The 60948-nt window shown below is 44.9% G+C and overlaps 2 protein-coding genes across 5 annotated transcripts; one reads left to right on the plus strand and one right to left on the minus strand.

Moving 5' to 3' along the window:
* Positions 1-16464: 16464 nt before the first annotated feature.
* On the minus strand, positions 16465-36672 carry CD58 (CD58 molecule). 4 transcript variants are annotated; one of them, XM_035540341.2, is made up of 10 exons: positions 36522-36671; positions 28188-28490; positions 27260-27514; positions 25659-25760; positions 24770-24817; positions 22670-22726; positions 21967-22014; positions 21597-21632; positions 21355-21426; positions 16465-17360 (listed from the first exon to the last, which is right to left on the minus strand). In XM_035540341.2, exons 1-9 carry the CDS (start codon positions 36577-36579, stop codon positions 21389-21391), a joined length of 945 nt encoding a protein of 314 aa, XP_035396234.1. In that variant the 5' UTR covers positions 36580-36671; the 3' UTR covers positions 16465-17360; positions 21355-21388. The 4 variants fall into 4 exon arrangements, with proteins under 4 accessions (XP_035396234.1, XP_035396236.1, XP_035396235.1 ...); XM_035540343.2 differs by lacking the exon at positions 22670-22726; XM_035540342.2 differs by lacking the exon at positions 21355-21426.
* A 6659-nt stretch (positions 36673-43331) lies between these two features.
* On the plus strand, positions 43332-60645 carry PLA1A (phospholipase A1 member A). Its single transcript, XM_035540535.2, is given in 11 exon segments — positions 43332-43404; positions 45112-45313; positions 46920-47097; positions 48335-48443; positions 51964-52065; positions 52890-52979; positions 53839-54006; positions 54917-55006; positions 55431-55539; positions 59087-59251; positions 60215-60645. Coding segments are annotated over 11 exon segments (1371 nt in total). The 3' UTR covers positions 60300-60645.
* Positions 60646-60948: the final 303 nt, after the last annotated feature.

The following is a 60948-nucleotide window of genomic DNA, read 5'->3' on the forward strand; positions in this document are numbered from 1 at the left end:
TTTGTGTTGTCATTTTTCACCTTGGATTTAAATCTTCTGGACTGAGCAGCCCTAGCCAGGCACTGCGTAAACTTTTTTTTCCCAAAATGAGACGACAGAGGCCAGGGGCACGAGCTAAGCTGATTAGCACAGCTAAAGCCGTATCACATTGCCACAGTGGGATCATATGATTGATCACTGGGGTAAATAGTCAGGAAGCTTCCCAAAGGATGGGGCACAGACCGGACATACCGAAGAAGCCAGGCGAAATGGACATTGAGGGTGCGTCGAGGGGAGGATCTGATATCATTCACCTGCTGTAGCGCAGATTAAAAAAGCAGGGTGACCCTTGCTTTGAATGACATCTTCCACCAGCTCTGAACACATGCTTTCCACCACTGACCCACATCTTCCCCATGAGGCCGTGGGTCCAGGGTCGGCCCCATGGTCCCAGCCCCAGCAGGCCATGCTGAGGAACCATCTTGTTGCCAAGAGCAGCGCCCCAAGATGGCACCCGCCCTGAGATGGAGCCGGCAGCAGGCCCAGCGCCCACTCTGGCCTGAGCCAAGCCCTTCGCAAGCATCGTCAGGGCCTGGTGGGTCCTGTGGGCCCAGACAGCACCAGATCAAAGGCTGGGACCAATGCTGTAAAAAAAACATGAAGGCCACAAGGCTGTGAGCAATGGAAAGCAAATGCTCAGCTGCCCTGAAGAAGCTGTATTATTAAACAGGTGTGAGCGCCGGCTGCCACCTGCCTCAGGAGCTGTGCAGGGAGAGGACAGCTTTCCGCACATGCAGTGCTTTTACAAACCTTACTTCCTATCAGCAGTTAAAAAAGAAGCCCCCCTCACCTGGTATGTCCATGCGAACCTTCTCATTTAACCACAGCTTTGCCAGTTCGCATTCCTCCTGTTTTTCTTTCCTGCCGTAGCACAGACTGAGATCATTTGCCAGAAACTAAAACAAAGCCTTGCTGCTGCCCTCCAACAAGGAATAACAGCAAGTGGGCAAGCAGGGACTCATGAGCTGCATGGAGAGTGGAAGAGAATGGCTCCTATTATCTTGGTAAGCCGCTGTTGACTTTGAGGCAGGACTCTCAGGGAAAGGTAACAGCTGGTATTAGACAAATGATACAACTAGGAAAAACAGATGAGCTTTCAGACACACAAATCTTTCTTCTGAGCTGAAGCAAAAGACTGTGAACATAAACTGAAGCATAGACTGCAAAAGTTTGTGAGTCTCTGTCTTTCATCAGGGAAAAATGCAGCTCTGCCCGGAAAGACTTTGCCCCTAGACATACAGCAAAGGCATGAAGAGATCCCTGACGCAGTCTCTTCTGCAATGAGGTGGTACTTGCCCACCCACAGAAGCCATGGCTGTTGCTGGACCCACCAAACTATTAGGAGCTATTTGCAGGCACCGGGAAGAGCTACCAAGGTTCAACAGAGCTCAAGAGCAGCACCGGCATGGAAAAAGCAGCTGGGTTAGAGGAGGCACGACATGAAGGCACTTGAGCTGCATCCAATGGCCAGTGAAGCAAACTATACTCTGCTCAGTTACAGGGTCAAGCAGCGGTAGCATATTGATTAATGATGTCAAAGTCTCTAGAGGATCCGTCTGAGATGCAGCAGACACTTTACACTGCGTTCTGGGATCTGTAGTTCTGCCTTAGGCCAGCACTCTTGATTTGTATGTGGGCAGATGCTTTGGCTTCAGTATTTCAGAACGGGACTTGCACAAGAGACTGCATTTGAATATAATCACATTGTGTGTCACAGGAGAAACCCAGCCTATAGGCAGCAAACTCTGGCCCCGTGACTGGTGTTCAGCTATGCAATTTCCTATTGCATGGCGTAGTCGTTTTCAGACCTACTGTTCCAGCCCTGTCTCACTCTCTGCTTTCCCTGTGTTATGAAACTCTAGAGAAATTTCCCCTGCAACAATACTATTCTGTGCAGTAGGAAAAACACACACACACAAGAAAAAAAAAAAAAAAAACTCAGACTGATCAACTCTGGTATCAACAAGCAGGTGTCTCATATAGCAACAAAAGAACCAGCATCAATAATGGAGAGGGGAGAGAGAGAAGCCAATCAACTTAATAAAATAAGGCACAAGGTTAGAGAAGGGCTATTTATAGACTCCAACTGGTTCAGCCCTGTGCGCTTAGAGGCTGGTTCAAACTGGCTCCTTAACAGCAGTAATAATCATTACAGAAAAGAAAGAGAAAAAAAGTGAAAGCTTGGAAAATTCACTGCCGGAGGTAAAGCTTTAGAGCCAGGGCTGGCTGGAGTCAGAAGTAACTGCATTACTGAGAGATTGAAAGGTTAATAGGAAACCAGCTGACACTGAAAGGGAACAATTAGAGAGGTTAAGGGGCTTAATATTAGATTAATGGTTGCCTGGAGGAAGAAAAGCAGAGATTTCAGGAAAATGGAGAATGGTGCACAGAAGGCTGTTTTTCATGGACAGAGAGACCCAGGTCTGCTCCTGCCACTCCCTGGATAAGCTGGAAGAAAGTGTCTCTGCCATTCCTTGCCATCCATGCTCAGCCTCCTCTTCCTTCGCTCTTCCCTCCCATCTGTTTCTCTCTTTAACTCCCTTTGGGTTTGCCCTCCCCCCTTAAGCACTGTCTGTGTGGTCTTTTCTTAGTGTCCTCCTTGTGTTCCTCATCCATTCCCCCACTGGCTCCTTAAAGGTCATAATAATAAAAACAATGCTTAGAATTCCCATGTCCCTTTCATTCCTCTTCAGCATGCTGCTCTCCAGAGGCAGGGCTGGTAGGGGTGGGACATAGCACTTTTATCTGCATTACCTGTAGCCAGGAGTCAACATTTCAAAGAAAATAAAAAAAAAAAGTATTGACAAAGATCAGATGACAGGTCTGTTCCCCAGCACATTTCCCCTGACTAGGTGGAAAATACTGTCGTTGGTGAGGCCCTGACTATCAGAAGTTATTTTCAAAAGTTTTTTAGTGGGGGTGTGTTGGACATACTGGAGAGAGTACTGAGTTAGCAACATAGGAACTTATGGCATGGACCAGTGGCATCCCAAAACCCAAAGGAAAGGTTGAATGTGATAAGGAGGGACATCCAGCATATGGGCTGAGAGACCACAAGGAACACAACCCTAACAGATGAAGGTCCATATGCACCTTGCTGCTGCATGGTGGTCTGAGCTCTGAAGGGACAAAAGGGTGAAACAGGCCCCTTAAAGGAGGACAAGAGAAAGGAGGGTGTACTATAGCTCAGAGCTTCTGGATCTTCTCCACCAGGTTTCACCTTGTGCTGCAGAGGGGAGGAGATAAGCAGTTTTGCATTCTCCCACAGGATAGGATGAGTAGAAAAGGGTTTGGGATGGACTCGTTGGCTCTGTACAGTGCACAGACTCTAGAGCCATAACCTGGCCTGGCCTGCTTTCCCCTTGCTAACATACTCAGTCCTGAGAGTCCCTGTACCTCGGTACCAGGAGAACCTTGTCACACAGCACCACCAGCTGCTGCTTAGGACTACGTTGGGAGCACTGGACTCCTCCCTGCACTACCCTGAAGCCCAAGGAGAAATTCTTCCTTCCTGCACCACCCGTGGCTGCTGCACGCTCAAGGATCTTTCCGAAGGCACGTGCTCCTCCCACGGGACAGGGGGAACTTTCCCCGAGTGCCTGGCCCTTGGCTGCTGCTCGTGGACTCAAACAACCGCAAGCTGGCTGGATCCATCTGTATCTTTGCTTCCCACAGCACAGCCTCTCCTCTGAAAATCTCCCTGGGCAAGATTAGAAAGCAATGCACTCAGCACTTCCTTCTAGGGCTGTAAAAGCCAGGCTGGGGCTCAGACACTGTGCAGGCACCTGACAGAAAATTTTCCCCACTTGTGATAATGACAGCGAATGGTCCCAGCTTAGATGAGCTGTGGGCATATGTGGCTCCAAAACACTTGAGATGCTGTGCTCTGGCTTAATGCAAGCTATGGAGGTCACCCATGGCCTTCCAAAGGGGAAAAGACCAAGGAGGCTCTGGCTGGCATCGGGGCAATTCAAGCTGGCTTATTCATTTATTCGTGACAGCTGAGCACTGCTGGGGTACTGCTAATTGATAGAAATACTAGAAATATTGCCAGAAAAATACTTCATGGACGTGTGTCTCTCTTCAATGCAGCCACATCTGCCTAAAAGGAACAAGCCTGAAAGGAGAGGCTCTCCCTCCCACCTTTCTGTCCTACACAGGAGCATTTGCCACACCTAACACAAGCCTTCCTCTGTGACCGACCAGCCACATCCTTGGATATGCACCTCCACTTAAAAAGACCTGATCTCCTCCCAGTGCTGACTTCTGCCAGAGCCCAGGCATACCCAGCACCTTCAGCCCACAGCGTCCTAGAGTTAAAAGCACGTTTCGACTAAGGATCTCGGAGTGCTTTACAAACAGCCATTAATCCTCAAGTCATCCCCAGGAGCCAGGCCTGCAATTATTTGGCTTGCCGTTTATCTCTGGAACTCACCGTGCTGTTCCCCCAGCCTGGGGATGAAGAAAGGTAAAACAATACCCACCATTTCATAACAAATTGCAAATTAAATTGACTCCAGCTCAACCGTTAAGGAAAACGTTACCTTTTCCATAATCACCCCCTGCAGGCAAGAGCCTGAGAAAATGTAGCAACAGCTATTCTTTAACAGTTAGGTAAACTTTGACACAAAACTTAAGTGATGATCTCCAAGCGAGACAGCCAACAAGTGGCAGATTTCTGACTACAGAAATCAGGAATCCTACCTCTTGGTTTCTTGTTTTATCGACTGAATTGTCTCCCCCTCACAATCAAAGATGACTGCCAGAGGAAAAGAAATGCAGCTTGTGCCCTTTCTGCTTCGCTGTAGGAGACTAAGGATTCTGTAGGATTACAGTCCAGGGAAAAAAAAGATTAAGCTTTTTTTTTTTTTACATTAGTAATGCGGGTCTTCACGAGTCTAAAAGTCTCCAGACTGTCTAGCCTAGATCATGAGAAAACAGGAATAAATGAAAGACAAGAGAGCAAGGGCAGGGGAGAGGGGAGAGGAAATCGAGTCAAACTCCCAAAGTTCTGTTTGTAAGCAGCAATGGCATAAACACAGAAACACAACAATGCACAAAATATTGGTAAAAAAAGACGTGTAATTGAAGAGCTGAGTCTGAGAACCCACAGGGGTCAAACTCTGAGAACCCCTGGAGGCCTATGTGGGAAGAGGAAAAGGAATTAAAAAAAAGGATCCCCGTACCTTCCCCTTCTCAAGAGAAACCCTAAGTGGCGTGAGGTCTTGAAAAATGCATACCCAACCTACAGGAACAGGAAGGACTGGACAACAAAGCAGAGACATGGCTGTCCTTTTTAATCCTCCTGTGTTGGCTGGGCTCATGCAGAGGAATCCCTGGAGAGGCAATGCTGAAGGGAAGGACCCTGGAGGTGGGTGGGGAAAGGCAACAATACAAAAGGCAATTACGAAGTGAAGCAGAGGTGAAGAAAGCAGCAGGCGAACAGGGCTGGAGCAAATGTCAGCACACAGAGGAAATCGTCCCATTTCAGTCCAGAGGGGTCACTCGCTCAGCCTCTGGCTGTCAGGGCTGTCCCTTTTGCAGTGTTTCTCTGCCCTCTTCCTGCCTTTCCTCCCCTAAATATTAAAAAATCTCCGTCCGTTCCAGCTGCCCCCACCTCTATCCCCATTCCAGCTGTACCTGTTTAAACTACTTCTGTGGCTGGGAGATTTAATTACAGCTAGCCTGCAATATGCAGGTTTTGCACTGCTTTAATAGTCAGGGGTTGAAACCTCCATGAGCACAGGAGGTATTGTGAGAGCAGCTGTATTGTGAGAGGTGTACCAGGGCAGGTCACGTCTGGATGCAGCTGAGGAGGTACACAACCTGTGCCTGCACAAGTGCACATAGTTGCAAGTCACTGGGCACTCTAGCCCCTAAAATCCAATTCAGAAAGCAAAAGCCTTTCCTTGGGAAATCTATTTTCCCCATTCCTTGAAAATCCACTCAGGTAACTCCTCAGAAGCCTCCACACACAGAGCATTAAATAATAATCTGTTAAAATTACCTCCCTCCTGACCTGCCAGGAACACTTCATTGCTAGTTCTAGATGTACTGAAACACAGAAGTCCAAGGACAATTTCCAGTAACCAAGTGTAAATCTTGTGGAAACCCTGTGTCAGAAAACAGGTAAATACGCTCACTGCTCAGCTCACAGCCTCCTCGGGCCATTACTGAACTTTTCAGGCCAAACTCGTGCCTAAAACTACAGCCACAGCATCCCCTGCAGAAGGAAGCTGGAGGGGACTGCTAGGAGCCCTTCCCACACAGATGCGACGAGCAATTGCTGATGCTAGAGCGCTGCCTGCTGGCCCGTCTTAGCATCAGCCCTTGGAAATACTTCCACGGGGCAACCTGCAGTCGAGTTCAGGAAAATACTTCTGGAGAAGTCCTGCTTGTCCAGCTGTGCCGTGTTTCTGACAGAGACTTGGCATCCAGGTTCTCATGTGCTGTTAAAAAAAGTCCCAGTTTTGTGAAGCAGTCTGATATTTATTTCTATCGGATTTCCAGCCATTTTTGCGACTCCCCATGAAAGTCTGGACCACGTTGTCCCAGCAAGCCCTGACAAACAACCTGCCAAACAGTGGATGCTGAGAAAAAAAGACACCCCAAATCACTGAGGGTTTTTACATACCTTGATAGAAAAATGCTCAAAAATCCATTAATACCCCTGTTATGCAAACTGGGTGGAACAAGTGTCAAAATCTCTGTCCTTTTACTGTACTTATGATGTGCTGGATGAGAGAAATGATGCTGTGAGTGACACAGCTCTCATCACAGAGGCAGTACCTTGGATGCTCATGAAATTATGGATAATAATAATAATAAAATGCAATCCCAAATGAATGATCTTCAGAGATATAATGTAGGACTGTTGTGCCACCTTTGCAGAAGTATAATGATCTATTTTACTGGACTTGGTCCTCAGCCTGAGGATCTGGAGAAAATTTAGGTATGAGCAAAAGAAAATATATAGTATATAATGTAATTCATGCATTCACAGTATGAAAGAGCTCTAGCAGAAGGTTGAGATTACATCCTCCTGAGCCTACAGCTTTCCTAGGTAATGACAGACACCTCTCCATACAGACGCACACAGTCATATAGACATGCACACAGAGCAGGAAAGAGGCCCTGCTCCTAAAGCCATGGGGCTCAAATGGATGAGACTGGTAATGGCAAAGGGATGCACGCACTTGCATGGATCTTCCAGGGACTGACACATTACAGTAAGCTCTCTCTTGGACACCCCAGCCCCATGTTTTCTCACCACTGGCAGGTGGTGCCATGTTAGGTATCCTCAGCTAGAGACTTCCCATTATTCACCATTGTTTGCTATTTTGCCACATGTGAGCCACGAGGCTGACATTCTACATCCTCAGCATAAATAGGGCAGATGTAGGTGGGAGGTGGGCAGGCAGAAAAAAACAACAGTAAGGCTGTTAAATGCCTTCCTGAAGAACTGGTTCTTATCTCTACTGCTGTCTGAGCTCCTCCGTGCTCTATATAGCCCAAAACATACAGCTGAATACATATTTAAGGTAGACACTGGCCAAATGTCTGTGTGGGGCCAGCAGCTGCACAGATTTTAACCAACCTACTGTTTTAGCAGATCAAGCACTTCTCTCATACCTGCTCCAGCACAAGTGGAGACTCCTACTACTAGGATTTCCTAGTCCAATAGCTAGGGGTACAAAGGCTAATAATTTACTTCTCTAGCATACTTCCCTCTCCTGTATGAGTAGCGCACAATAAAAGGATGCTCACACATTCATGTGTACCTATACAGAACATAAAGAGTTGCACACACATGGAGCACAAGGTTTCCAGACACCACTGGTCTCTACTTAACAAGTGAAAGCACCAGCTTGTACAGCTCATTTTAAACACAACTGTTCTCCTGAACTCATGATTACACTTTCAAGCAGAAGGGGACAAAAATAGCACAAGGAAACCCATCTTCTCTGCTGCCTAAACACACAGAGTACCACTCAAGTAGAATTCAGACTTGAATCACCATCCTGAAGCTGTTTTTGCATTTCCTGTTTCCCCTCTTGTGAAATAAAAGATCTATTAACTTGTAGCTTCAACTAACAGTGAATGGAGTTCTACTTTAAGCATATGATGACCTCAAGACTACTTTAGTACATAGGAAAGCCAAGGCTTAGTCATATATGCTCCTTAATCAGTGAATACATCTGGAAGTCTTGGTCATAATTCTGTTGTGTGTCAATTTTCCCATTAGTAAAGTGAGCACCATACCACCACCTGTCTTAGAGGGCAGGGGTAAGACCCAGAGTGTTTATGAAATGGTCAGATGTTGTGGAGGGAACATTAAAACTCAAAAACATTTGAGAGAATTACTTTAGAGTACAGCCTGGATTATACCTAAAAGAGAAAGCCAGGTGGCTACGCAAAGTAAATGCAGGGTGTTTTTTTTATTTTTTATTTTATTTTTTTTTCAGAATGCAGTAAGTATAGGAGGAATAATTGAAGATAGAGCAGAAAATCTTGAATTCAGCATTCTCTAATCTTTCAGTGTTTGATTTTGCTATTATAGTGAACTTCTGCCTACATTTATTTGTCTCTAGAAATAGAGAACTGGAAAACAAACAGATAATAAAGAATTATTAATATGGAGTTATGATTATTTCAACTCACCATACACTTGTTACCACTATCATACCTCAATGACTACAAAAAGCATATTAAATCAGTTCTGGCTGATACACTCACTGCAGAGGTGAACCACAGCATATTTAATTGGCAGTGTTGAGCAAAACTCGTGATTCAGAGCTGTGATGGAGCCAGCGAACAGTAAATATTCTGTCCACATTCCATACACTGGCATATTCAGGGATCGTTTGACAGCGGTCCCAAATTAGGCATTATTTCCTGTGACCTTTTTCCCTGCTAGGTTGGCCACAGGCACCACCAGTCAGCTCCACGCTGACTGGAAGCCAACAAGAGTCTTTCCTGGGGATGCTGGCAAGCTTTGGAGCAGATGTAACTCAGTGGCTGTGCAAGGACATTGAGCAACAAAACTCCACTGATCCGCTCCTGCTGTTGGAGGGTGAAGGAAAAAGTGGTGGAGATGGGAAGTGGAAGGGTTCCCAGAGCCTGACACACAAGCACGTGCCCCATAGCAGTCTATGTGTAATGAGAAACGCAATCCACAGCATCCCTGGGTCATGTTTTTTGACAAGGAAAGGTCCCCCACGCCGTGAGCTGGCCTTTATCCATAAAGGCCTTCAGCCGCAAAGTCCCACAGCCAATTCTTTACAGCTTTCTTCTCCTTAGGACCAGGCTTTGGCTCATCCTGCCCCCTGGGCCTTGCATTACCCTGAATCACGATTACACTGTTGAGATCACTTTCCCCAAGGGTCCAGGCCCCTCCTTCTGCTGATCTAAAGACAAAAAAAAATGTCGTATATAAGCCGATTTCTAATTTCTCTAGGAAAACAAAGCCAACAACAGAAAGAAAGAAAAAAAAAACACACACAAAAAAACTATCAGGCTTTGAATACATGAACAATAAAATATCCCACAGGGTAAGCCACCCCCACACTCCCCAAATGCCCCTTATCTGAGTAAGTAAGTGGGTGGGAACCTTCTTCCTACAGCTCATGAATGAAATTAGAATAGCATAGCATAGCATAGCATAGCGTAGCATAGCATGGAACGGAACCTTTATGCTCTCTCTCTGGCCTGATTGACAGCTGCCATCACCACCAATGACTTTCCTTGATTAGTTTAGTAACATTAGCTATTTAGCTTAATATTCACTTAAAACTGAGAACTCCAACTGAAGTGAAATGTCAAAATATGTAATTCTCAGCCAGCACTAGCAGGGAAATGTCAGTATCAGTGGAAGGCATGGCTCCTACTGCCAGGAGTGCAGGGCACGGCCTATTGCAGCACAAATTAAGAATTTCAAGAGATGATTTGGAGATTAATTTATCTTTGGAGCCCTGAAAAATACTCTGTTTTGCAGAGCTTTTTGAACTTTATTTATTCTTACCCCCACTTACCATTTACCACTCAGTTCCTCTCTTTTCCATCTTCCTGGTCCAACTCTCCACTCTTCTCTCCCATGCCACCAAGAACCAAACAAGGACAAAAGGAGGCTCAAAAATGCATACTTGAGGAACACTGAATCCCTCAGTGGAGGGGAATGGCAAACAAGCACTACCAGATATTAAAGAAGACGGGAAAAAAGACTAAATGGGAAAGAACTTTGAGATTTATAAGGATAGGTATGAATTTTCTAAGTAGAGAGAGAGAGTTTGCATCTCTAGCTGCTAGAAAAAAATATGTTTTGGGACTCACAGGTCCTTCCTCAGACTTCCAACAGAGATGAAGCAGCAGTTGCATTATTTGGGTCATATAATAACTTTACTAAGCAGACACTCAGTTACATCCTTGGGCATCAGATCCACTGATTTCTCCCACGTCTGCACTGCTTGAGTCACAGTAGTGCACATGGTCAGTTCTACTCCTTTCAAAGAGGAAAGACCCCTTGACTTGCTCCCCAGAATTTTGTTCACGTGCCCATCAGGATCCATAGAAATGTTTCATGTACTTGTACCCATGCAGCAGTTCAAAATGCAACCAGAGACAGCAGGAGCACACAAACTCACCTCCCCCTTGCTGCTTTGGATGTTAGTAAATTAACCTGCTGCTGCTTGAAGTGTGTTGCAAACGTATGTCCCGGTAGCAGTGTGACACAGACAGTGCTCACAGCCTGGCAGGTGTTCCCAGCCCCTGGTTCCTGCTATCTCTAGCTTTTGCTGCAGTCCTGCTCCTGGAAGCCACAGTCCCCAGCTCTGCCTGCAGAGTTCGATGCAAAGCTGGCTGCCAGGCACTGATGAAGCCTGTTAACTCACATGGCTGCTTTCATGCTGTAATCAGTCCAAGAGTGCTTCTAGCAGTTGTACAGGCAATGATGAATCAAGGATGGTGTAATTTTTCAACCAGCAGAGGGGTTGCTGGTTGAACAGGGTGTTTGCAAACAACTGCAAGCTAGTTTGCGCACACCAGCACACCACAAAGTTGCCTCGACTACTGTTGTTTCGATACCCCAAATTCACAGTATCAGTTCTACACCAGCACACAAGCTCTGATGTCATTTATTCTGGGATAAACGAGGAGCAATGTCTCCTGCAGGCACTGTTTCCACAGGTTGCAGCTAGGATAAAGAAAGGGAGAGTCGGGACCAAGGCATCAGTTGTAATGCTTCTTGTGAGCACAAGCATTCGTCAGCAGCTTCTACTATCAGTTTATATTGGCAGCAGTCATATCTCAGCACCAGCATGGGGTGGGGACACAATGAGGTGAGAGGTCAGGCTCGCTTCCTGGCATGCTGTCAGCATTTCCTGGACTTGAGTCATACCCCAGCAACTGTTTGCAGCTCGAGTGAGTTTCTATTCTTTGCTATTGAAAGCTGCCCATTTTTGTATTAATTGCAAGATAAGTTTAGGCATAACTTTTTCACTGGAAAAAAAAAAAAAGTTTCTTCTTCATTCATTTTTGCAGAGACATTCAAAGAGAGGCACTGTGCAAAGTGAGTGGGAGAAAGCTGGCAGAGGCTGGAGCTCTTGGTCTTAAATCAGCCTGAGATAGCAGCTGGTTTCTGTGCTTCTGATAAAGCTCCGAAGTTCCAAGAATTATGCTGAACTCTTCTCTGACAACTGTGGTTAATTAGCTAAAACTGTTCACTAGGCTGTCATTCCTTGCTTTGGAAACAAAGTGGATGATATCAGGTACCGAGGAATTTTCAAAACCACACCCTCTAAGACTTTCGTGTGCTGCTTGGTATTAAAATGCACAGGCTAAACGGAGCCTATTACAGGAACTGGTTTATTTGCTGGGACGAATTTCTACCAGTCCCTTCAAACTTTTTTTGGACCATTATTTCTCATATTGATAACAACAGAAAGAAAGCCAAGCAGGAGACAAGCTGTATGCCTGCCCTTAACACCACATACGTGACAGAGGACATCTTCGCCTGAAAACTTGTTAAAAAGTACCTAAGCAGACAGCATCATCCTGTAAACCTGTTGAAGGTGCTGTGGAGAAGGATGTTTGGCTCAGGAGCTGTGACTTAAAAATAAATAAATAAATAAAGTCCTTTGGGTTAAAGAATTTTTGGGAATCACTTACTGACTTTTAAGATTAAATAAAATGTGTACGTATACATCACAAAAGACACTGGAATATTTTACATCATTATACATTTTTCTTTAATAAATTATAAAAACATATTTACAGTCAGCAGTAAAAGATGGCCCAGATCTAACCTGTAATTTAAATCTCCCCTCTTGTAGTTTAAAACCATTCCCCCTTGTCCTGTCATTATCTGCCTGAGTAAGATGTCGCTCTCCACCTGTTTTATAAGCCCTCATTAAGTACTGAAAGGTTTCAAGGAGGTCTCCTCAGAGCCTTCCAGGCTGAACACCCCCAGCTCTCTCAGCCTTTCTCCATAGGAGAGGTGCTCCAGCCCTCTGACCATCCTCTGACCATCTTTGTCAAGCTTTTCATCCACCAGCGCTCTCCAGTCCTCTGCAGGGCTGCTCTCAATGAGTTCTTCTCCCAGTCTGTCCTCATGTCTGGGATTGCCACGACCCAGTTACAGCACCTTGCACTTGGACTTGTTGAACCATATTAGGTTCTCAAGCTTGTTGAGGTCCCTTTGGATGGCATCCCTCCCTTCTGTTGTATCAACTGCACCACTCAGCTTGGTGATCATAGATCCTCCTCATACTGTTAGTAACTATTAATTAGGTTTCAGTACCAGCAAAAGCACACAGGAGGAGCTTAAAAGTCCTGCAGAGCTTGTCAACAAACAAACATTTTTGTCAACAGGCTGGCCAACTTCATGAGGAAAGCTCTGAAATATGAAAGATGGCAAGGGAGCTCACAACCCACAGTTAGGTAGTATTAGACAGGGGTCCAAAGTAAAAGATACAGGGTGACTGGAACCTTAGAAGAAAAAAAATGAAAAGAAGGGGCAAAAGGAGGCCCATCTCAAAGGCACATACACAAGTGTATGCAGCATGGAAAGCAAGTAGGAAGAACTAGTCTTCTGTGCAAGTTTACAGACTATGACATTACAGCAAATTTCAGGCAGCTGGTAGGCAGGATCTCAGAGACAGCACTGACGACCAAAAGAACTCAAGAAAGCCATCAGGTCTTTAACAAAGACTTTCTCCTTTCTCCAAGCATGAGCACAGCCTGTCCAGAGGGTCAGGAAAATAGGCAGGCAAATTGAAAGATCAGCTTTGCTAAGCAGGCAACTCCTGACACAGATTTAGCACCAAAAATTATTTTATATATATATATATATATATATATGGAGACAGAATTTAGGAACACTGATGGTTCAGGTAAGGATGCTTTCAGGAAAGCCAAAACTCAACTATATCTGAGACTTTCAAAGGACATCAACAAGAACAGGATCTGCTGCTATATTAAGTGTAATCAAACAAACAAGGAAAGTGTGGGCCCATTTGAATTAGGTGGGTGATTTAGGGATATTGGACAAAGACGACTTAGTTAATACCTTTCTTGCCTCGTCTTCATTAACAAGATCTCATAGGCTCTGAGCTTAGTCAAAGAGTTCAGGAAAAACTACCATCAGTCAGGGATTACCTGAGAACTTGATCCATACCAGTCCACAGGACTTTGATCGGATGCTCAAGGGTGCTGTGAGAGCTGGCTGATGTCAGTCTGAAAGTGTTATCATCACAGGCCATGGCTATTGGGGAAGCCCCTGACAACTAGAAAAAATGAAAACGTTGCATCCATCTTCAAAAAGGTCCAAAAGGTCAACCTAGGAACCTACAGTCTCCTTTGCAGCCCTGGGAGAACCATGTAGCTGGTTCTTTTGGGACACATTTCTGGGCTTGTGAAGAAAAATGAGCTGGGAAGAGTCAGTTTATATTTGCCAAGGGTAAATCATGCCTAACGTACCTGACTGCCTTCTATGATGATGAAATAACTAGACTTCACAGAATCACAGAATGGCTGGGGTTGGAAGGGACCTCTGGAGATCATCTGGTCCAACCCCCCTGCCAGGTGGGATCACCCAGAGCACATTGTGCAAGATGGCATCCAGGCAAGTTCTGAATATCATTGGAGAAGGAGACTCCACAGCCTCTCTGGGCAATCTGTTCCAGTGCTCTGTCACCCTCACAGTAAAGAAGTGCCCCTTCATATTCAGCCAGAACCTCCTGTGCTTTAGTTTGTGCCTGTTGCCTCTCATCCTGCTGCTGGGCACAACCGAAAAGAGACCAGCTCCTTCCTCTCAACACCCTCCCCTCAGATATTTACACACATTGATGAGGTCTCCCCTCAGTCTTCTCTTTTCCAGGCTAAACAGGCCCAGCTCTCTCAGCCTGCCCTTGTGCGACAGGTGCTCCATTCCTCTCATCATCTTTGTAGCACTCCTCTGGACTCGCTCCAGTAGCTCCATGTCCCTCTTGTACTGGGGAGCCCAGAACTGGACACAATACTCCAGGTGTGGCCTCACCAGGGCTGAGTAGAGGGGCAGGATCACCTCCCTTGGCTTGCTGGCAACACTCTTCCAAATGCAGCCCAGGATACCATTGGCCTTCTTGGCCACAAGGGCACACTGCTGGCTCATGGTCACCCTGATGTCCACCAGGACTCCCAGGTCCCTCTCTGCAGAACTGCTCTCCAGCAATTCAGTCCCCAGCCTGTACTGGTGCATGGGGTTGTTCCTCCCTATTCCTGCACTTGCCCTTGTTGAACTTCATGAGGTTCCTCTCTTTTTTTCCTCCTCCTTTTAGTAAGGATCAGGCTGAAAATGAGCCAGCAGTGCTCCCTGGCAGCCGAGGCCAACAGCTTCCTGGGATGTCTCAACAGGAGCTTAGCCAGTAACTTCAGGTTAGTGACTTATGAGGAACAGCTGATGACACTTGATTTGTTCAGATTAGAGGAGTCTGAGGGGTGACCTCATTGCTGTCTACAATGTCCTCATGAGGGGGAGTGAAGAGGGAGGTGCTGATCTCTCTGGTGACCAGTGAGAAGACATGAGGGAATGGCTTCAAGCTGTGTCAGGGGAACTTCAGATTGGATATTAGGAAAGGATTCTTCACTGAGAGGGTGGTCATGCACTGGGACAAGGTCCCCAGGGAAGTGGTCACGGCCCCAAGCCTGTCAGTGATCAAGAAAACATTTGGACAATGCTCTTAGATATATGGTTTAACTCTTAGGTTGCCCTGTGCAGAGCCAGGATTTAGACTCTATGATCCTTGTGGGTCCCTTCCAACTCAGGATATTCTACAATTTCATGATTATCCCCCTCTACTCAGCACTCACTAGACTGCATTTGGAGTGGCACATCCAGTTTTTGTTCCCTTCAACAAGACAGACATCAGTAAACTAGAGTAAGTTCAGTGAAGATCGACCAAGATGGTCAGAGGGTTAGAGCATTTGCATTGTGAGAAGCTCACACCTGCAGAAGAGCAGGCTTTAGGGGGTAACTAACAGCAGCTTTCCCATACCTACAAGATGATCAAGTAGATGGTGACTTTTTTTTTTTTTTTTTTTTAAGCAATACCTGGTGGGAAGATGAGAAATAATGAACAAAAGTTGAAACAACGGAGATTCAGACCGGATATAAGGAAACAGTTTTTCAACATGGAAAGTCAGACAGTGAAAGCGGTTGACGGAGAGGCTGTGCAGTCTCCATCTTTGAAGGTTTTCAAGACCAGACTAGGTGAAGCAGAGTAACTTAGTCTCATTTCAGTACTGACCCAGGTTTAAGCAGGAGTTTGAACTACATGAACTCCTGAGGTCCCATCTAACTTAAATTTTTCCTATAATTTCTAATACTGCTATAGGCTCCTTTCTGTTGCTAGTCTTCTCACCACCTTATTTGTAAAACTGAGGCTTTATCATTGCACCATGCAGGACTGATTCATTAAACATGATTGCAGGTACCAAAAGCAGACACAGAGATTTGATCAACTATTTGGCTTGAGTATTACACAGACAAGGCAGCATAGCAGAACTTGGCAATATGCCAGAAATCCCTTCCACTTCTAGCCAACGACAGCTAGAAGTCTTGAGTAATTACTTAATTACTAACAGCATGGATGTTCCTACACCACTACACAGAGGAGAATTTGATCCCTGCCTTGCAATAAATGCTCGGTCCAATAAGGAAGACAAAAGAGAACTTTCTGATCTCTGGTTATCACTGACAAACCTTCATGATTATTAACATGCACCCATTTCAAAATCAACTGCAATGGCTTTCAAGCTTCAATAAACACATCCAGCATGCAGAATTCATGAAACATGCTCCACGGCTTGATGATTTGAAAACACTAATACGTGGTATTCTTTTCTCTTTGTTTCTTTTTGAGCTTCAGTATTTATATGAGCTCAGTTTTCAAGTTTTAGTTTGCTCATGCTGGAGACAAAAGCATGTTACTATTCTTTAGAAATGGATAGACTGACATTCTATTGGAATAATGTGAAACAGTAGTTAAGACATAAAAGAAAGCTGAAAGTGCAAAGAATATCAAAAGTTCAAGGTCGAAAAAAACAAAACAGTGCTAACAGCGGCAGGTTTGTTCTAATGCAAGAATAAATTGAGTTGTAGCTCTATCTTAAAGATAACCACCACTGGAAATGATCACAGCTTGCCAGTCTTCCGTTGACTCCATGAGATAATTTTCTTCAAGAATACTTGTCTGGATCACTGAGTTCCTGCTGGGGAACCCAAACTAGCAAATTCAAATTTCGATCCATCTGGAGCTTCTGAAGGATGAACCATCTCTCTTCTGACTGTAAAATATACTGATCCAGTAGTTGCACAGAAAGCTAATTAGTTTTTGATCTATATATTTGAATGTGGATAAATCTTTAGTATCTGAAAGAATGCCAACTTCAAAAGGTTGTTCTTGATGATCTTTCAAAGTCTCTTCCAGCCTGGGCTCTTTGATGGTTCTACACAACAGTTATAAAAAAAAATCCTTGGCTGTTCATTTTTTTTGTTAGTAGAGTGCTGTTCATTAAAAACTGATACAGAACTGTACAGTAGATATTGCTGCTCATGACTCAAGCTGTTTATCTTCATGCAGCATGAAGAAAAGGAGGCTATCCATTATGAGGAAAGAAAACCAGGCAGTTTCTCCTCAGCTCCACTAGCCTTCAAAACTTTTCTTTGCAGATGACTTCAGTATTTCTGGAAAACCTTCAAAAGATAGTGGCTCTTTCCCTGTTGAATTCTCTCCCATTAGGTCAAAACATTGTTTGGTCCACAAGTCAATTACTTATGGCGTAAGATTCTGGAACAAAAGAAAAAAATCCACAGGTAAACTATTATGTCTTCTCTTCTAGAAATTGTACTAGTTATACAAGAATACTAGTTATACAAGAATACTGCAGGTTTAAAACACTAATACAGCGTGACAGTGAATTAAGACATTGCCACATGATCCTAAACAATCCAGTTACAGCAGCTTTTTGACCCATGGTTATCTGGTAGGCTCTAGCCACTTACCACACACAATAATCTGTTTAAGCTTAGAGATGCTCCTTTACAACTGGAGCAAGTTAAGAACATTTACCAGTTACTGCCAGCCATCTGCTAAGCAGCTTGCAACCTGCAAGCCTGTTCTGACTCTCTGACTTTGGATCAGATAACTATGCCCCTAAGACACCACTTTTACACCAAGATTTAGGTTTATGATCTTTATACCAGCTGTGCACAACACATCCATGCAACGCTGCTGCTACTCTTTCCACATAGTAATGGCAGGTGCTTTTGGAGGTGTGAGGTTTTTTTGTTTGTTTTGTTTTGCTTTTCTGAGGAATAAACATAGAGTTCTTATTTGACAAGCAGGGAAACTGAAGACAAAGTGAAATTACAGTGCAGGAAGTTACAATCCAGGAAGTTCAAGGCTACATGCCCAGCCTAACTCACTGCATGCAACAGGCATCAACCTATAACCAGGCTGATTTTAAACAACACATACACAAGGTCCTCTTATACCAGTGTTTCCCTGATGGTGCACACACAGCAACAGTGTAAGGGAAATCACCTGGACATACCAAGGCACTATGCAACTCAGTCTTTGCTCCAGTTATCATAGCATTACCTCTCTCTTCCAGCAGTCTTTAGCTCAGCATCACTTCAACCTAGGACAAGATGCCTGGAAGCAGTCTAGGAGAGCATCACATGGTGACACATGGCAATCCTCTCAATAGAGGATAAGAAGAAAGATATCCCTAGTCTGGTTCTCACAGGGCTCCCGGATGGGTCTGAAATATTTTTATGGCTTGTATCCTTAAAGTCCAAGCAGGGTTACTGCCTTACCTGCAGCTGACTTACACCAGCTTGATTACGAAACTAAGGAGAGTGATAGAAGAGCCACTTTTTTGTTTGTTTTTGGGGCGGAGGGGGCGCTGCTATTTGCTTGTATCTGTGCAGTGAGGAGGCCTGAACGAGATTACTGTTCTCTTCTCATTTTATAGCCGTGCTGATAAGCAACATGCTTCACACTCCCCAAACAACATGTAAAATGTGTCACACAGCTTGCAAACAACACCGAAAACAGTACAGCTACTTCTGATGTCTTCCTCAGTTGTGCGACACAGACACAACATGACATAACAAAACTATTACATCAGATGAGAAGTCTAAGCATGACCTAGAAGCACAGCATAGAGAAGTAGGTGCCCTTTCAAAGCAGCACATAACGTAGCCCTGGTATTATACACTGACTACCTCATTTGGTCTTCAGTATTTCTTCACTGGCAACTCACACGATCCAACTGACTTATTCCAAGATAGCACAGCTTCCTCTCCAGTTAATCAGCCCTGTTTCAAGTCTGCTTCCTTGTTTCATGCCTGTTTCCTTGACAATTTCTTCTGCATCACAGAATCAATTTTCTTATCCTCATTCCTATCTCACTCCCATCCTTGCACCCATCCATGTTTCTGCACCTTCTGAGATTTTTGCCCTTTTCAACAAATTCTTCAGCAAATATTTGAATATAACTGCTTGGCTTGTAATTTAACAGAATAATCAAAATTGGCAGAACAGAAAAATGCAGCACTTGGGTGCCACTAACTTCCACACTCCTGTACATTTTGAGAATTTTTATATTGAGTACCTACATCAGTGATCTCCAAAGTAGGGTGCACCTAGAGGGTGCAACACAAACCACTGACGTAGAAAGAAAATATTTTTGTACCACTAATGAATAAATTTTATTATCATCTAATCCCTTTTTATCTTCGATTTTTGTGCTTGTTTTATAATGTGCATAATTTATTATTAAAGTAGTACATGTATATAATCTATAAATAAATATGCATATATTGAGGGCACATGCTCAAATTATTTTACTGGTAGGATGCATAATCAAAAAGGTTTGGAGAACACTGTTCTACATCTCAAAAAGAAGAAGCCAGTATGAAACACCCACATCTGCAACTCTTAACCAAGGGCTGTATGACAGACAAAACAACGTTCTTCCTTTTCTCTTGAGGAAATGAAAATTATTTTCAGTCAATCTGCAAATTTAACTTATTTCCAAACAAAAATGCTTCAATTCACACCGGCATATAGTATGCATTTCATAAAAGCTTTCAAAACACTTTTTAAACATGTAAGTCAGATCTAAAATTTCAAAACCAACAGTTTCTGGTGTCCCAGCTAATAAATTTGAAAACAAAACCTTTAATTTCACAAGTTTCAAAACAATTTTTTCCATCCACTCCTTTTTTCCCCTCACCCAGTTTGCTATAGCTTACCTAATTTCACATGCATCCAAAACTTTTTTTTTTTTAAGAGACATTTTATTTGTCAAGTGCTTTTTAACTAGTTCTGCGTAGAACCACCAGCACTGTCAATGACTTAAGCTCTGTGACAACAGTCCATGATCTCTGCCACCAGGCTTATTCTCAGTTAAACTGTGGTTGTCCTACAGCACGCTGAAAGCACAGCAAAGCTTTATAGTGTGAGAAAGTAACCATTCAATGCTGTTATTTTATGCATATGCTGATGGCCTGCTATCACTACAACAGCCCCCCACACACCTCCTGCCTTCCCTCCCTCCCTCCCTTTGCATCCATCGCTGACCAGTGCCCCATCTCCTCCAGTATGCTAGCCCAGTGCTTACCAGATCCCTTTATGATCAGATTTAGCCTGTTAATCTAGCAGAAGATAATGCAATTTGTTTTTCTGCTGGGTCAGTTTCCTGCTAACATGGCCCACAGAGGCGTGTGATAAACATCACAGCAGGCCCAAGGAGCAAGACCTCCACTTCTAGTGATAGTAAACTGCTAGATTGGCTCAGCTCATCCTATCAGTTATAGTCTACATGGAACAATTTTCACCCATCAACACAGAAAACAAAGCTCCCTAGAGTCAGAGTAAAGCATTTACTGTAGTCAGACATCACAGTGAGTCTCTCAAACCTACAGAAGTTAATCATCCTCACTGAAAGTTCAGAAATGGTCCTCAGTATCATCTTAACCAGCGTAAGCTTCACAGACAGACCAACAATGAGAGTTTTATTACATATTTACTTATTTCTGAAAATCTTATATGACTCAATTGAAATTCTTTCTAAGCTAGCTACATGCACTTCAACTATATCCCCTGGGAGCCATCAAATTCAGATTTGGAGCAGGACTAACATGAGTCTTGATGTTCCCCATGCTGATGTACTCCAAGAAGCAGCTGTGTGACCTGACAGATGCTTTGGTATGCACACATACCACAGGAAACAGACTAAGAGGGCAAAACAGCTTTGGAGAAGTATAAATGGAGGCCTGCTATGCTCCCGTTGAAAATATAGCATACAGAACTGGTAACTGATTAAAGGACTTAACTAACTCAAGCAATATGAAATAACTGTAAGAAATGTTGCATCGTTGCTGCCTGAATTTCACTACTAAGATGTAGCACTGATCAACTATTTCCCCATACAGAGTAATAACCAGTTTTCTCTTTCCATGTATAAGATTCTCAGGCTCACTAGTCTGTTTACTTTGAAGAGCTTTCCCACCACAGCCTTGTAGGTTTAAAAACAAGCACAACCCACAAGAAAAACACAAGTTAAGTACACTTAGCATTCTTTATGACAAAAGAAAACACACCTGCACACCTAAGCAATAAGTTGTCACCCCTCCCCATGAGTCTCACGCTGCTTTCTACTTGAGCAAAAAGGGACTGGGGACATACACAGCCTGGCCCAGCACTGCCACTCCAGCACTCTGCACCAGACTGCACGCTCTCCTGAGGCGTGGTGAGCCTCACCATCACATACCTGATTCACTGATGGGGGAACAGCTGCTCAGATGCTAGCATTTTCCATCTTCCACATCCTCGGCAACACTTGCTAGGGTGACAGACAATGCTCAGACAATCCCGGAGCTCACCCCACTCCCCCAAGATGGAACAAGAGTAAGCCCACCAAGACCTGGGCCATTAACAGTCAGCAACAATAACAGCCCTGACCAACAGTCCCCACAGGGACAACGCAAAACACATCCCCTCTTTCCTCCATACCTGGCTCCACAATGTCCTCATGTCCCCTTCCAGATGCTGCAAAGGCAAAGCACAGAACACACTCAGAAACCCATGACACCACCCATAATTTCACATCCAGAAATGTGACGGAGGGAAACTAAAGCCCAGGGAAGGTATTTGCTCAGTGCTATTTAACAGACACAAGGATCCAGGTCTTTTTGACTTCTCATCTAGTGATTCACCCACCAACACTTACTGTTTCTAAGGCAACAAGTCTGTCTAGGCCAACAGGGGAATGGAAATCTCTGCACTGAGAACATGCTAGTATGTTTTAGACTGCCAAAGGCCATATGTAAAATTAATTCCCCCCTTGTGTTGCTCTGTTTTAAGGCACCATCACAATCCTTACCTGCTTCTGTCTCTTCGTCCTCAATGTCAGGAGGTCGCATAGATGCAGCTGCAGGTAAACAGAAATGTGTGTGGACGAAGCACGACAGTTTTCAAAATATGCAACTCTACTTTAAACTGACAGTTTCATCAGTTATAGAACAAATACAGCATATTCTCCAGATGATTCGTATGTTAAACCTGTATTGAAGGCTTTGCAATTAATTTTAACTTCCCACCAGCAATCACTTCAGTTCCTAAACCATAATCTGGATTATATATCTGTTCACGGTTTTACAAAATCTTTCTGAAGTGGGTTTACTTAAAATGATTAAGCTGCACAGATTTGCCATAAGAAGCCAAACAACTGAGAAGAGAATCCACATTTCCTTTCTTTACTTCATAGATTTGTCACACTAACACTGACTTTCTCTTTGCAGACTCTAATTGAAATGTGGGCTATTCTAAAGTACATTTAAGTGTACCAGCAAAAGAACGTTTTTTAAAATCTTTTTCATCTTCTTCAAACCCACCAGTAGTAGTTTCTGAACTTCAGAGATGTCTGAACCATAGCTCTAACAAATATATGAAAATATCAAAAGAAAAATTAAATTATTTATCCTAAATCCTGCTGACAAGATCTTTAAGCTTTGACTTGCCTAGGGGAAAAACAAAAACAACAAAAAATACCCCCAAACCCTGTTTTCATGGCACTGCCTCCTTACCTATGTTATCATTTCCAGGCCTACCACCATTTACTTCATTTTTTATTTCCTCCTCATCTGTAAAAGCATTGACGTAAGAAATTAAACTAAACATACAGAAAATTCCTTCAAAGGTGACACAGTAGTTTACAACCCAAAAAACATCCTGCTTCAGCCTTGTATTAATTTCAGCGCCTCATGTAAGATACCAGACTGAGAATCCCACATGCAACCACTGTTCATTCTACTCCAGAACACTCCAGAAGGGCACTGAACTCACAGCTGATGGCTAGAAATCCCCCACTGAGAAAGATTTGGTCTGGTGACCTCCGTGACAAAGGTTTTTTTAGTCTTCCCTTGTACACCCCGATCTGCTTGGGTGCTTAGGGGCTGATGATCTAGTCTGGTTCATAGGAACAGACCACAGTGGTCCTGGCACCAAGACACATATTGTGAAACGAGAACAGACTGAAGGAGTTGTCCCCTTCCTTAGCTGATCACTGTACAGAGTTTCCCAACCCCCAATACACACACCCACAAACCAGGGAACTGAACAGTCTAATTGCTTGCTGTAAATTAAAGGAAAAAAAGGTAGAAAATGAAAAGCAGGATTAGAATGGACAGCAGGCACGTAGTGAAGATCTGGACAGGAATACAGACAACGCTGAGAATCTGTACTTCCTGCAGAAGAGCATCATGTAAAGAAATCAGGCATGGACAGCAGACTGGTAACTAATGGAAAGATTTGAGAAGCTCCTTCACCGACTTTCTCCTTGTCTCATCTTGGCTGTTACAAGAAGACAGGCATGCAAAAACATGAGTAAAAGCGAATCAAAAGGCGCTGTTAACAGATTTTTTTTTTCCTGAAACAACTAGAAGGGATTAGAGAAGGAAAAAGAGGCAATTGCAACTTGGCCCACAGGAGATAAGCACGCACCATAGTCTTTCCTTCAGCACAACAAAAGCAAGGATCGGGCAGTTCTGCACAACTGACTAGCAACATATGTGTCTTCGCCAGTGCTTAGATGGGTTTTCAAGATATAACCAAGGTAAACTAACAGCAAACTCCAGCCAGTCTGGTGTGATAACACCAGTCATCATTATATTTACAGTCATCATTATCATTCGTGCTAAATGCACAGCAGCAACTTCTGCCCCCTGGAAATACCAGCATTCCTAATCAAATTCAAAGCACAGAAAAAAAGACTAGTGGCCCAAATTCCAAGACAAGCCAGAAAGACATTTCCATAGGAACATCACTTATTCCCAATGTATTACATTCACGCCTAGCCCTAAGCACTTGATATGAATACTGAGTTAAAAAAACAACAAACAAACAATCAAATTTCTGAAAGAAAAAGTTTATATAAAAGGGGCAGGCAGATAAGATTAAAAGAGACAGAAGAAAAATCATCCTCATTTCAGCACACAAACCAGTTCTAATCAACCAGTCAAAAAGACTGCTTTATAGCGTGCAAGTTTCCATCCCTCATCCTGAGGCCAGTCCCCAGTCTCCATTGTGAGAAACAGAATTCATCCCCAGAGAGAGCTGCTGATCAGGCAACCCTCAGGCTGCTTCCTGTCAGTAATTCTGCCAGCCCACTAACACATACACTAAGTGCAAATCGATTATCTGCTACTGGACCTCAACTGAGACTTTGAGGTTGAGTGTGCTCACACTGAAAATCACCTCAAAAACATACACATGGCAAAAAAGGAAGGAGCAGATCACACTCCTTGTTACAACCAACAGGTGATGTGAAAAATAAAAGTCAAAAAAAAAAAGCAGCACTAAACCAGAAAAGTATTTCTAGTAAGAAATATTTGTGGACTGTTAATGCCAATGACATGAAACAGGTTTCTTACCTGCGCTATGGAGTTCAAGTAGATTATCTCCCATAATAAAATACATACATATATATATATATATATATATTAAATGTGTATTGATGGCCTGTAAAAAACATCTATACTCTGTAAAACAGCTAAGGCCTATATGAAAACTTAATTCTTTATCTGTCAAATGAAAGACTATACTGCTACCAAAAAAAATGACAAGTTGGGACTAAATTAAAGCTGTAGTCTGATTTCCAAACATTTGTGACAGTCCAGCTCTCTTACCTGGAGTATTCCTCTGATCAGCTCCTCCTGTTCCAGATTTAGCTTTTTCTGCACCAAAAAAAAGGAAAATATCTGGAGATATCACACGGAATTAAAGTTTTGTGCTTTTGGACCACTAGCTGACAGCCTCCATCCCCCAAAATGAGGCACAGTAAGTTTATTTTCTAGAATTGTCAAGAGAAGTGTGGTCAAACCTTTGTTGTTTCAAGGGAAAAACAGTTGAACTGTTTCAAGTCTAACTGATGGCAGGTATGAGTGACATCCCCCATGGGTTGATATCAAGCATAATATTGTTTAACATCAACAACATGGACAAGGGCACAGAAGGCAGCCTAAGCAAATTTGCAGATGACATCAAACTGGGGAGAGCAGGAGATATGCTGGAGGGCAGGGCTGCCACTGAGAGGGATTTCAACAACCTGGAGGAACATGCTGGCCGAAAACACGTGATGTTCAACAAAAAGCAAATGTGTAGTTGTGCATCTGTTGAAATCACCCCGTGGAAAAGTACCTCATTAGCTCTACCTGGCTAGAAAACATCTCTGCAGAAAAGGACCCAGACCTGCTGAATAACAGAGCTGAACATCAGTCAGCAATGTGCACGTGCAGCAAAAGTCTACCATAATACTGGTCTACCACATACTCGTCTGAGAAAAATATGCAAGTACAAACTAGTGTTTCCCAGTACACAAAGCCTAGCATCTGAGTGCAGCAAAGTTCAGTATATTAGCTCCCTCAAATTTACTAGTCTTTGTCTAAGTTGTACTTGTTTCTACATTGTTTCTAATTACAATACATCCCATGGTCAGAAACTTTCATATGTTCTACAGAACTTTTATCAACATAATCTCAAAGCATGTTGAGCTCAACTAAGAAATGCCATACATACTTCTTTTGAACAGGTATATTAGTAGCCCAGTTCCAACCACGCCAGGACATACAAGTAAAGCAGCAATAAGCCCATGTCTGCTTCTTTTTTGATATCCGTATCCTTTAAAAAAGCAAAATAAATTATGATTGATTAGTTAAAATGCAACATTTTAAGGTGATACACATCTCAGTAGAAATAATATCCCATGTACATTTTACAGCTATTTAATTTTTAAAAAGTAAGCCCAAGAAATTAATGCTTCAGAGTTAGTTATTAGCAAAACCCTAAGCCAGCTCCAGAAGAGTCACATGGTAACTAACTCAGTTCAGTGAAGGCACATCATCACATGGAAGGTGATAGCTCTTCCATTTTTTTGCCTATGAACAGCCAAGCCAAATCTCAGACAAATGAAATTTCAGCAAATCTGTCGTTTCTAACTGGTTTCTAGCACACAACTCCAGTGAGGGAGGGAGAATTCCCTATTGTAAAACTAGGAAAATTACTTTTGCACAGAAGTGTAAAATTTTGTTGGTCAGGAACTGCCTTACACACCCCACAAACAAGATGGTGCCAAACGTTCTCATTCCAGGTTAAAAATGCAAGCCTCCAGCTGACCTGAAGCTCAGCTGAGGCTGGCCCAAAGCAATAAGCTAAAGAAGGAAAATTCTCCCTTCTCCTTTCTATATCTGTCTGTGAAGGAGAAAAAGAATCATGCTTGCTGACTGATGTGCATGCTAGATGAGAACTAACTTTGTCTAATGGCTGCTTGCTGACTCACTCGAAGTGACTGACTAATTTCACAGCATGGAAAGCGGTACAAAAAACGCCAGAGTCACCAGCATTAATTACACAAAGCCAGAGTGTTCAGAAGAGAACTTTTAAGAGCACAGAAAACTTTTCTCCTCTCGGGTGGTAGTAAATGGAACTACATTTGGCTTGCAGATGGTCATCAGTGGTGTTCCGCAGGCCTCAGTTCTAGGGCCAGTTCTGTGGAGGCTGAGAGGTGACCCCACAGCTCTCTGCAACTCCCCCGAGGAGGGGAAGCACAGAGGAGGTGCCGGCCTCTGCTCCTGTCACCGATGATGGGATGCATGGGAAGAGCACAACGCTGTGCCAGGGAGGGTCAGACTGGACATTAGGGAAAATTTCTTTCCCATGAGGGTGGTCAAACCCTGGAGCAGGCTTCCTGGAGAGGTGGTTGATGCCCCATGGCTGTCAGTGTTCGAGAGGCATTTGGACAATGCCCTCTGTAATATGTTTTAACTTCTGGTTAGCCCTGAAGGGGTCAGGCAGTTGGACTAGATGATTTTTGTAGGTCCCTTCCAACTGAACTATTCTATTCTATTCTCCAGGCATCTCCCTCTATCACTCATTTCAAGTCAAAGCTGAAGGTTTTATTTTACTGAGATCCCTACAAGAAGTTTCTTTCTGGGGGATCAAACTATCAACATAGTACCTTTCATCAACCTTTAAACACACTTGTAGCAGACAAAAGGCTTCTGATGCTTTTTAGTCTTTCAATTCAACTTTCTGAGAAGTTAACAGAAATCTTACAGTCAAAATCCATGCTATTTTCCAATTCAGCCTCTTAGAATTGCATATACAACCCGACCCATTACCTTGATAAGTTGGAAAACACTGACTCAAAGTGATTTCGGAGCTCTTTTTCGTTTCGAAGTATTCAATGAAACATGCAGCTTTTCCCCCAGTATCAACATCCCCTTTACGGATCACAACATCCTGGACCCAGAAAGTGGTTGCTATGCCAGTGATCTTCCAACTATAATTCAGAGGCTTCTGGAAATCTGCTGCACATGTTAGCATGACGTTGTCATCACTCAAGTTGCAACCTATCTGAGGTTCAGAAGGGGGAGCTGAAAGGAGAGAAAACATGCTGTATTACTTTGGTTGTACACTGCCTTGAGTTTTAGCACAGGACAAGGGTTGGAGCAATATTAGCAGCAGAAAAGCACATAGGTAAAAATGCTTTTTTTTTGGGGGGGGGGGGGGGGGGGGGGGGGGGGGGGGGGAAGCACATGTGTGTAAGAGGAATGTATTTCTAAAAGCGGCCCTGTTCCCGGTTCTTCAGTGCCTAGGTTTGATACTCCTCATGGTTTGTTGTCAGTAGGTTTAATATACACACTAGTCAATTATCTTTCCCAAAGACGACTAGTGAATCTGCGCAGACCTGCATAGTACAATGTCACAAGTATTTAAAGATACAACATGCCTGCAGAAGCATCTTTAGTAGAGGTATACTGCTTAGGGTAACTTGGTCAGCTTGCTCAAAGAGCTTGATTTTCTCTCTGAAACTACACAGCGTACCACCCACCCACATTCTGAACACCATGCCAAGGTGAGCAATGATGGGCACAACTTAGATGCCACCTTTGAAAATTTGTTTAAAGTGTCTCAGCAACTTAACAATGGAGACAAACAGTCCCCCACTCTTTGTTTGCTTCTGTGACAAATAAACACTCCCCTTTCTAGCCTTCTTAAAAGGGAACAAAGCGGTGCAAATTCTTTGTGCACTTCTTCCATACTTACCTAACACAGTGAGTCTAAAGGTTAAGAAATCACTTTTTCTATCATTAAAAATAAGTTCTAAAGTGTATGTTCCATTATCACTGTTCTCCAGTCCAAATATAGTCAAGTTCCCACTCTCCTTGTTAAGCAAGCTTCTATCCTGGAGAGAATTAAAATACGTTGGTTCGCCTTGCCCTTCCCATTCAGCCACTTTATCTTTGTTTTTCGTCCAAATAGCTTCGTTTATTTTTTTGTCTGATTTTACTGGAAAAGTAAAATTTTCTCCGGAAATGCCAAACACCTCCTCTTCACAGTAGATGTGTGCTATAGGGAAAAAAACAAGAAAAAAGTTGCTTTAACGTTTTTTTAATAAACTATTACTTGACCAATGCTGTATGCACTGTTACATTTCAATTTATCATATAAATTCAAACGGAGGTTAAAAGCACATCACTGATGTTGCGAAGTATGTGTTAGTTAAGAATTACCCAAACCCAGCCTGTCTTCACAACCATGATAGGCATCAGAAATGGATCCAAATCCCACACCCTGATCTCAGGTACAGTCATTGTCCCAAACTTCTTCCTTATCCTAAGCTCCTGTACGTTTAGTACCTTCCATCTATCCATCTGAATTAAGCCTCCTGCCCATGGTCTGGTGAAACAGATAAAATGAAGAATTGTTGTCGCCAGCGAAATCTATCTCAGCATCTTGTTGCAGAAAGCTTAGACTGAAGCTCCTGCTGAGCATGTAAACTGCAATTTTTCCAACACTTCGTAATTTAGCTGAATATTCACAGAGTAAAAAGCACACTTCTGACACAAAATTGCTGCTCCGTTCACAGTGCCTGCTCTGAAATCAAGGAGATACTTCGGAATCCCTTTGAAAAGGTCACTTAAGCCAGCTCATTTCACAGCCGACATATGCAAAATGGCAACCTGACCTCTGAGAGTCTAGCAGAGCCGCAAGCATAGAACGGGAGCTGTGCTGAGATCTCACCTGCTGACTACCAGTTTTGAACCAATCATAGTCTGCCGCAAAAGTCTAGACATTCAATAGAAACGAACAAAAAGAAAAAAAAGATACGAGGGATAAGAGATTTTCCCCAACCTTTATTAAAAAAAAAAAAAAGGTTACCTGTGTGAAAATCATCTACTGATCTTACAGACGAGACCAAATTTTGCTGTGAAAAAGGGATGCTTTAAGATTAGCTGCTAGCTATGACAGGATTAGAGACGGGAGGCAGGGAGCCCTCTGAAGGGCACTGCCGCTGTGCCCCGCTTGTCTTCAGCGATCACCTCATGCTCCCAAGTAGCTCTGAGTGACTCTTAAAATCGCAAGACTACTGCCATGGCAGAAATGTATGTCCATATAGATAAAAACAAGTCAACAGTAAGATCAAGCTACGCTTGAATTAAGGACTCAGATTCATGGCATGAATACTTAGTAGTGCTCATAAATCAACACAGACACTACGGCTTTATTACATCAAAAGAGCAGATCTCTTCCCTTCACCGCACAGGAGTCCAGAAAGCAAGCTGTGGCCCATCTTGCTCCGCATCTTATCTCATCTTATCTCGTGTCCAAACAAAAACAAACCAGGAGGTCAGCCAGGCCAGTCCTTAAGAAGGGTTTCCAGCTGGTGAAAAGCAATGCTTACCAGTGTATTATGTGTCCTGCTCCTCTGCCTGGAGCCACACCAGGGAATCAAAGACTTTCTCAGACAGGAGGTGGAAGGCAAGAAATGGGAAAGATATTTCTATGTGCCTGGGTAGAGAACTGCACACACAGGTCTTCTCCGTGCCTTTCTTCTCACAGACCACCCATTTTGTTTGCAATTCACCCATGAACGTACTCTTCTCACGCTATTCGTTTATACTGCTCGTTATCTGCACTTGTGCTGTGGCCTTTTCCAAGCATGGGAACTGGAAAACTAGGCAGAGTAAAGAGGGCTCAGGTATCACTTCCGCTCCTTTTTAACACAACCCACCTCTCTTTCTTTGTCTTCTGTCCTATTCAGGCCTATATAAACATCCACTTGCTCCCACTGCTCCAGTATGAGCACTTCTATTCACCCACCTCAATTATCAACCTCCAGAAAAGAGAACCCAAGAGCTCCAACATTTGTGTTTGGAGAGCACAAGAAGGTGGGATGTGGAAGCACTGTTGTGATCTGATGAAGCCTGGAGTCTTGTTCAAGACTCTTGTTTTATACAGATGATTTCTACAATTGCATTTTCCCCAGGAAGTCCTCTCTCACTGCCTAGAGAGAAGGAGAAGAAGTGGAGAAGTCCCTGCTCTAGCCACTGGGAAATTCTGCCTCTCGATAACAGACACGATCAAGCTGTGGTGGCTCAATATTGCAGCACGCACGAGCCAAGGCACAGTGGCTGCTGCCAAGAGCAAGCTAACACAGCTCTCTTTTGGGGGCAAAGCAGCCGTTTGCTGGGGGCGCGGGACGTGTGCAAGGACAGCCAGCACTGCTCAGCCAAACACTCACAGCTTCCTAAGCCCAGGTGCCGATGCATGGCAGCTCTCCACATCTTTGCTGTCTTTCAGTTAGCCGTAAGAGCCAGGCTGGGGTTAGGAGGGTAAGATGTTTCTCCTTCAAGCCCAGAAATGAAACTGGAGGAATGCAGAGCCGAAAGGAAGACACATTCTCCCTCCACAAAGGCTGGGTAGCACGGAGCCGGAGCTCCTGCCCAAGGACACCCAGGGCTCCCAGGAACAAGAGAGGGAAAAGCTTATTCTTACAGGAGGGCCTTCACCTCCTCCTGGCTAAAACCAGGGATCAGCCAACTTTACTTCCCTGCTCTAGCGAAAACATAAATCGACCTACCACTCAATCCTGCCAGCTTCCTTTTTACAAGGAAATCATACCTCACACCAGAGCACTGCGCAACGCCTCCACCACAGCTCTCAGAGCTTCTACAGAAAGCACGAGTCATCGTATGTTTTCTAAATCCCCCTCGTCTCTACTTCATGCAGCATGGGAACAGATGTCCCACTCCACTCCACTTAACTCCTTGAGCAGAAACAAGCTGGGAGAAGTAGCAGCCCATCACTTTCTCGTTCACTCTCTTTTCGGAAGCCTAGAAGCACGAATGGTGTTTCTCTGCTTCCTCTCAACATGTTCTGTTCAGAAGGAATACGGAGAATTTAACATCCCATTTATCCGCAACAAATGCTTCGTTATTGTATTGGTCTACCTGGTTTCATTTTCTTCGCTACTTTTATCGGAACTATAAAGCTTAGTTATTTCAGAGAACAGCTATAAGCCAATTTCTTTTTTTTGTTGTTTAATTATTATTTTAATGCCATCGTTACAATCTTTCTGGTCTCAAGTACCTATCTGAAATGTACGTACGTGTATTTTAGGTCTCTATAAGCAGCAGCTATCAAGACCTCTGCACATGACTCAGAGAAGGACTAGGTGGATCCCAGCAGAGCTCAGGGACAAGCAAGATGGTGAAAAGCTTGGTGGTGCCAAGGACTAGTCAATCCTGGGTATTTCCACCAAAATAACCGGAGGAATGGGGAAGGCAGAGGGCTAAAATACCAGCTCTTCCAGAACAATGGTGCCACCAGCATCAGACACCAGCTCGGCCAGGCTGTTCAGGTTCACAGTTTAAGATTTGTGAATTGAGCGGAAGGTGATAATCTCTGACAACTTTTGTCATTTTATTTCAAAATACATACACGTATTTTCATAATAGCAATACTTTTCAGTTCCTCTCCCCTCTTCCACTTGCACCTCGCAGATCCCTCAGCTCCCCCTCAGTTTCCTCCCCATGCCTCTTCCACTCCCGTTGTCCTCTCATTATTTCTCCAGTCTTACTCCTCCTCCTCCCCATCGTGGTCACTGCTACCATGCACTCGCGTATTAGGTCTGCTTGGCGTGGAGAGAAATTTCTTCACGACAGCCCAAATGTTGCTGTATATTAGGTTTGGGACCAGAAGAGTGTTGATAACACACACCAATGTTTTAACTATTGCAAAATAGCACTTGCACAACAACAAACCTCTCTTTCTCACTTTCTCTGCATCATTTGGGGCTTTTCTCCCCCTGTTTTATTTTTTCCTTCACTTACTAAATTGTCTTTATCTCATCTCATGCATCTTTCTTGCTTTTGCCCTTCTGGTTCTCTGCCCCATACCACAGAGGGGGAATGAGCAAGCAACGGCGTGGGGACTCCACCACTTTCAGATCCCTACCTATCTCTGACTCATCTCTGGCAAAGCAGCTGAAAACTTCAAGTTTTACCCTGAATTAAGGACAGGATCTGACTAACCCAAAATCATGCAGCCCGGGTCTGTTTCTTCAAAGGTCTGAAATGGGCGCTCTGAGCCAAGTATTGTGCACATCTCAACAGGGATACTAATGGTGCACCTGCAGGAAGCTTTCCTCAACTTTAAAACTTTGGCTATTGATACAAAAGTAAGGAGATGCTTCTAAAACTTCCTTTTTTTTTTTTTTTTTTTTAGAAGTATCCTCAAGGCTACATTTCCAAGCTGGAAAGGATATTCCTCTCTGTGAAGGTGTGGACTCTCACTTTTGTGGTAACTTTTCTTTTTGCCAAAGCATTACTTTAGCTTATTCCTACAGAAGTCTGTTCATTCCGCACTAAACAAACCTATCAATAGAAATACTCCGTCTCTAATGAGATGCCTTTAAATGGGCATCTTTAAACACACTGTCACCAGGGCCAACACAGCAGGTGTCAGCGAGAGAAAAACATCCACGAGGTCGCCAGCACTTCAGGCAGTCTGGCGTCTTGCAGCCATGCGGTACGGTGGTTAACGCCGTGGTCAGTGCCTGCGCTCACACCCCTCTCACGCTCGGTAATGTAACAGCAAGGGGAAAATCCTGGTGTAACGGCCTAGAAACACATGGCATTATTAGCAATCCTCGCCTACTCGCGGTTCTCACCATCGTCCTGGCTCACGACGAGTTTTCACTTCTGCTAAGTGAAGTAACGTGCCGTGCTGCCTCCGGCTACCAGACGCACAGGTAGTACCGCAGCCCCGGAGGCGATGATTTAACCAGAGCTTTTAAGCAGGGGTGGGGAAGTTTTGCATCTTTTTGGTCTCTGCAAGAAATTCAGAACTTCCTCTGTTTATTCGGGAGGAAGGTAACCGGAACTACCAGACCAGATGCCTGCTTCGCACAGGTGACTGGAAAATATTTTTCTATTCCTACTATTTAAAACTGCTTAACACCTGTGCTAGCAATCTTCTGAAGTAAATAATTTCCGGAAACAACTTGGATTTATCCACCCATTCATCCCAACACCTCGTGACTCCTCCCAGGGAACAGAAAGACAGAGCAAAAAAATACTGAGCAGTTACGGATTTTTTATGATCATAGAGCATGTATTTGTGTGTGTAGAAAAAGAAATGGAAGAAATTTTAAAGCTACAATAAGAAAACAAACTGGTCAAACTCCTTAAGGAGGAACAAACAAAAAGCCACGCTGAAGGTAAGCTTTTTTGGGGGGTCAGTTGCTTTTAGAGGAAGTAAAAAAATAAAATAAAAATTAGCATTGCTAATAAATCTTTCTGTGAGCCCACGATCCACAGTGTACAAGGTAACTTCTGCTCTTATGCAAACCACGCCGTCTCCCCTTAGCTCAATTTGTGTAAAAGAAGTTGGACTGGAAAATGAAGCATTAAAAGGAACCCAGCAAAACAGAGAATTCAAAAACAATCATGCTGCTTAAATAATATTTAAGTTAATTAAAAAATAATTTTAAATTAATTAAAATTTTTGAAAAATCAGTAATACTGAATTGATGCTCAGGGCACTGAAAGAGTTTCCCGGCTTTCAGAAGAGCCTCGTGACAGGTATAAAATGCTTCTAACTCTTCTAGCTCACTCATCCAGCTCTTCACCATCATCTCCTCTGCTTTTGGGGTGAAGTCCTGACCCTGCTAAAGTCAGCAGAGGCTTGGCTGCTGTCTGCAGCTCAGCGCAGCGTCCCCACTAGTGTGAGAGCATTTATCCAGTGTGTGAGCCATTTATCCACCTCACACAGGCAGGGTACAAAGATCTGTCTGTGGTTCCTGCAATAAGGTGCAGGGTTTGGGCCACAGTCACTACTACCACCTTTTTTTTCCTCCTTATATGCCCTCTCTGGGATTCCGCAATTGAACACAGCTTGGGCTTGAATTTTCAATGACTGATTTTAGACCTATCAAAACCACTCTCCTTCAAAGTCCTTCATGGCCTCAACGTGATCTTTACTCTTGAAGCATTGTATTACACATTTGTGGCTTTATCAGACAAAAGCCCAACCTGGCAGGGACTTGTGAAAAGCAGCAATCCCTACGTGTTGAGCAGGGAGTCTGAAGATGCCGAAGCCCAGCTGCACGTCACAGGCTCCCCACGGACAATGGAGGAGCAAGCCTTCAGGAAGGATTATGTTCTGCGCGCCTTTCGCCTTCCCTCTTCCGGATTATCTGGAGACATGAAACTAGAGGCGCAATACTTTGAACCTGGGCGGAGGGATGGAAGGGGTGGGATCCAGGAGACGAGGGTGGACGGGGGAAAAGGCGCCACAAATAGCATACTGGTGTTGACGACAGTTTGCAAGACCAGAAACTTGTGTGCCAAGACAAAGTGTGGCTACACTAAAACTTGCACGCCAAAGACTTAACTGCGTGCACTTGGGCACACTAGTCTGACTTTTGAAGTTTTGATTTTCTCATATGGGTATGGCAGGCTGTTTTACCTTTATAAAATCTGCGTGCAGCAGTAAAAACATTTACACATAGGCAACATAACGTAATCATGCAAACAAAAAGAGGGTGTGAAATCTTGCCAAGTAATTTAGTCTGCACCAGCAGAGAGTTTCTATTTGTACTCCCAATCTCTTATACTAATGAACTAATACAGAATTATAGAGAGGAAAGAAAAACAGCTCGCTATGATTTTTTCCCTCAAAGAAGCGTATTATTATATTAGCAGCCACACTTACCCTCTCCTATTGCCTAATTAGCATAATCTCTTCTTTACACCTCCTCTTCTTTTAAACTATACATTGTTTGGGAATTTGGACTCTCATTTGCTCAGTAAGTCTACAGCACCTGGACCCCGAAGCCCAGACTACCTGTGGCATGCGAACTTACTTTCTGTAAGATACCAATGCACCTTCACAAAGGAAAAAAAAAAAAAAGATGTACAAATGTACAAGAAGATATTGTATTACTCATGCATTACTGACGCTCATTTAGAATTTTATCTTCAAAATAGTTGTAGATCAGATGAATAACTTGGGAAATAGCGTTAAGGCTCAAATCCCGCCATTGCATGCAGAGAAAGTCCTGCAGGTGTACAGCATCTTAGCTTCTCCACTGGTCCCCTGCTCTCTGAAGGTCTTGGCTGTAGAACAGTATTGTGCAGTTGTAATTAAACAACAGAAGCTTCTTGAACTTCTGGAATAGCATGGGAGGAAATCTCAGGGACTTGTTCTGAACACTCAGTAACACAACCTACTGCTTAGACGCCCTTTTCTTAAAAAGGAGATGTAATACATCCTATTTTAGGCACATCCAGGAAACTCCCAGAGCAACAACAACAAAAAGCCACAGACTAGGGGAATGATAAAAAAACAACAGAAGTGGAACAATCCATGCTGCTTGGCGCAGATAGCAAGAGCAGCTACTGCCACTGATGAAACTTTGTAAATCCACCTTTACTTTCACAAATGGATGAGTTTTGATTGTAAGTTTCACGTTCACAGCTCTAGGCAAGTTCCCTGCTCCCCAGGCACACAGGTGCCATTTGGACTAAGAAGGTTTTCACTTAGTAATTCACCAGAAGTGAGCATTAATAATTTACTTCACAAAATGGAATGGATGGAAAGGAATGGAAAGGAACAGACGAAGAAATTGGATTTTTTTTTCCTTGAGAAAGAACACACAGAATACAAAATACACAGCAGTTTCGTAGGCAGTGATGAAAAGAATATATACATATAGCTGTGTGTGTGGATTTTTGTTCTTTAAACAAACGAGCCTATATTTCTGAACTGCTGAGCACCGCAGAACTGGGGACGAGTGCGGCAGCAGAGCCCAGCAGCTCGCCCCGAAACGCCTGCTTCGGAAGAAATTAACTCATCGCCGGCGGCTCTGCCCTCTCGCACCCTTTCCTCACCGTAACCTCCGTGTTTACAACAAGCCCGAGACCCCCAGGCACCCCGACACCCACAAACGACGGCGTAAGGTGCCTGGGGACGGGGGGCGGGGACCAGGCTTTGCCCACCGCTGTGAGGAAGGGGAGCAGCCAACGGGGCGGCCCCGCGCCTCCCACCACCCCGGCCCCCCGGAGGGGTCCCGGCCGCTCCCTGACTACTCACCCAAGAAGGAGCCGATGACCAGCAGCTTCTCCAGCCCCCGCAGGGCCACCAGCTTCATCGCTGCTCTACCCCCCAGCAAAGGCGGAGAGAAAACGGAAGTCGCGGGCGCCACCGTCCGCCCGGGCCGCCCGCCTCCCGGCACGCCCCGGCGGCACTGCCCTTCCCCGCTGGGCCGCTGGGTAGCGGCTGCCCGTGGGGAAACGCCTGCCCCCAGAAAATGGGGGGGGGGGGGATGTCCCCGGACGGCTTGGGGGCGAGGAGACGCTGTGGTCACGGTTTGGGGTCAGTGGGCTCAAGCTGAAGCCCACTGCCCTAAAATCCGAGCCCCGGTGAGGCTCCAGGCTGCACGCCGTCACCTTAGCGCTGCCCCAGGGGGGTGACCAGAGGTGGCCCTTGCTCCTGAGCTGAGGGAAAGCCAAAAGTAAAAGAGAAACCAGCTTGGACTCCTAGGGGTTTCCTTGGCTGGCAGCTGCTCAAAAGCCCATTCAGAAAACTCAAACAAACTTAACATTCCCCTTCATATGTGGCTGGCCTTTCACGCTACAACGTGTTAGTAAGGAAGAAAGGGAAAATACCACAACAGTTTGGGAAACCTAAGTAAGCATCGGCACAGAAAATTGTTGCTCCAGCAGCATCCATGCTCCAGCTCTCTTCCCACAGCTGTGAGCTGCTGTCGGAGTGCATATGTTAGCCTCCCTGCTGCTCTCACACTTACAGTGAATTACCTTGGCTGAGGAAAACCCAGCAGCTGGCTGGTCCAACCACACTTTTTGCAGCCTCAAGGCATGCTCAGTTTCCAGGAATTTTAAGATTTTCTGCGAGCTCCCTTACCTTATCACTGTGGCTGTAGCATGAGCCAGAGTGACACAGCAGGCTGGGCTGAGCAATGCTGTCTCAGTCCTTACAAAATAACAGAATAACATTGAGCTCCTCTCTGTAGATAGCTTGTACCAACATGCTTATCTGCATGGCACGGAAGTGGCTCCAGGCGGAGTCGGACCCACTCCAGAAGTTACTTTTGCTCAGGGACAGGAACCCACTGACTGCTCTTTCTGTCCCTCAATCCTTGCTCCTATTCTCAACCTCTGTCAAGGGTCAAAAAGCAGCTCCCTACACTGTAAAGGCTCCAAGTTGCAGTGTTTACACCAGAAATCTCATATGGCCATCTTCCTGCAGTTTACTGGTCACCAAGCAGCTCCCTGCTGCTGACTACCCTTCCTGTCACGTAAAATGTCCTCCCAAAATGGCAGAGACTTTGGGTGAAACCTTATTGCCTGGGAGGATGCTGCCTCCCACCTTGCACTATAGCATTCCTGTAGGTTTTTGAGATCTTCTGGGCTAGGAGAGAGAAATCTGAAGGGGGAACAGACACTTTTACTTAGATAATTTTAGTCTGGAAGGAGCCACAGGAGGTCACCCACACACACTGAAAGCAGGGCTGACTTCTTCCTGCTGAAGACACTCCACTTTGTAGAGAGCAATTAGGGCTTCATGGCACAGAGAAAGTGAGAGAGAAACTTCAGCCCAGTGGCTGGGACCCTCCATTAGGCTCATCCAGTTTGGGGAGACAACAGGGATACATGGCAAGGATGCAGTCTCCTCCCTTCTTGTGCATGCCTATGTAGTCATGCTAGGTAGAAGGTCTATAAAGCACTCATTGAAGACTCATTTTTTTCTCCTTTCCTGAGAATCCAGTCTGACTCATCCATGCTTTCCCTCCCGCACTTGCCAAGTCCATCTTCAACATCTTTCTCCTATTCTGTCATAGTCAGGACACTCTTCTGAAAGTCAGGTGTTTGAATCACTTCTTGCTGGGCTAACTCAGCCTGGTTCCTCTGTCACACTGGGGAACAGTGCACAGGAGGAGTCTGGGTGCTTTATCCTGGAGCTATGGTGTCTGCCCCAGGGACAAAGGACAGAAAATACAGGAGTTGTGATACCACATATTCCAGCTGTGGAGTGGATCCAGCCGTAGCATACTACCATGAGTTAAGCAATGTGAGTATTTCATTCCCTCCCTCGAATGCAGAGACTACAGTAACTGGTTTTAAATACTCATCATTTGCTTACATCCCACTTGGTTTCCCCTGTGGTCACATTCTACTACCCAGGCTGCATTGTTTCCTTTACCAAGTAATAGCTCTCAAAACGAAGTGAATTTTCCCATGATCAGATTTCCTCTTGGCAGCTGGGGGTATCACAGAGCTTGTATGTTGCTGCCAGCTGTTGCTTTGTAGGTGGGGAGTTGACATTTTCCACTTTTAGCATTTGCTTGAATGTGCAGACAGCACAGTTTTCAGATTTTTAATGAAAAGAATTTGTACATAAAATCACATTTGTTTGTTGACTGACTCAAGTGAATCACAACATGCTTCAATCTAGTGTGGACTGAAAGTCTTTCCAACAGTGTAGAAGTCCCCGCTGCTATTATAACCACTGTCACTGGGAAGCAAAATAGGAAGTAACAACAGTACCTTTCTAAACTAATATTACTGTAGTTAATAGTAGTTAAGAATAATTAAGTTCACAAAATTAAAAAAATATATAAAAAAATAAACACTTTGTACTAAAATAGCTTTACTGGTAAAAGCATTTTAAGCACAGAGGAACTGAGTGGTTTTCTATGTTTGCATGAGGGACCACTGCAGTATGCTGACACAATCAAAAGTTTCCTGAAATTACTAAATCTGAGATTACAGAAAAAAAAAAAAAAGAAAGAAAAAAAAAAACAGCTGCTAAGGCAACAGAATTTTCAATTCTATGAAGATGTATTTTTTTAGCATGCCAGGATGTTGTTTAACAACTCTGCAAATGCACGTAGTAGTGAAAAAAAAATCAGATCTGCACATGACTGCAAGGTTTGCTTTACTCGAAGGCTGTAAAACCAATCCCTACTTTATGATACATGGCTTTTCAAAATTGCCTTAGGGCTTGGCAAAGAGTAACAGTTACATCCTGCCACAAAGAGTAGAGCTTATTACCCTGATTTTAAATTAAAAAATAATAATAAAAAAAAAAGAAGAAGTGTTCACAGATTTTCTTTAGGTGCTTCATTTTGGTTCTACTCTAAGGAATGTGTCATTTTCACTCTTATGCTGTTGCTCTGGAAGCTTGCATGGAAATGGCACTGCTTGCAGGTATGATTTCACAAGCTTATTTCTTTTTTTCTTCATTAAGTAATGAATCAGATCAGTGGAATTTCTGGGTGTAGGGGTAAAGGAGTGGGCCCATTGCAGTCTAAAGTTAGCTTGTGTTTTACAGCGTGAGAATCTACCTGACTGCATCAGGGTCAGAAGGACAAAGAGTGGGCTTTGAGTTGCAACACTAAATCTCAGAAATTTGGTTGGGCTGACAACCAATGGACACTAATTCAGTGGTGTATTTGAAGAAACATTGAGAACCTGCTTCTCTGACAATAAGCCGGCATGATCATGGAGCCCAGCATTTCAGGGTCAGATAGTGTCTGTTAGGCACCTTGGGAAGACGCAGATGGGTCAAGGCTTCAGCAGACCTCAAAGCCAAGCAGCTGAGGCTGCCTAACTTACCTGCAAGAAATGGAGAAATTTCCCTCAGGAGTATCTTGGAAGTAAAAACAGATCTTATGCCTAAAACACCTGCTCTTCCCCACTGCCCTTGGATGGAGCAAACTGGGGTAAGGAAATGGCTTCTATTGACACTAACTGTAGAAGAAGAATGCCTGATGCTGTTGGAAAGGTGTTTGATCATCTTTCTGGTCAGACCAAGTCAATTTCTTCATTTTGTAGTTCAAATAAAGCAGCTGTAGAATAAATAGTGCCTGAACAGGGAACCTGACAACCTTCTCTTGCTGCTGCTTGCCATTTAACACAAGGGCAAAGCTGCCTGTTCTGAAAGAAGGCCCAGCTTGCACCAATGAGACTTGGGAAACACTGTGCCCTCACCTGAACATCTAGCACAGCCAGCGAGGTGGAACTGCCATCTCATCAACGTGGAGAGACAGGCTCCCTGTTCCACACTGTGTTGTATGCTTATATGTCTCCATCTTTTTATAGCCAAGCAGTAAAGTCTTTTGTTCAAAGATATGCTTGAAATATTTACATGCTTATGATACTGGTGTGTAACTGAGATTATCCCTCTATTTCCTGTAGTATCTGAAATGCAGTCCCTAAAGGAGAAGAGGAAAGTGTCTCTGCTCTAAGAAATGTACAGTCTGAGCCTGCCACAGTGGTATGACCATTGGTTACATTTCAGCCTGTCTTTCCCTACTCTTTTCAGAAGCAAACCGTTGTTTCACCTTCTTCAGCTGTTTCTGGAATCTAACCCGGCCATCAGCAAAGCACCGCACAGCCATTCGCTCACCCTCCCCCCTGCAGTGGGATGGGGGAGGGAATTGGAAAAAAAAAAAAAAAAGTAAAAGCTTGTGGGTTGAGATAAAAACAGTTTATTAGGACAGAAAAGAAAGAATAAGAATAAGAATGATACTAATAATAATGATGTATGCGGAACAAGTGATGCCATTGCACAGCACCTTCTGAGCGATGCCCAGCCCAGCCCCGCAGCCATTCCCCCCACCCTGGCCAGTGCAGTGGGTACCTGACGAATGTGTTCCTGTTCCTACCTGTTGGGATGCTCTGTTCTTGAGCTCGGAAGAAGGAGTCCTTGAATGCTAACCAGCTATCTTGGTCCCCTTTTCCTTCAAGTACCTTGTCCCATGGGATTTCCCCTGGCAAATGCTTGAAAAGGCCAAAGTTGGCTCTGCTGAAGTCCAGGGTTGCAATTCTGCTCGGTACTCTGTTCCTGCCACATGGGATCCTAAACTCCACCATCTCAGGGTTGCTGCAACCAAGGCTGCCCTCAGCCCTCACCGCTTCAACCAGCCCCTCCTTTTTAGTGAGGACTCCTCTCCTAGTTGGCACGTCCACCATTTGCATCAGGAAGTTATCATTGATACACTGAAGGAACCTCCTGGACTGTGGATGGGTGGCTGAGTAGGCCTTCCAGCAAATGTCAGGGTAGTTAAAATCCCCAACAATAACCAGGGCCTGTGTTCATGAGGCTGCTATCAGCTGCCTGTAGAAGGCGTCATCAACTTCCTCATCCTGATCTGGTGGCCTGTAATAGACACCCACAACAGTATGCCAGCCTGCCCCTAAATTCTCACCCACAGACACTCAACTCGCTCCTCATCCGCCCCTGGACAGTACTCAAAACAATGTAGATGCTGTTTCACGTAAAGAGCAACTCTACCACCTCACCTTGCTGGCCTGTCTTTCCTGAGCAGGACATACCCATCCATGACCACATTCCAGTCATGTGAGCTGTCCCACCATGTCTCTGTAATTGCCACTAGATCATAGTCTCCCAACTGAACACGAATTTCTAACTCCTCTTGCTTATTCCCCATGCTACGTGCATTGGTGTACAGGCACTTCATTGGTTTGTTATCACAAAGTTTTTAGTTTTTGCAGAGCAGTGCTTACACAGAGCAAAGGACTTTTCTACTTCTCATGCTGCCTTGCCAACGAGGAGGCTGGGGTGCCTAAGAAGCTGGGAGGGGACACAGCCAGGACAGCCAACCCAGACTGACCAAAGAGATATTCCATACCATACGTCATCATGCTCAGCAATAAAAGCTGGGGTAAAGAAGGAGGAACTGAGGGGGGAAGCACTGAGTGTTGATGTTTGTCTTCCCAAGAAACCATTACACATGATGAGCCCTGCTTTCCTGGAAGTGGCTGACCACCTGGGAAGTAGTGCCCATGGGAAGTAGTGAATGAATTCCTTGTTTTACTTTGCTTCCATGAATGGCTTTTCCTTTACCTAATAAAATGTCTTTATCTCAGTCCATGAATTCTTACATTTTTACCTCTCTGATTCTGTCCCCCATCCCACCTGGGTTGAGTGAGTGAGCAGCTGTGTAGTGCTCAGCTGCCTGCTGGGGTTTAACTTCAACATCCAGGAGCTTTAGGCCCTTCTGTCTGCTGTCCCCATGCAGGGCTGCACCAGCTCTGATGCCTGTTCCCTCTGTTGCTTCCTCTGTGCTGGAGGAGAGGCTAGGGTAGCCGCCAGGCCCGCCCCAAGGCCAGCCACCCTGTATTAATTGCTCACCATGGCATAATACATTATGGAATATCTCTTTGGCCAGTTGGGGTCAGCTGTCCCGGTTCTGTCCCCTCCCAGCTCCTGCTGCACCCCCAGCCTTCTCACTAGCAGGGTGGTGTGAGAAGCTGAAAAATCTGTGGCTTAGTGTAAGCACTGCTCTGCGGCAATTAAACCATCAGTGTGTTATCAATATTATTCTCATCCTCAATCCAAAACACAGCACCAGACCAGCTCCTAGGAGGAAAATCAACTCTGTCCTACCCAAAACCAGGACAACTGGAAAGAGACATCAATGCAATAGGAAAATATTCAGATGCAAGGCTCTGCTACAAGCCTTCCTGGCACTGGCATATTCTGAAGCCTTGTGACTACTCAGTGTCCCCATTGAGAGCCTAGGAGGCAGGGCTAGGTGACAAGCATAAAGCTCTGTCTGTCGGTTGCTGCAACTAGTTTCACTAGCCGATTTCTGCGGCAATAATTTTGCCTTCAGGAAAGGAAAGTAGGAAGGAAAGGGGTGTCAGCGTCTTTTTAAACCAAAATATCAGTGAAGCCCTCTGCTGACACAGACTTTGTCTAATGGTCAAACGAGAGCAGAGGTGATTGCATCTACCCCTTTTTTCCCAAAAGAAACAGTCTAGTTGATCATTGACAGAGGCAAGCTGATTGACCAGCCCACCACATCTCTTTTTCCGTGTACAACCCTTGTACTTGTAGTGGACTAACATGAAGATGGTTGAGGATCTGAAGAGAAAACCCCTCTTCATTCTTGCTGTCATCTTGCTGCTTAGTTCAGCACAAGCAGGTAAGAAAGACATGAGTGCTTAGCAAGGGATTTAAGGCTTTACATAGGAGGGCCTGATTTCAATTCTACCTAAAAAAACCTGTGTTTAAAGAGGTCCTTCCTATAATCTAGTTAGATACCACAAGAATGGGTCCTTTCTTTTCCCATGCTTTGATTGAAGCTATCTCACTGATTTCACTCCACTAACTTAATTTAAAAGAATGATCCACAATTACTCTGAAACGTAAGGAGGTGCAAAACAGACCACTTGACCTCTGGACATGGCACCTCCTTCTTTGCAAGCTGAGCAAGCGGAATATGCAGTAGCTGAAACAAAATAAACAGACGCCGCACGTCCATTTCTCTGTTTAGTTGTGATTTTTCTTTACTCACAATTCCCTCTCGTCTGACGCCATTCTGGACACGCACCACGCTTTCACTGAGTGCACCCTTTCTAGAGAAGCTGGCTCATGAGCGGCAGTATTTCTAAACTGATTTCAGAGAACGACTCTTTCTCTTTTCCCTTCAGTCCCCAGGAACACCGAAATAGACAACGGTAGGGGACAGCCACATTCCACGAGGGGAAATCTTGAGTGTTGAATTTCATTTCTTTGCACTGAGCCTTAGGCCATGTTCCACCTAGCTGCTGTAGAATATCTTCTGTGGGAACAGGCAGTGGTTAGGAAGCTGATTGTTTGAGTTTTTATTTATTTATTTATTTATTTTTTACGTACAAATTCAAGGCTGTTCCACTTCCTCCAGTCCAGAAAAGGGAAGGGGCATGCGTTGTCATTTCAGCAAGATGCAACTATGCCAGTTCATAGAGTAAACATTTTTAGATCAGAAGAGATCATTTAATCAATTGTTTGCCTTCCTGCTCATCATGGTTTAATAAGTTTCATCCCATTAGTCCTTCAGTCATTCCAATATCTTGCCTTCTACAACCCCTCCAGAATAGCAGCCAGTCCTCTGAAATGCCAAATGATAGGCAATCCAGCTCTTCTGTGGGTAACTTGTGCTGCGCCTAGCCATACATACTGCTCTGCATCTCCTTGCTTCATTTATAGTCAAAATTTGCCCAATTTTGTACTATCTACTGGTTTGAGGTGTTGTTATTTTGTCTTGTGGTTTTTTTTTTTTTTTCTGTCCAGATGAAAGTGCTGTCCAGCAGCTGCCTTTTCCTTCCCATAAAACATTTTCATCCTGTAAATTGATTGTCATTGACAGGTTTTTTCATCAGCATTCTCATATTTATTTCTGTCTTTTTGATACAAATGTCAGTTAGACTCATACCTTCTACCCAAGAAAAATCGGAAGAGAACTACCCATTCAGTGGGGGATTGGCAACCATTTTTATTATTATTATTATTTTTAAGATCTAATAGCCAGCTCATAAATGTACTTAGCTGCTGGTGGACACAGCTGATATGGAAAAAATATATAAATAATTTCTTGTTCATGTCTCAGTAAAACAATTCTCGGAAGTCAAAGTTATCATGACATCCACAGTTCTCTTCCTGAGTCAATGCTCAAATTCCAACTAAGGGCAGAAAAAGATTCATCAGATCAGACGTTTTCCAGACTGATTTTAATTTATGTTCTATCCTTTCACTCTTTATTAATAGAGACCAAATTGCTACCTTTATTTTCCTAGTGAATCAGAATAAGCTTTTTCTTCCATCACACAGACACAGGCCAAATAATGCTTCTCACCCCCTCCCATTGCAGGGAACACAAACAGAACCTCATGGCATCAGTGTGCTGACTTCCAGACAGCAAATTTCCTACATGGCAGTAAACTTAATGTCCAGTTTCTTCTCTTCACCTCCTCGAACCCCAGCTGTGGGGAGTTGATTTTAGCTGATGATGGTATTGAGGACACCAGCTTCAACAGCAGTCTGGAAACCAAGATCATAATCCATGGCTTCAGGTGAGAGAAAGGAGAGCATTGTGGCTAAGTTTATACTCATAAATTAAGCATCCAGTGGGCATTTCCAAACACGGCATGGGGCTGGCAGAGAACTCCCCTGCCCATGTGATAATCTTAGTCTCCCCAACAGTGACTGCATGTGAAACACAAGTTAAGAGCAGAGCCTGGAGTGCCCAGCAGCAAACCATACCTGAGAATTGCCTGGAAGACTGTTGCTGGGACAGGGCCAAGGGCATGAAAAATCCCGCCAACAATCCTCTTTCCAATGCAAACTTAAGTCCTTTAGTTTGTGATCAGCTGCCTATTTTTTGTGTGTGTTTCCCTTTTTTTTGGAGCCAGAAGAAGTTAGGAAATTATTTTCTTGCTCTTTTTCTTTCTTTCCTTCCTTCCTTCCTTCCTTCCTTCCTTCCTTCCTTCCTTCCTTCCTTCCTCCCTCCCTCCCTCCCTTCCTTCCTCCCTCCCTTCCTCCCTTCCTTTTATTTTATTTTGTTCTTTCATTGTTTTTCCCCCCTTCCCTTCCCTTCCCTTCCCTTCCCTTCCCTTCCCTTCCCTTCCCTTCCCTTCCCTTCCCTTCCCTTCCCTTCCCTTCCCTTCCCTTCCCTTCCCTTCCCTTCCCTTCCCTTCCCTTCCCTTCCCTTCCCTTCCCTTCCCTTCCCTTCCCTTCCCTTCCCTTCCCTTCCCTTCCCTTCCCTCTTTCAACATTTCTTTTTAAGAAGAAGATCCTTTTGAGAAGATTCTTTAAGATCCTTTTCCATTTAAATTGTCTCCTTGCAGCTCATGTCCCGGTTCTTCAACTCCTTGAATTACTCAGGCATTTAAGAGCCCTACCAGGCACACAGTACTTCTAAAGTTGAAAATGTAGGGATGTAAACCAATGTTTTTTGATCTGTCACTGTACTACCAGCTTATTTTACTGTGCCATTTTTCAGCCCACTGTGACAATATAGTGTTTTTTGGTTTGATGTGCAAAAGCCTGAAGGGAAAGTGCATAGATATCCAGGATGAGACCACATAAGGAATTGCAGGGTCTTTTCAGAAAACCAACCGTTGCCCTCATATGACACAGCACACCCCCACCCCTGTGGTATTAGGGAAAGTTGGTAGGATAGAGCCTCCTCAGTTTTCCTGGTATTCTTGGGTAGTTTTTGTTGTTGTTGTTTGGTTTTAAATCACCTACAGAGGAGGAATTGTAGCAGTGTCAGACTAAGTGATTTGACCAAGGACTTCCTGCCAGTTGGTAGCAGAGCAGGACCAGATGTTCTCAGCCAGTTCTCTTACCCAAGGTGCGCTCTGTGGTGGCTAACTGAAGCATCACACCAAGACCAAGATCTCAGCCTGAGCCCTACAGATGTTTCTCTCCTTTGGTTCCTTACTGAATCAGCCCATTCTGAAAAATGTTTATTACATTGCAGCAAAGACATGCCAGGTATGTGTGTCTGGCACTAGGAAAAAAAAAAAAAAAAAAAAAAAAAAAAAAAAAAAACTTTCAGCAACTGTCTGGCAGCCTACACCAGGACATGTGAAGCTCCAGCATCAGTGAACAACAAATTGGCACATGCCCTACTTTGGAAGACACCTAACATACCTGTTTCTGATGACTCCGCAGGGCTTTGGGCACCAAACCTTCCTGGATTGAAGGGCTTGTCCGTGCCATACTGCACACAAGCCACGTGAATGTGATTGCGGTGGACTGAGTTCATGGGTCTACTGGAGCCTATCACTCCGCAGTGGATAATGTCACACAGCTGGCCCTCTCCATCTCACACTTCATCAGCAAGCTCCTGGTAAGATCCTGTGCTTTCCCAGTGGGGGAAGCACGGTCACAAAATGTCACTCATGCAGACGATCTAGAGAGTTGCTCCCAACCTGCTGTCCCCAGGAGCTGGGCAAGTGAGCTCTTTATTCTGGAGTGAGCACTGTGTAGTGCTAAAGATTTTTTTCTTTTTATTTTTCCCCTCTTTCTCAGTCTAGCCTTGAGCATGCCACTGTTTTTCTTCTTTCTCTTGATTTTGAGATTTTATGGGAAAACTTCCCGGTTGTCAGCTGCCTCTCCAGCCCAGGGTGAGCCTGATGAATGCCTTGGGTTATCTCAGGTCTGTGCTTCACTGGGCAGTCTTCTTCTTCAGCCCATAATTTTTTTTTTTCCAGGAAGCTGAGGGTGTGGGATTTGAGGCTATTTTATATTTGCTTTGGGTTTCAGATACACTTCCTAGTAGCTGGAAATCCCCAGCTGTGTCCTATTTTGCTCATGCACAGCACAGCTGAACAGCGCTTATGCAATGAGGATGTCACATCTTTATATTTAGCAGCCATGCATAAACTCTCTGCGTAACAATTTCACTGTAGACCCTGACCACAGAGCATGGGAGTTCCTGGGTAGGCACCACAGTGTGCAGTCACACTTTCCTATCCAGAAATACAGCAACTCTTTGAGCAGCGATCTATGATTCTATGGTTCTGTGATCAGGAGGACGGAGATGAGGAGGGGAAAAGAGGAGGGGGAAGAGGTCTGTCACCCCTTTTACTGATTAGGTCACACAGTGAACAAATGACTGGGCTGCAGCATGATCCCCGCTATCTGTCCTGTGTCTGTGCTGAGCCCTAGCCCAGCTACTGAAGGACTTTCTCTGCCCAGCCCATCCACCACAGAAGATAACATTTGGCTTCTCATAATCCTCAGTACTGCTGCAAGATGTAGCCACACATATCTCGAAGGCAAGATTGTTTGTCTCGTCCCCGTGGTCTCCTGCACCATGTGCAGTGCCATTGTATGGTGCTGCATCACACACACCGGCCTCCAGCCAGCTGGGTTCCTTTGCATGGGGTCATCTCACATCATCTCTCAGTGGCCGTGCTTTACCTGCCAGTTCAGCCTATGGATTAGTCCTTTTTCTCTGAAAATATACTCTTAATAATCAGGGTATGGGTACAGCCCATATGTTATGGAGTTGCTGAGCGGGCTGGGACAGGGTATTTCACCTACCTTTTGCAGAAATACTGATTTGTATGATCAATCTGCAGGCCCTGGGAGTCTCAGGGACATCCATCCACATCATTGGCGTGAGCCTTGGTGCGCATGTCGCGGGCCTGGTTGGGCACTTCCACGGCGGTCAGCTGGGACGGATAACAGGTATCGTAAAACTGAGTCTTGGGCCTTTATTTCTTGTTCAGGGGAGAGAATGGAAGAGCAGGGAAGGGGAGTCATCTGCAGTGATCTTTTAATTGCACGAAGGCTCATTAAATCCAAGCTTATGGGGTTCTTCCTCGCTTCAGAAGAGCCTGACAGTGCCTTTCCAGCCATCAGTCTCCTCCATACCACCATGGGAGTGCAAACATTTGAAAAAGGGTCCTTCTGCCTCTGCTCCACTCTTCAAACTGGTGGCAGCTGTCTTAGTTGTAAGGCCTTGTCACTAATGAAACAACATGACTCCCACGTGCTTTGCTTCCACTTTATAGCAGGTATGCCTCTGTGGTTCTTAGTTAAAGCCCACGATGCTTGTCAATGGTGGGGGGAGCAGCAAGAGTGAGCTTCTCTGCAGGAAAAGGTGAGGTGGGAGCCAAGCGTGACAGTGAGGGAGACGGGCAGCAACCTCACTGACAAGGGACATAGTCCTACTGTACCTGGACAAGAAGAATAGAGAAGGTCCAGTGACAGGAACCAGCATCATCCACAATCCAGGCAAGTCTGCAGTGATGAGGCAAGTCCAAGACAAAGCCAGGAAGCCCAGTCGTCAAGACAAGGGTAGAATCAGCAAAATACGGGGCTGGGCATGGCATCCTTACAACACAGCTCAGGCAAAGAACACAGGCAAGAGCCTGAGACAAGGTGGGGACCCCCCAGATGAAACTTCTTGCTGTTCTTTCTCACAAGTCAGCTGTTTCCACAGGAGACTGGTCTAAGGTCACCCAGTGGTATACCAAATCAGAGCTGGCCTTGAACACAGACAGACAAAATTCTGGATGTGAGGAAGAGGTTGCAGTGGGGGAATTACAGAGGAAGATGGTTAGAGGCTGATCATGGCATGTAGACCTTTTTCATTCACGCAGGACCCTGCAGTCTTTTAGGTATGGGGCAGGAACAGAGTCACAGGATTATTTGGGTGAGAATTGACCTTGGAAGGTCTCCAGTCCAACCTCCCACTCAAAGCAGGGCTGCCTTCTACATCAAATCGAGGGTCTGTCAAGTTTGGGGAAACTCCATGGTTGGAAATTCATTTTGGTAGGAGGGAAAATTCCACCGAGGAGGAACAGACATAGACAGAACATGGCTTCCAGTCTGCCTCAGCCCACACTGGGCTGTCTCACAGAGGTACCCTCAAGGTTAAATATAAACTTTGTAGGTTTATTTATTCAATTTATTTTTAGCTGTACTAGAAGACACTTTTTCTACACTCCTGATTGCCCTATGACTTCAAATGCACACTGGGCATTGCAGGCTCCAGTCCAGATTTAAGAGCCTGAAGACAGGTGGAACTGGACCCAAGATGTGTCTGTTGTGATCTCATCTCCTGTCTCTTTCCACACATACACAGAGCAATGTGGTTCCAGAGCCATAATCTGATAAAGTGTGTTCAGCCACCTAGAAGGAGCTGTGAAGCAAAACCAGAATGAATGTCTTAGATGTCAGAAGACAGACTATTTCTGTGCAGTGAGTTTCTTTAAGTCACACCTATTCTTGTGAACATCTCCTTGTGCAAGAAAACAAATGCTACAGGAACTTGAATGAACTGCCCGTTTCCAAAATTGCTGAAGAGCAATTTGTTTCAGTTCTTTAAATGGAAAAGAGGAAGCCTGAGGGAATCTAGTTGCACACAGTACAGCTACAGTGAATAGTACAGGGTGTACATTAGGTGATGGTTGGACATGATGATCTTAAGGGCCTTTTCCAACCGAAGGGATTCAATGATTCTGTGCTTGGAGGAAGCTGGCATAGAGAACAGAGGGTAGAAAGGTGCTTGCCTTAGAGCTGAGCTAGAATTGGCTGCTGTTCATATTAAGTGCTTCTCCCTGCTCAGGAAGAACTTTAAGCTGTACTCAATAACTCTTCTAAGCCTCTCTTAAAGCCTTTGACTAAAATTTGGTCTGTAGAAGTGGGCAGGGAACCTCTCAGCTTTTTGCATTGGACAAGACCAAAAAAAAAGAAAAAAAGGAAGAAAAAAAAAATAAAAGCAATACATTCTTCTGAGCACTTCTCCCTTTGACAGCTTTTATTTTTAGATAGAATAGGAAATATTTTTTTTCTTCTTTCCATTCCCCTCCTCCCCTGTCCCACACACAAATTCAACATGTCAGTTTATATTCTGTTGATACCACCTTCTCCATAGAGAATTAATGGGATGGAGACCAAGGCAGTGAAACTGGCCAGCTCTGAGGATGAGAGCTGTCATACATGGAGCAGAGCTGCTTCTTAAACTATTGTTGCTGCCTGAAGAGTGAAAGAAGTTTTGTGATGTTATTTTCCTAGGCAAAGTGAGCAGGGTAAACCTCAGCCAGAACAAAAACATGATCTTTAACCTGTTCCATGATACTGTCAAAGATAATTTTCAGTATTCCTTTGGCTTTTCAGAATTTGCTCTAGGAGCATCCATATTTTTTAGTCAAAAATATGGATGGCTGCTTGAGAACTTGACTTTGTTTGTGGAGAGAGGGCTCAGAAGTCTCTCTGTTTTAAGGAAGTTTGATAGTATTGAACTTTTTTATTGCTTAGATTGGTTAATGCCTAGGATACTGAATTCACCACCTAACTCAAGACCTCCAGTGACATTGCTCAGATTATAGCACTACTGCATATGACAGTACAATTAGGAAAGGTGCTAAAAGTTTGATTCACTTTCACTGAAAATCCAAAAGATCCTCTGTAGCCGCTCTATCAGACGTATTTGAAGCTCAGTCGTGGCTTTACAGCCTAGAAACTTGAGGCTTTGCGGGCTGTTTGGTACAGAACTGCTTCATGTGAATGGATGTCTGGGGGCAGTGGAAGACAAGGTAAGGAAGCTGCAGTGGAACTTAATGAGGGCAGAAATCTCTCTGGACCATAATCATTGTGATGTGGGAATAATTCATCACTTCTGCCTGGCAACATTTTAAAAGTTCTGGATAAAATAACTGGTCCAGAAATAAGAAAGAGAGGCTCTGAGGAACACTTATTGTTGTTGAGGTGTTTAGAATCACAGAATGGTTTGGGTTGGAAGGGACATTAAAGCCCACCCAGTTCCAACCCCCCGCCATGGGCAGGGACACCTCTCACCAGACCAGGTTGCCCAAATTCCCATCCAGCCTGGCCTTGAACACCTCCAGGGATGGCGCATCCACAACTTCTCTGGGCAGCCTGTGCCACTGCGTCACCACCCTCACAGTGAAGAATTTTCTCCTAACATCTAATCTAAATCTCCCCTCTTTTAGTTTAAAACCATTCACCCTTGTCCTATCATTATCTGCCTGGGCAAAAAGTTGCTCTGCATCTTTTTTATAAGCCCTGTTTAAGTACTGAAAGGTTGCAACGAGGTCTCTCCAGAGCCTTCTGTCCAGGCTGAACTACCCCAACTCTCTCAGCCTTTCTTCACAGAAGAGGTTCTCCAGCCCTCTGATCACATTCGTGGCCCTCCTCTGTATCCACTTTAACAGGTCCACATCCTTTGATTTTGTTGCAGGCCTGGATCCCGCAGGCCCAAAGTACACCAGAGCCAGCCTGGAGGAACGCTTGGACCCTGGGGATGCCCTCTTTGTGGAAGCCATTCATACGGATGCTGACAGTAAGCTGGCTTCCATCCTCTTCTGCACGTCTGTTCCTCCTGCCATCGTTATTGCTAAAGACCACATAGGTCATTGTTCCATTTACGCCAGATGACTATGAGTTCAGTCTGAGGATATTCCATGATTAGATAGGCTATCTAATATTTGCTGCCTATCTTAGAGCAAATATTTCTTCCTTAACCCTGCTACAGCAGAGTGAATTTCTGCAGCACAAGCTCAGTGTGGTTTTTACCACCTGGAAGGAATTTACATGTCTAGTCTCACTTTGCTTTTGCCCACGTGACATCAGAAAGGTGCCACTGCAGGCATCGGTGAATAAAGTAATGGAGTCAAACCCACAGCTGCTGCAACAACGGAGTAACATTTCCAAAGCACTTAGGGTCTGCTAGGTAGAACATGTGCAAAACAAATAATGTGGTGCCTTTCGTTCATACCTTTTACCCGGAGATCACAAAAATCTCTACCAACATAACTCTCAGTCACACCTTATAATCCCCCATGAAGATTGTGGTCACAGGGTCAAGAATGTGAGGGACAGGGATAATGATGAAGCCAAAGTTGCCAGTCATTTTGGTGGCAGGTCCTGGAGCACTCTCTGGTCCGTGCAGGAAACCTGGTGATGATATGAACTGCACAATGCAGGCATCTGGGAGGGAACAGGGAATGTGTCCTTGCTGTGTGGAGAAAAAAAGAGACATGGGGAAGCTGGGTCCAGCACTACTCATGTTCAACCAGTTATGGGGCTCTGTCAAACACACCATGTAGGGTACAGTTTACAGCAGAGCCAAGCATAAGAGTGAAGTGGCCTTTCACCTGCTTTCAGACTTCGGGATCCGGATACCTGTAGGCCACATCGATTATTTCGTCAATGGAGGCAAAGATCAGCCAGGATGCCCCCGATTCATCTCTGCAGGTGAGAACACTCTTTGTCCAAGCAAAGAGCCCTTGTGGTCATTTAGCAGTCTGTGAAAATGCTGTTTGGCAACCGGCTCCTGCTACAGTCAGAGAAGATATCAAAGCAAGACAACACATAAAGACACATGGCAGCAGAGCTTCACAGCCCACGTCTCCTCTGAGCAGCACAGAAAGCAGCTGAAACTAAAATCACATGCAGGTCAAGTGTCTTGGCAGCACCTGCTGTCAAGAGATGTGATTTTGGTGACACTTCTGTATGAGCCCACACCACCTAACACCGGCAGAGCTTATATCAACAAAGAAAGCATTTTTGTTAGAAGGGCTCTTTGCTACTAGCAAAAGCTTCTTTTTCTTTTCATGCTGCAGGCTTAGACAGCTTGTATGATTATTGCCTTTTCCTTCTAGAGAGTCGGACTTCGCACAGTAAATAGTGTGGATAAATATTCAAATACTTTCTGGATGAGCCAGCTCCATTGAGGGTCATGTTACAAGGGATGCCCAAGGCACCTCGATTCCCATAGCTGGGGTCACAGTGCAGGTGGGAGTCAAAGCTACTGTACCCCCTTGCAGAGGGCTTGGGTCTTCATAGGTCGCACACTGACAGAGGGCAGCCATATGCCCCCCTCTTCTGGGGGACTCAATGTGGGAGACACACCTCCAAGTTCCTTCATGACTTCCATTTGCAGTGGGCTCTGGGTTTGTAGTCACAGAGGTGCTCTACAAAATGTTATTCATGGAGAGGGGATGGCTGCATAATCAGTATTTCTTGATTTTCCATTCCTTAGGAAGTTGCAGAAAGACCCGAACCAACTGAAAGGCTCATTGCTGCTTTTCTCTAGGTGACTTTCTTCTTACAGGCTACAAGTATCTGATCTGTGATCACATGAGGGCAGTACATCTCTATGTCAGTGCCTTGAAACACTCCTGTCCTATAGTGGCATTCCCTTGCTCAAGTCATCAGGATTTTTTGAATGGCCGGTGCCTGGACTGTGATGATCCCTTCCTGTTCTCCTGTCCCAGAATAGGTACAGTACCAGCATGAGGCCTTCATGGAGCAGGGGACGATACATTCCTGACGGGTGTCAGTGCAGACCGCAGCACATGATTCAGATTTCTCTGAGCAGGGTTTGCTTGGGACCTCTCTGGGGATAGTGAGAAGCTGTTTCATTTTCAGGCTTCCGTAGAGAAGCCAGAAGCTCATGTACTGTCAGAGTTAAAAAAAATGGTGTCTTGAACATTTCTGATCTTTAAACATTTCACAGGGTCCACCAGTGTGTTAAAGGACAGTCTCCAGAATCATCTGCCTAACACATGGGCAATGAGCTCAAAAAGTGTCTTGTTCAGAGAAGCAGCTGGGAATTTTAGCCTAAGCATGAAGTCCCATTCACTGTGTCACTTCCTCCGGATAAATCCCTGCCATGGCCACACTGAAGATGGGCTGGCAGAAGGCAATATTTGCCTCTTTTAGGCTTCTGAAACTGGGCTGTGGCAAGAGGAGAGGAAGCGTCCTCTGGTGCTATTTGGAGACTGGTAACAGAACAATACAAAAACGGGCTCTCAGATGAGCCGCTCCCTTCCCACCTCACCAAAACCACATCGTCACCTCCTCAGTGGTGCAGGTCTTCTCAGTTGAGCCACAAATCCAATTTCCTAGTACCTTGTGTTTGTTTGTATCTGCACAAAACCACCAAGAGGTACTCTCCTGATGATTACCCAGGTTAGTCACAGGAGGTTTTCTGAGGGCCCGTTAACCTGTCAGACAGACACCACAAACCTGTGTTTGCTCTGATTTGCACTGGTGTAAAGAAGGGGTCTGTCCTCCAAGACAACAAAGTAGGGAGGGGGGAGCAGAGGTGAATTGGAACTAATTATATTTCCATTTCTGTTCTGGCTCCTTCATGGCTTTCCCTGCGCTGGCTTCGTTTCCTCCTGCAGGCCTGCTGGAGCAGGCAGGCGTCAGCATGAGAAGGCTGCCCAAGGAAGTGATTGTTTACTTAATGACAAGTCCTTCAGCCCCGTTCTGTGGTAAGTAACAAAGAAAAAAACATGCCAGACGGGGGTTGACCAAATGAGGCAGATTGTCTGTGGAGGCCAGGCAGTCACAGCCTATCCCCACCATCAGAAGCAGCTGCTATGGCACAAGACACATAGCTGGAAATCAATTACAGTGCATATCTCCCCTGCAAAGCCCTTTCTAATGGATTTATTAGGGTGGGCACAGCCCTGGATTAACACCGCCACATGGTTTCAGGACTGAAGTGAGGGGTCTGTTCACACCGCACTGTGCAAACTTGTCCACTGTGTGTTTCATACTGCAGAGACTATTTTCTTTCTTAAATCTGCTTAACCTTCTTTGTGCTGGTGGGAGCACGGAGTAAGAGCTAGAGATGACTTCTTTTGGCAGCTAGGTACAACCCACTCACTCCCGCATACTTTTCATCTTGCTCAGTCCACCACAGCCTGGTTGAGTTCCGACTGCAGAAGAAAAGAAATGTAGTCACCAGCATTGAGATCACTTTCTACAGCAACAGCACCAAGGACACTGCGAAGATCACCATGTGAGTGACAGTGCATGCTTCTGGCCTGCTTTTTTTCCATCTCCATGTGTAAGGATGTTTGTCCCAGTCCAGGAAAGGCACAAGGATAGCGCATCCCCTGAGTGCAGTCACTGTGTGATGAACCACAACCTTTCTTCTTGAATCCCTCCACATTTACCTTAAATGCTCTCAGGAATCAGGTATGTGTTCCCATTATTCGTTAACCCTGGCTAAGTCCACAAGTACACAAAGCAGTAGGTGTGTTCCAGGATCCCCAGATTTGCCTACCTTTGTGTTGCTACAATAGTTCCTTTTGTAAGCCATACCCTTGCCTGGTGCTGATTCAAATGACAGTCGCTGTCAAATAGTTACTAATCCTACTCTGCCAGACAGAGTTGTCTACACCAAGACCCTATCCACCGCAGGTTCCAAACTGTTGGACATCGTGGCTCAGATGTTTCTCTTGATGCCCATTAGGACAGCAGCTGCAAAGAGGAAACAAGTGCATCCCTGCACAGCCAGAAATGTGTTCAGTAGCTTGTTGTCTCTGCAGTAACGCAGCAAAGCTCCCATGCTCCTCCCATTGTAGGGGAAATGTTCAGTGAGCAGGGGACCAAGACCACATCTGTAGACAGTAAGATTTCTCTTGACAACACTGTCCTCCAAACCATACCTGAATTAAAAGACGAGACTCAGAGCCCTGTTCCCCCAGCCCTTGCATCAGGGGGATCTCCCCACCACAGAGAAGTTCCCCAGAAAAAATTATTTGTCACTTCTTCCCACACCTTCCTACCCACTGTGGTTGTCTGGTAGCCACCATATGGGCATCCAGCTAATTGCTGCGTATGTTGCAGACAGCAAATATTGCTGGCTCCCTCAGGAAGCAGGAAAGCAGCCTGCTAAAGACCTCAGCCAGCTCTCCTCAGATCAGAAGGGGTCCCAGTACTGGATCCCACATAGACCTTATTAAGGCAAAAGATTGTGACCTGATGCTAACTGTGTTGCTTTGGTCATGTGCACCAGGAGGTAGGGGTGAGAACTGGGGAAGGGAAAGCCTGCTGTAGGGTGCTCTCCAGCATGACACAGCTGCTTGATCGTGGATTTCCAGCCTAACACTGCAATTTGGAGTTCATACTCCAGATTGATGGAGCTCAGTCTGTCCAGCCCCTCCACGGAGCAAAGGCAGCCCTGGAAACTCGCAGGCCAAATCTGCCTTTACCAAAGTTGCAGAAAGGAAGGATTAACAACACCCAGATCAAGTCAGGACCCGTGGGTTTTCTCAGGAAAACTTGCGGCACTTCCTTTTGCAGCTGTCGGATACAGTGCTTGATACGTGTCCAGCAGGAGGCATGTGAACGCCGGAGAGAAAGGCTGCCCGGGGAAGTGACACAGGCAGGCGATCCCACGGCTTTACTGTACCCTCTGGTTTTAATGAGACAGAGTTACAGCTATCCAGGGACACCCTTGCCCTGGGAGGGCAGCAGCTGTGTTAATCACTTAAGCGCCCTCCAAAGAAGCAGGAGACTAAACCAAAAAATGCACTTACAGCAATAAACAGATTTGGGAGTGCAAGTGAAGATATCCTTTATAACTCACACTGTAGTAAAAAGCAAAGAAACTTCCCCAGCCTCCAAGAAAAGCTCAACCCTCCAGTACAGTCAAGCTCAGAGAGTCAAACAGACATCTTTTGTAGGTTCTCACACCGCAGTTCAGACACTGATTGATCACTGAATATTTCAAGTGATCTGACCTGCGTGTCATCCCAGGAAGCGTGGTTCCTGCGTGGTTCCCAGGAAGCACACAGGGACCTGGGAGTGTCCGACCATTCCCATGCCTGCAGCAAGTGGCTCATTCCTTGCCTCACACTGACCTTCTCTCTCACTCAATTCTGATCTCACTCCTCAAGATGCCATTACCCCACACACATGTTGCTCAGAGTGCCCTCGAGAGACGTGTCCCCAAGCCCCAATGCCGTGGGGCTGACAGAGTAAGGAACTTGTTACAGGGCACTTTTCCCAGCTGCATTGGCATTGCTTACACGTCAGTGTAACATGCCATCATCTTCCATAGCCAAGGAAACATACTCCTGAAGTCAGCCAGAGTCCCACATGCATCCAAAGGTGGTGTGGGCTCTGACCAAATGTCAGTCCCAGCAGTGTATTTCTTCAGCTTACTTAACTGTGCTCCTCTGTCCCACAGCACAGCTGCATCCTGCCCATGCAAAATATGCAGTAAAGGGACAGCCTCCCCTCAGTTTTCCATTTGCCATCTATTATTCGACTTTATAGCTGCAATTTCATGACGCTTCTCATTTTTGGCAGCTTCATGCCAGCCACACAAAACCTCCAGTATCTACCGCTGTATTCTAAGAAAGGGATTGGGTGCACTGGTTTAGGCTGGGCACTCTGGCCTAGGAGGACATCGAGTCCAGCCATCGGCCCGCTCCTAGGGGCAATTCTGGTTAGCAGAATTGTAGCCTCTTCCTGACCCTTTTGTCACCTCTCCCCTTTCCCTACTGTCTCATTTCTGAGCAGGCAGTCACCAGATGCTTCTAGGATTTCAATGAGTCAGCTCTGCACATTATTCAGTGGTGCAAGGGAGTAGATGCTCCCCAGGCTCCCAGAGGTGCCAAGTAGGCCAGGCGTAAGAAGGCCCACAGGACAGGCTCCATGGAAGGGGAGCAGCCCACGTATGTAAAACGGCTGGGCAGCACCACTTCGTAGCGCACAGTCTGCCACTGGGCTCTGACCATTAGCTCTTTACCCAGCCTCTGGCTTTTCTCAGTTCATGTTACCTGGCAAAGAGCATAGGCACAGACAAAGGTCCATCTATCCAAGCACCCCACCTTCAACATGGTCAAAAGCAAATACCTAGAGAAGAGCATAAAAAGGCATGCAGCAGTACTTTGCCAAGGTAGTTTCCCTATTTCCCAATTTCTAGTTTATCGCATCTCAGGAACCTTCAGAGCCAAAGAAGAGTTCTTTGTCTTTATTACCTCCCAACACTTTTGTTTTCCATGAACTTATCCAGACCCCTCCTATGATTTGTGCAGTCATATAAACTTCCTAGCATGCACAACATCCCACAGCAAGGATTTTAACAGCTTGAACAGAACGGTATTTTGTGCACTGAGCAGTCATTTAAAGCCTACCACCTGTTCACTTCATTTGATGACCCCTAGTTCCTGTACCGGAATAAGTGGTGAATAATCAATTCCGAACTGTGCTATCCACGATTTCATAGATGTTCACCTTATCTACCAGTTACCTCTCTGTAGCAATATGGGTAGTATTTCAATCTATACACAATAGTGGGAACAGTTTTTGCAATTGTGTGATGGAAGGAAGCATTTTTATACAGAAGTGTTCCTGACTACAGAGATGAAGCATGGAGAGAAGGCCAGTAAGAATATGTTCAGTTGCAGACTCTCATGTAATGCCCTATTTTGACAGATGAGTCTTTTATTTATGTGAAGGTTTCACGTTAATACCCCAGGTTCCTCCAGTGTTTCGATGCATCCGCAGGTTGACTGAACACTCTCCCTCACCTCTGTCTCCCTGCGTTGCAGACCTCAGCAGGAGGAGGTGGGCAAGCGGCTGCTGGCCCACAAGGTTCCCCTCTGTGAGATAAACATCGTGATGCTCAAGTATCTCCCCAAGAACCGATTTTGGAGGAAGGATGAGTCGCACATTGTCGGCAAGTTCTGTGCAGCCCCGCTGCCTCTCAATAAGAAGTAAGTCACAGGAATACCTTTCAGGGATCCACTGAGCCTGAGGATGCAGCTTGTAGTTTATACCAATGCATTCTCTCTTCATCTCTGATAAATGTGTAAAGAGGTCTCTCCCACCCCTCTGTGTCCCTATGTATATAATAAGTATATACCTTCAGCCATAACTACCTTCTTCAGAGTTGAAGCAGCCAAGTCCTTCTCATCCTGAGAGAGATAATGACCTTCTCCATAATACAACATTCTCACCAGGTCTGTTGCAGATCCAAAGTTCTCATAGGCAGGGCAAAATAGCAGGGTCTATACTGACACATTAAACGCTTTCTATATTGCTTCTGAGCTGACTCTTACGCTGCCTCCTGGCTGAAGCAAGCTAGTATGCACTCCAAAGCAGGGAAACCCAGAAGCAGAAGGGAGACTGGCTCACGTTCAGATTCCATTCTGATGGGCTATAAGGAGAGTCAGGCACAAGGCAGCAAAATATATCACAGGCCCAGATAGGGGTAGTCATTCCTATGTACAAAAAACACTTGAGCATAAGGACTATGCCTCATTATCATCCCAAAATTGGGGTGGACAGGCAGGATACATGGCTTTTTGCCACTTATGAATGGGACAGCATGGCATGTTGCCTCGAAGGTGTGCTAACCTGCACCCCTGGAAGCACTGGACTTGGCTGCGATGTGGGTGGGAAGGTGCAGAGTTGCACAGGATCACAACTGCCCTCATCACGAAACCGGGAGCACTCCGAGAAGCAAGGGTTCTTCCAGGAGGGGGTGGCAGAAAGGTGAAAGGCACAGCTCCATAGACCACCCTCCAGCTGATTCAGCCCAACCAAGGCTTAGCACCGTGTCCACCATACCCTTGCAAAGCAGCATGAGGTCCATCAGCAGCTTGTTTGCCCGTGTGTCAGGATAGTGACCCCTGCCTGCTAAAACACAGTCTGACTTCCCTGTGCTCTTCCTACAGCAGGACCATGTTCTGCCTGCCCTGGAACATCACTCTTTACGGCAACATGGACCTCTCTTACCGGCTGTCTGCTGCGTGTGCCTAGCACGGCTTTCCGAGTATGGATGCACACCCAAAACTGGGAAGGAGTCCTAAACCTACTGCCTCTCTCTGCTCACGGATGATACTTTCATCAAAGAACCACGTGGGTTTTTTACTTCCCGCATTCAGGAGAGGATGTCAAGGAAAAGTAGCATGCAGTACATCAGTGAGTACAAGACTTAGCAGTTGCAGCAAGATTTCCCAGTTAAAAGACTGAATTAGGATTTTTATCTCACAGATTCTGTACCAAGCTCTGAAAGAGATGGGCAAGTCATTTAATCACAAGATTTCAATCTCTGTGAAAGGAGAAGATGATATCACTCTTTCTACACGGGGAGTACTGGGATGATTCATTTGTGTTTTATTAAAGTGTCCTGAGGTTTTCATAGTAAAGGTGTGAAGTATTACTTCTCCTCAGTAAGGGGAGTTTAGTTTTGGTTTAGCCTTGGAACTGGGAGGTGCTATAGAATCATAGAATCATTTAGGTTGGAAAAGACCCTTAAGATCATCAAGCCCAACCATCACCTAGACTAACTACCAAGTCCACCACTAAACCATATCCCTAGTTGCTTAGGCAACTTCCTTAGCGGAGAACTCACTTGCACCATCTGCAAGATGCTTTCAGAGTGAGAACCTATCAATTTCATGTTATC

Source organism: Cygnus atratus, chromosome 1 (genome assembly GCF_013377495.2).
Source record: "Cygnus atratus isolate AKBS03 ecotype Queensland, Australia chromosome 1, CAtr_DNAZoo_HiC_assembly, whole genome shotgun sequence".
NCBI classification, from domain to species: Eukaryota; Metazoa; Chordata; class Aves; order Anseriformes; family Anatidae; genus Cygnus; species Cygnus atratus.

Coding starts and splice junctions, on each gene's coding strand:
- CD58 (XM_035540341.2), bottom strand. CDS start 36,579: ATGAAGCTGGTGGCCCTGCGGGGGCTGGAGAAGCTGCTGGTCATCGGC. Junction 22,015..22,669: donor GCCTGGAAATGATAACATAG/GTAAGGAGGCAG, acceptor GTTTACCTGCAG/CTGCATCTATGCGACCTCCT. Junction 21,427..21,596: donor TGAGGACATTGTGGAGCCAG/GTATGGAGGAAA, acceptor CTGTCACCCTAG/CAAGTGTTGCCGAGGATGTG.